The 72089-nt window shown below is 41.1% G+C and overlaps 1 protein-coding gene across 1 annotated transcript; it reads left to right on the forward strand.

Annotated features, from left to right (window-relative positions):
* Positions 1 to 15033: 15033 nt before the first annotated feature.
* LOC144704940 (peroxidase 43-like) lies at positions 15034 to 60497 on the forward strand. Its single transcript, XM_078577526.1, has 6 exons — positions 15034 to 15273; positions 15305 to 15583; positions 17545 to 17551; positions 17657 to 17860; positions 18563 to 18948; positions 60252 to 60497. The coding sequence occupies exons 1-6, from the start codon at positions 15034 to 15036 to the stop codon at positions 60495 to 60497; spliced, it is 1362 nt and encodes a 453-aa protein (XP_078433652.1).
* The last annotated feature ends 11592 nt before the right edge of the window (positions 60498 to 72089 follow it).

The raw sequence follows: 72089 nt of genomic DNA on the forward strand, positions 1-72089 counted from the left end.
TTTTCTTACCCCTTAGTCTTTTTCTTATCTCACTGGCGATTTTTTGATGTTCCAGTTGTTGATGCCTAAGATGTCGGTTGTTGAGAACCAAGAAGTTGTCATCAAATTTGCTTCTTCTTTATTGTCACTATTTGATATCATCGTGTCAGTAATCAATACCCAGTTGTTGATATTTGATGTGAATGTGATATATCAAATGTATGGAGATGAAGACTACCTGAAAACTCTCTCTCTCTCTTTGAAAATTTCTCTTTTCCTCTACCCCACTATCTTTCTCTCTTTCTCTCTTTCTCTCTAAATCATCTTATTCTACATCTCGGTTTTCTTTAATTCTATTTCATTTTGTTTAAATTCTTTAAAATGTAATTCTGTTTTTCTTATTTACCTTCTAATTGAAACTTAGATTGTGAATTTTACTTATTTTTATGTTCTTACAGCTTTGCATCTTTTGAAATGAAAATATTCCATATCGCGATTTGTTCTCCATATCCTGTGAATTGTGATCGATGTTGGCATTGTCCTCTTCGGATATTTGATATTCGATGATTTGGCTTTGTTCATGATAACAGATCGTTAATTGATATTCGTTATTTGTTACTTATTTCTTATGTTTATTTATAGTTTTTCAACTTCCCATTCCAAATCATCTTCCCGGGCCGAATTTAAGGTCTGACCGAAGTTAAGGTCTGGTTCTTCATCGTGCAGTGGTGCTATCCCCCATCGTGCTTCTCTTAGATTGTCTCACAAGTCAAGGTCTAAAAGAATGTAAGTTTTCCCTTTAGAATTTAAATATATTACACGCATCATCAGCTACTTTTTTCCATTTATTTCTTAGATAGGGCTGATGACGAGAGAAGAGTGTTTGGTTATGTATATGATAGTGATGCTGATTCTGAATATAATCCATGTGAAGAATATGAGGAAAGTGATGTGTATTCAAGTGATCTTGATGGACACTCAAGTGAAGAATGGAATGATGAATTTGTTGACGGCTAGAGAAATAGAAAAGAACAAGTTCAACAACAAGTATTTGTTGATGGATATCGTAGTGAGTATGCTGATTCGGATGATGACATATTAACTCCCAGTGAAACTGATGATGAGGGTGAAAATAGAAAGAACGTAGAAAGGGGCATAACGTATGATCCTAGGTGCCCCATAGAGAAGATTAAATTTCAACTAGGCGTGAAATTTGAATCACTTCCTCAATTTAGGACAGCTGTGAAGAACCATGCTATATGGAATGGGTTCAGCATCAGGTTTTTAAAGTCCGGTGAGCAAAAAGTTGAAGTTGTTTGCAAGAAATATTGCCCATGGAGGATATATGCTAGTTGGGATGGTGCGAAGGAGGCTTTTGTTGTGAAGACACTAAATGATATTCATAGGTGCAGTAGGGCTCCAAGGAATAGACAAGCCGATTATAATTGGATTGCAAACCACTTCTTAGAGAAACTTTGAGTGAATATGAATTGGAAGGTGATAGATATGATGCGATAAATAAACGAATGGTTTGGAATCACAGTTTCAAAGCATACCTTTTATAAAACTAGATCTGCGGCGCGCAAAAAGCTTAAAGGTTCTTTGATTGACCATTATCACATGCTTCCTTCTTATCTTGCTAAGTTAAAGAAGGTTTATAGGAGTAGTACTTTCGACTTGGTGCTTGATAGAGAGACTCCTGATTCTTTGGTTGGGTTTAAGAGACGCTATATATACTTTGATTCACTAGCAAAAGGTTTTCTTGAAGGTTGTAGAAGAGTCATTGGTTTGGATGGATGTTTTTTGAAGACCGAAATGAGAGGTCAATTGTTGTGTGCTGTGGGCAAGGATGGGAATAATCAAATGTTCCCTATTGCCTGGGCAGTGGTTGAAGGGAAAAATCAAGCTTCTTGGACTTGGTTTATTCAACTGCTAATGGAAGATTTAGGAATTTCCGATGGTCATGGTTGGACGATTATAAGCGATCAATAGAAGGTACTTAACTAACTCATTCACTATATTATAATTCTTTGAAGTCTTATTGCTTAATGTGGAACTAATTTATTGCACTGGTAGGTTGATGGTCTCTTACACTGTGCAGGGGCTAGAAAATGCAATGACAAATCTATTACCAATGTGGAGCATAGGAATTGCGCTAGACATATTTATGCAAATTTGAAGAAGAAGGGACATTCCACTGGGACACTGAAGAACTTATTTTGGAAAGCTGTGAAGTGTACGACTCAGCAAGATTTCCAGAGGATCATGCAACATATGAGCACATTGAAACCACAAGCCGCGCATGACTTTGGAGATATAGGCATAAAGAAGTTTTGCACGGCTTACATCAGTGAGTCGCCAAAATGTGAGGCGATTGATAATAATATTTGTGAGTGCTTCAATAATTATATCATACAGTCTAGTTCAAAACCTATCATAGACATGCTTGAAGATATTAGAAGTGTTGTCATGAAGAGGATAGTTAAGAAAAGGAAGTTATTTTCTGATAGAACTGATCAATTATGCCCTCCGATAAGAGAGTTGCTGGAAGATAACAAGTTGAAGTCTAGGACATGCACCCATAGACATGCAGGCCAGTATCAATTCAAAGTTACAGACTTGGGAAACAGATTTGTGATTGATTTAGGAACTAGAACCTATAGTTCGAGATATTGGGATATAAGGGGCATTCCTTGCTCCCATGCTATTGCTTGCATTCACTGGATCAAGCAGGACCCTTTCAGATTTGTCGCTGACTGGTTGAAAAAAAATGTATATCAGCTAGCTTATAGACATGGTATCCCACCAATGAATGGAAGAAACTTGTGGACCGAAGTTGAAGGGAACAATGTATTCCCTCCTCTCGTGAAGAAACAACCTGGAAGGCCCAAGCAAAAGAGAAGAATTGACTTCAGTGAGAAAGAACTTAATGGTCAAAGATTATCCAAGAAAGGTGTGTAGATGAGGTGCTCTCTTTGCCACCAAGTTGGCCATAATCGAAAGACATGCATGGCCATTATCGGAAGACATGCACCCAACCAAGGACACGAGCTGCACGCCAAGTACGGATTGAATTTTTTGATTAACTTTGTTTACAGGCTTCGAAGTTTATTCAACGTAACATGTATCGATCAATCATGCAGGGATCATAGGGAGCTACAGAACCCCCACGGTTGAGGCAGATGGCGCAAATCAACCGATGATTGACATGTATAGTTAAATTTTTGAAAAGGCACAAACGAAACTTGGTCTTTGTTTTTGAAATGTGATGATCTTGACAATCCAGCACGAAATGTAATTTTATGCCCTTAACCTTCTTCTAGTCCAAAAGTGGAGGCATCTCTTTATCTTTTCTCTCTTCATATCGATTCCGCACATTTGGTTATATCTTTATATAGATGGAGATAGTAACAAATGTAAAGAAGAAAGCAAAAGATATAGAGAGAAAGAAGAGTTACAAAAACATTAAGAGAGAGATAAGATAAAGAAGACAGAGAAATAGTTAGAGGTGATCACATCAGGCCCTCAAGTTGGGAGTGTCAATCATCTCATCCAACTTGGAGCACCAGGAAAAAGAAGGAATCCAACGTTTACACACTTGGGCATAAAACCGACTCTAAAAATGAAAAATTTTGCAACACACGTTGGCAAAACAGATGGCAATTGATCACATCAGGCCTTCAAGTTGCGACACATTCTCAGCTAAGTATTTTGGCTCGATTCTCGTCTATGATTCTCCGGAGCTCCTTCTGACTCATCGCAATCAGCCCCTTCACTGTGTTGAAGGTGGTCAGCTTAATACTGCAAGATACCACCCAACAAAAAAACATCAAGCTATTACTTTCTGACCCCAAGATTCATATCCGCTAGTTTAGTGAGGATAAGCACATTCCCTATCACATGAGCACCGATGTACCTGCTGTTTGGCAAACGTTTGAGTGCGTTGGGCGTTCAAAGATCCATTGAGAGGACAAGGATGGATTGGCATGATAAACAGAAGGGGGGTGCTGGAAAGTGGGCAAAGCAAACCTGCATGAGGAGCTTGATGCGATCAAGTAGCGCGGTCAACGTCTTTCTAGCGGCAGCCATGAAGAGGGTGGCGTCCTTGGGAACCAGGGCAATCAGCGCCAGAGGGTGCTTCAGGAACTGCGCCGGGGAGGGCCACACCTTGACATCATCCTCGAGCACAATGGAAGTATCATCCTCGTCAGCGCAAGGGGCGCCCAGAGCCTTTCTCCTTTGGCCCACGACGAGGGAGGCGAAACCAGCTCTGCGCCGGCCGCGAGCTCTTGGCGAATCTCCCTCTCTTTGTCTCTCTTTCTCTCTCTCCAATATCTACAATGATCGCCGATAACCTTCCCCTCTCTCTGTCTATATCTCTGTTCAAGAACACCTCACTCTCCCGCGCGATTCGATTCGGTTGGGTCTCTCTAGAACACCTCTCTCTCCCTTTCTCTCTCTCTATAGAACGCCTCTCTCTACCTAGAACGCCTCTCTTTCTCCCTCTAGAACACCTCTCTTTCTCTCTCCTTCTCTCTCTCTAGAATGCCTTTCTTTCTCTCTATTTCTCTCTCTCTATAGCACGCCTCTCTCTCCATCCCTCTCTCTAGAATGCCTCTCTCTCTCCATCTCTCTCTCCAGAATGCCTCTCTCTCTCTTACCGGAAAACACTTGGCAGGTGGAATCTCGGTGATGGCATGGAATCCATCGTGGCTGCCAGGTGGATTATGCCAGGTCAAAATCTGGCCAGAAATCCACCTGGCAGCCACGAGGGATTCCACGTCATCACGGGGATATGTCCTCGTCAACTAAGCGAGGTTGGGTATACCGTGCCAAAAAAAAAGTTTTGGATAACTCTCAGATTTTTGTATCACTCTGGGATATTTTGTGATATTAACCCTTTATATGTTGAATCATTTCCATATTTAATGTTAGCCCCAAGATAAATCTTACTTGGCTCCCGTCTACTGCCGATATGTATAGACTTTTACTTACTATCCTTTACATTGTTATCATTAATGTGAAGGATGTTAACATTACATCGATAAGTTTTATCATTGATATATCGTTGGAACATTGATAGTTTCACAAATGAAATGATGTCATCGCAGGAGCCCACAGATTTTCGTATGAGATGTATATTTATACCGGTTGATTAGTAAAAATTTCCTGAAACTTATGTTATTCTTTGCGATAAATATTCCTGAAACTTGACTTTAAACCATGTTTGGCTCGTTGTCGAGGCCTGAATTATAACCTGCCGTATAGGTTCCGTTTGAGAATGGAAACGAATTAAAAAGAGAGCAACAGCGCAAGGGCCAACCTGGCTGGGCCCAGATGACAAAGGGAGAAACCTCCCCTCTTAACCTGGAGGGTCAAGATCGCTGTAAATGGACATAGTGTTGTCTGAGTCCATTTCCATCAATTTAATGCCCATAGACGAATGTATTGGACTTTAGGACATAGAAATTGCGGGAATGACGCGTGGCACTACGGTGACGTTCCCGAGTATCTAACTCTTTTGTCTATTTGGCGTTATGCAAGTAGATGACAGCTAGTGTTGGCCGTTTGTGAAACAGTGGGAGCGCGTTCCGGGCATGCGCCAGCGAAAGGGCCCCGAGGATTAAATTAGGGATGCAAGAAGATGATGAGACGTGACAGGACTGAATGGCCGCCCAGTTTTCAGCCATCGTTCGTTAGTGCACATTTTGTCACTATCACTAGTCTGTCAACAATGTCGTTCATTAGTTTGTACCAGATGGTCACGCAAGCTTCATCCTGGGGATGATTAAAATGAGTAGCCCCGACAGTTTCTCCAGAATTTTTGACAACTCTCTTTTGGCGCGCATAAACCAATAACTTTAGTTTATTGGTAAGATTTTTTACGAATTTTCTCCTAGGCTTGACTTTGGACTTTAATACTTTAGTTTCAAGTCTATTTATAGCGCACGGATATATAAGTGTGATGATTAAGTTAGTTAAGCCTTTTAACTCAGTGATAGAGTATCACCATGGTAAGCTCTCGATTCAAATCTGGTTAGGGGCTTTTTCACCCATATTTGAATCGTCATTTTTGAAGGGAGATAATGAAAGATGGATCTTGTTGATATTTTGAAAAAGACAACCAAATAAGAAACATAAAACAGCACCTTTCATGGGTAGTTTAGTTATGGTTATGGACTAGTTATAAAGTTGTACATTATATTCTTGATAACAATAAACATGTAAAATCTTTTAAGAGAGGATGGGTCGACCCTCTATTGGTATATTAGTTTTTTCAAGACTTCCTTTGTTTTTGTAGATCTACTTGTTTTCCATCCATTTCAGAACTATGATTTTGTCATTTTTCTGCGATGTTGTCCGTTCAAAAAAAGATTGAATAGGCTATACATCAGAAATTGATCAAGTCAACACTCTGGGATTTATGATATTTTAACAATAACCGGGGGGCTCCTCCGAATTCATACTGGTGTGAGGTCGAATCATATCACTTTTTATCCGCTCTCTCAATGCAAAAGATAAAAAAAATAAATTATCTTTCCATAAAAAAATTCAGAAGTATATATTTTTGAATTGTTAATACAATAAATACCCCGTTCGTTGGTTCTAAATTTCTGCCCCTCGATCATCATTTTTTTTAGATTTCTGAGCTCAAGCGACGGTGGTATTTTTAGTCGGAAATCTAAACTGCACAAAGCCGCCGTGCCAGGTGTGAGAAAAATATTAATTTTATAAAATTGTGGATCACTCGAGATATGAGAGAGAGATTGAGAGATAGAGAGACAAAGCGATAGAGAGATAGAGAGATAGATAGATAGATAGAGAGAGAGAGAGAGAGAGAGAGAGAGAGATAAAACGAGACAGACAAATGAGAAAGAGATGAAAACAGAGAGATATGTGAAACGAGAGAGATAAAAATAAGTGATAATAAATGAGAGATGAGAGAAGATAGATGAAATGAGAGAGCGTGATGTGCAACGAGACCGAGGGGGAGAGAGAGAAAGATAAGCAGCAAGAGGAAAAGAGGAAAGAGAGAAAGAGAGAGATGAGTAACAAAATAAAGAAAGGAAAAGAGAGAGAGAGATGAGCAACAAGAGAACGAGGGGGAAATATAGAGAGAGGGAGAGATGAGCAACAAAACAAAATGAGGAGAAGAGAGAGAGAAAAATGAGGAACGATAAAAAGAGAGGAGAAACAAGACAGATGGGGAACGAGAGAAAAAGAGGAGAGAAGAGAGGGACAGAGACGAGCAACAAGATAGAGATGAGAAACGAGAGAGATGGACAACGAGAGAAAGAGAGGAGAAACGAGAGAGACGGACAGCGATAGAAAGAGAGGAGAAACGAGAGAGATGGACAACATGACAAAGATAGGAGAAAACAGAGAGATGAACGAGAGAAAGAGAGAAAATGAGGTGGTTGAGATGAAAACGGATGACGATAAGCCATTTTTCTTCACCAAGCCTGATTCATGTTGGGGACCTGATGGAGTTGATCCAGTCCTTTGCTGTGGACATTTTACTAAAGTTGTTTTTCATTCACGTGTTAGTTAGTTTGTTCGCAGGTACAGTCAGCAGTACAAGTGGCGGTATCGACTCAAACAGCCTCGTGACCGCAGAGAACCTACCACCTGCAGCAATTAGTTATAACGAACTTCTTCTAGTTCTCGACTTAGTTTTGCTCTTTAAAAAGGGCAACATATGAGACATTGAACATCATCAAGTTTTTATTAATTTGTTTCTTTCCCCCCTTGTGTCTTGGCCCAATTGCACATTGACAGGGTGGGAGCATTGCTCAAGGAGGGGCTACCGCGAGCTCGATCTCTACAGAAGGAGTCGGAGCGTTGTTCAAGGAGTAGATACCGATTGTCTGTACCAAGGATGAGGTCAAACCAACAAGAGGACGAGGTCAAGCCAACAAGTGGTATCAGAGCGGGCTACACTGAGGTAGCTGTCAATGGCCAGAAAGACGGGGGAGTCAAGCTCGTCAGGGGAGCGAAGTGGAGAGCTGGGGTTTCCGACCCCATCCATCAAGCTCTGAAGGACGAACTATCGTATATGGTCCATGTCAATGGAGGTATACCTTGACTCCCATGATTTATGGTAGGCAATCGTTAGAGAAAATGTTTCAAAGAAGAAGGATCGGTTGGCTCTCTCTGTAATCATAAGTGCAGTTTCAGAAGATCAGTTGTTCATACTAGATGCCAAGGAGACCGGGAAGGAGAACTGTGAGATTCTACGACAGAGAAACTTGGGTGTAGATCGAGTTATTCAATCACGCATCCAAGGCTTGAAGCGAGATTATGAACTCTTAGTTATGACCAATATTGACTCCATTATGGATTTCGCGATGAAATTCACACACATAGTCTCAGATCTGAGGAATTTGGGAGAAGTTATGGAAGAGAAAGAAGTTTTGAGGCGTTTCTTGCGAGCGACCCCCTCAAAGTTAGATGCTTTCACACTGTCCTTGGAGCAGTATGGTGATTTTGACAAAATGGGTCTTGATGAGGTAATTGGGTCTCTCACCGTTCATGAATTGTGCCTCAAAGAACGTGAGTCTCGTGAAGAGGAACAGGCCCTGTTGACCAAGGTACTCACTAAGGTCAAGGTAGTAGATGATGACGAAGGGTCTGCATGCGATAGAGGCCGACATCGTAGCCGAGGTAAAGGAAGAGGCTGAGGACGTGGACGAGGTTCATTTCAAGATGACAGAGATAAGAAGGTATTTGACAAATCTCATATCCAATGTTATAACTGCTAGAGATATGGTCACTTTGCATATGAATGCAGAAGTGCTAGAAAGGAAAGGGAGGATCGGGCCTATGTGGTTGAAACTACACCATCTGCGGCAACTTCTTTTTTTTTTTTTTAATTGGAAAAAACACGGTGCCGGGTACGGCCAACCCTAGGGTTGTGCCCGTAGACTGATCCATCCATGCCCTGGACGCCACCCTAGAGGTTTTTATTGATTAAGTGCAGTGTTTTTCAATGTTTTTAGCCGTGGAGCGAGTATATATATCCCAATTACACTTGGAACCCACTCGTCCATGCCCATAGTTTAGGAAAAGAAAAGATACATAACTGATACCTTGCAGGCGCTCGAGGAAGTGTGGTCGTCATCATCCCTCTAGAGCCGCCCGGTGGTATCGGTGTAGGTCGGGAGATATCCTTGCCTTCATGTCATCAAGAGGGGCTAAAGTGCGTGGGGGGCGCTAGTCGGGGGCGGGTGCAATCCTCTCCTCAAACTCCACCGTACCATGCGATTCTCCAATCCTGCGAGCCTGCCTTCGCGTGGGCTCGCCATGTGCGGAGGGTCGGTAGGCCGAGACGTTCGACTCGGTAACATCCCCTAGTTGTAGAAGGAAGCGCCTACCAAGAGAGAAAGACGGAGGAGGGAGTCCTGGTGTGTACCGCGTGATTGGCGAGGGCATCAGCGATCTGGTTGCCCTCTCATAGCTGATGGCGAAAGCACTTGATTCGATGATGACACCGCATGATATCCTGCTATATGCGGTGGAGGCACCACTAGGAACATGGACCTGTACGAAGCATATCAACTAATACCCGTGAGTCCGACTCTACGACGATATTGTGAAGGTTCTGCTCCTCATAGAGGAGTAGACCATCGCGTATCGCAATAGCCGCGGTTACTATATTAGTCTGTACTCCATAAAAGAAGAGAAAGCAAAGAATATACTCCCTATATAATTCCGAAGGATACCGCCTTCCCCAGGTGGTCCCGGGTTCCCCTTGGCTGCGCCATCCACATTCAGTTTGAGGATGTCAACTGGCAGTGAGAGCCAATAAACAGTCCTGTACTGAATACGGATAGGGGCATGGGTCACGGGCATCCCTAAGGATCCAAGGAGCTCGCAGGCGAATGCTGAGCTGCCGTCTCGAGGGGGGATGAGGCGGTGAATACGGCGTAGCCATAACTTGACCCGACGTAGGATGTCCACAGCGTGCGTGGGTGTACCTGCAAAACGACAAGAGTTTCGCCCTTTCCATATCTCCCATAGTAGATAAGCTATGGTGATGTATAGGATGGGGCACGGTTTAGAGTGTATTGGTGAGAAAAAGAGTTTGCCAAAACACTCAAACGGGGTTAGTAGACGCCAATGATCTGTGATTCGGCGCCAGCATGCCAATGCTACCTCACTATAAAAGAAAAGGTGATCCATGGTCTTTGTGTGGGGAAGTGAAGGACAGCAATGGCAGCGGGAAGGTAGCGAGTGCCCTATACGGGTGACTCGATCATCAATTAGGAGCCCTCGATGTAATAAGCGCCAAAGGAAAAAGGAGACTTGCGTAAGGATGGTCGGATGCCAGATACGGTGATCCCAATGCTGTATAGGGGATTTTGGGCGAAAGTGTTCCCAAGAAGAGCGGCACGTGTAGGCTCCATCAGACGTGAGTGTCCAGATAGCAGAGTCAGAACTCGAGTCCAGTGGTGTAGTCTGGACCTCAAGAAGTGTGTCCAGGGGGAGACCGTGTTGTTCCTAGAGGTGTGGCGTATTGCCTCTGAGCAATTGAGTCACCGTGAGTCTCACTCGGTGTGGAACGAACTGGGGATGGCAAGTGAGGGGCTCATCAGCATGCCAGGTATCATACCACGCGTTGATCTCACCTCGGCCTATATGCCAGCGTGTGACTTGAGCCATCTCAAGCCAATGTCGCTGCCACGCCCGCCACCTCCTAGATCCCCGAATATCTATCTCGCGACGTGCCCATTCACCATATTTGGCGAGGATAAAATTCCCCAATGGGGAGGATGTGGTACGCATATGCCATACACGCTTCTTTTGAAGCATGTCCTGAACGTCCAAAAGTCGTCTGATCCCTAGACCTCCTTCTTCCGTCCGCCGACATGCTTTCTCCCAAGAAACCCAGTGATGGCGCATCTCTCCCTCGAGTTGACCAGACCATAGAAAACGCGCACATATGCGTTCCATAGAGTGGAGAACAATAAGAGATAGTGAATGGACCGCAAGGGTATGTAACGGGATACTCATGAAGACATGCCGAATAAGTTGGATACAGCCTCCTGGGGAGAGGAAACGAAGTTTCTTAGTTTCCATCCCTCTAGCTTCTTTCTAAGCTTACCCAACACGGCATCGAAATAGTGATGATGAGCGTGGCCAAGAAAGATAGGGCATCCAAGATAATCGAACGGAAGGCATCCTCGTGAGAATCGTGTATGGTGCTGGAGTATCTCAGAGCGCCTTATAGGGGTGGAAGGTCCCACTATAAAGCTACTCTTTGAGGCGTTAACGAGCTGGTCCGAAGCGTGCTCGTACGCGGTAAGGACGCTCATAAATTCCTTAATGGATTTTTTAGATCCATTGAGGAACAAGATGGCATCATCAATAAATAGTGAGTGCGAGAGAATCGGGCAACCCCTCTTCGTAAAGTACGGCTGGATGAGACCTTGGTTGATCGCCTGAATCAGGAGCAACCTCATCCTTCCTCATGACTATTGAAGAAGCTCAACATGAATTCTGTTTTCAAGGCTCGGAGGTACAACATCAATACTCTGATCTGTGGTATCTAAATACAGGAGCTACTAGCCACATAGCTGGAAATCTAGAATTCTTCACCAAACTTGATGATTCAGCTGAAGGCTTTGTAAAGTTTGGCGATGATTCACGAGTTAAGATCCAAGGAAAAGGAAGTGTAACAGTCATAAGAAAGGATGGACTAAGTATCTACTTTAATGATGTTCTTTTTGTACCTAAGTTGTGTGCTAACATTCTCAGCTTAGGAAGACTTGATGAAGAAGGATACAAAGTGATTATGCATGAAGGTGCCTTGACAATCTATGATCATGATGACACTCTCATTGCCAAAGTTCATTGCACACATGGGCATTTGTATCTGCTGAAGCTTCAAGTGACCGAAGGATGTCTTCCCTCACAAGATACTGATACTTCAAGTCGACTATGGAACCTTTCAGGTATGGGCATCTGAATTATCATTCTTTGGTGGATATGGCAAACCGAGAGCTAGTGAAAGGGTACTCTCAAAAAGCGGGCATTGATTATCATGAGGTATTTGCTCCTGTCGTTCGTTTCGAATCAGTTCGAGTACTGATTGTGGTTGAAGCACAAAAAGGGTGGGTACTACATCACCTTGACGTAAAATCAGCATTCCTAAATGGAGATGTGAAGGAGGAGCTCTATGCCAATCAACCAGAGGGATTCTTGGTAAAAGGAAAGGAAGGGCATGTATTGAAGTTGAAGAAAGAACTCTATGGGCTCAAGCAAGCTCCCTGTGCGTGGTACTTTAAGCTGCATAACTGTCTTATTTCTCTTGGTTTCATAAGAAGTATGAGCAAGCTATATACTTGAAGACCAGGGATGGAATTCAGTTGATCATTGGAGTGTATGTTGATGATGTACTAGTCACGGGTGGAAAGGAAAGTGACATTAATGAATTCAAAGGTCAAATGAAAGATTATTTTGAGATGAGTGACCTGGGACATCTGTGCTCCTATCTAGGAATCAAAGTAAGTTAGGAAGAAGATAAAATCACATTGTCTCAAAGCCCTTATGCAAAGGATATTCTGATATTTGCTCAAATGGGTGATTGTAATGCTGTTCATACTCCTCTTGAATCGAGGATTAAGTTTGGACAATCAAAAGAGTCACCGGTTGACTCAACCTACTATCAAAGTCTCATCAGTAGTCTGAGGTATGTGACTCATACTCGTCCTGACTTGAATTTCTCTGTGGGATACTCTCACAACCCTCAAGAGAGTCTTGAGATATCTAAAAGGAACAATTAACTATGGATTAACCTATATAAAAGGGCAAGCGAGGATAGAATTAATTGGGTACAACGACAGTGATTTCGCTTGTGATGAACAAGACATAAAGAGCAAGTTTGGACATGTGTTTTTCTTCAACAAATCACTAATAAGGTGGGCTTCTCAAAAGCAGAAAACAGTGGCACTATTATCATGTGAAGCAGAATACATCGCAGCAACCACTATAGCCTGTCAAGGAGTTTGGCTGAGCCGCCTTTTTAGTGAACTAAGTGGAATAGAAGAGAAGGCTGTGAAAATCTTCCTCGACAACAAATCTGGAATTGTCCTCAGTAAGAATCCTGTCTACCACAATCGTACCAAGCACATAGACACACGTTATCATTTCATCTGGCAATGTGTGGAAGATGGACTGATCACTATAGATTATGTGAAGACCGAAGATCAACTGGCTGATATCTTTACTAAATCACTCGACAGAAAGAAAATCATCAAAATGAAAGAACGCCTTGGCATTCAAGATGTCGTCTCAAAGGAGCTGAATAAAGGAGGAGATTGATGGAATTGATCCAGTCCTTTGCTGTGGACATTTTACTGAAGTTGTTTTTCATTCACGTGTTAGTTAGTTTGTTCACAGGCACAGTCAGCAGTACAAGTGGCGGTATCGACTCAAACAGCCTCGTGACTGCAGAGGACCTGCCACCTGCAGCAATTAGTTATGATGAACTTCTTCTTGTTCTCGACTTAGTTTTGCTCTTTAAAAGGGGCAACATATGAGACATTGAACATCATCAAGTTTTTATTAGTTTGTTTCTTTCCCCCTTGTGTCTTCGCACGAGTGCACGTTGACAGGGTGGGAGCATTGCTCAAGGAGGGGCTACCGCGAGCTCGATCCCTACAGAAGGAGTCGGAGCATTGTTCAAGGAATAGATACCGAGTGTCTGTACTAAGAACGAGGTCAACCCAACAAGAGGACGAGGTAAAGCCAACAGGACCGTGGGCACCACAGGCGGTTGACTCTCCTCAATAGTCCTTTTTGCTAGGCACATCAGCATCATCGACCTGGGAACGTCGATAATTACGGCCCTTCATGATTATCACCCTGAGCCTGATGGTAGATGATATTTACCTCCAGAAGACTTTATTAGGAAGAGTCACAATTTTCTCTGAGGTTCTTGTTTCTGGTTTCCGCAATATTGTAATTGATCGTTAGATGACAACGAACGCTGACTTAAAGGTTAACAAACGCTGCCTTGTTCTCGCTAATCATACTGCAACGGCATTCTTTGAACCTATGAACGACACAAATGGGTAATATGGGCCTTACGGACGTTCTCCCTTGCGCCATTTGTGAAGAGGAGGAGTTTTACTCGCTCCGCAGCCCCCCAAGTCAAAGCTATGGAGTCAGCTCGATGCACCAAAGAGTCAACTTGGCACTGATAGGGACTAATGAAGATTAGATAGTAAAATGGAATTATATACTATATACTCGTTAGAGACTAGAAAATAGGATGAAACATAAGTTCAAAGATGGTACACGATTAAATCTAGAATAGTATCAAATATAGACGGTTAGGATTAAACCATAGAGAGTTATAACGGCCAGGATTAGATCTCACATTCAAAGAGATCACCGCACCGATCAAACGGCTGTGATCGGTGCACCCATGCCGTTATGACGGATAGGATCAAACCATAATTCAAATTCAGATTTACGTTGGATTTTGTTACAACGGATATAGCCATTACCCGATTTACTATTTTTATTAAATATATGTAATATAAATACACACCAATGTTAATAATCACTTTGCGGGAAATACAACAATTTTTCCTAAGTCATTTGTCTGACTCTTCTCTTCTTCCCTTTTCTTTCTTCTCTCTTCTTTCTCCATTCTTCTGTCTTTCGTTTCTTGTGTAACGGCCAAGAAAACTTAACACCATTGACATCTTTCTCTTTCCACTAAAGATGCCTCTATTTTTATCTGTCTGTCCATTAAGTCAAAACATTCCTAGCTGTCTTTTCGACACTCCTCACACCTCTCTCCATCTATCCATCTTGCTCTCTCTCCGAATCACTACATCTCTATTCTAGAATCCTTCCTTGAACTCATCTCTGGTCCATTGAGTCTGTTTGTCTGTCTGAAGGGTTTATAAATATAGATTCTTCTTTACCAATCTCACCCGCATCGTCTGCCAAGCAGCCCTTTAGTGCGCGTCCTCAATTTCTGTATCTCTATCGGACAATTGCAATATCTGTTACCCTATATTCTTTGACCTTATTGAGAACATGAGTCGGCTCATCGTTCTCAGTGTCATCGTTCTGCTTGGCTCGCTGCGTTATTGCCAGGGACAACTCAACGTTAACTTCTACAACAGCAGCTGCCCGAATGCGGAGGGCGTCGTCAAGTCAGCCGTTGCACGCGCCTTCGAGTCCAGTCCAGCCATTGCCGCGCAGCTCCTTCGCTTGCAGTTCCATTACTGTATAGTCGATGTCGGTTATTCTGTTTTCTGTCGATTTCTCCCCGCGCCTTCTCGGCTGTTGATTTTCATCAGGATGCGACTTGCAGGGCTGCGACGGTTCGATCCTCATCAACTTGCCGGACGGGCAGCAAGAGAACAAGGCCTTCGGTCACCAGGGTCTCGGTGGATTCAACGTGATTGACGAGGCCAGGGCTCAACTAGAGTCGCAGTGCCCTGGCGTCGTCTCCTGCGCTGATATTGTTGCCCTTGCTGCAACAGACTCCGTCTTTCTCGTACTTTCTCTCTCCTCTCTCTTTCTCTCTCTCTCTCTATCTCTCTCTCTCTCCCTGTTCTCTCTCTCTCTCTCTCTCTCTCTCCTTCCCACCCACTCTCTCTCTCCCACTCTCCCGCGCTCTCTCCTCTCTTCCTATTCCCTCTCTCTCTTTCTCTCCCCCTCTCCCTCTCTCTCTCCTCTCTCTTCCTATTCCCTCTCTCTCTTTCCCTCCCACTCTCCCTCTCTCTCCCTATTCCCTCTCTCTCTTTCCCTCCCACTTTTTCTCTCTCTCTCCTCTCCCTTCCTATTCCCTCTCTCTCTTTCCACCCCACTCTATCTCCCTCACTATCTCTCTCCTCTCTCTTCCTATTACCTCTCTCTTTCCCTCCATCTATCTCCATATTCCTTCAATCTCTCTTCTATCTCCCTATTCCCTCCCTCTCTCTCTCCCGCTTTCCTACCTATCTCTCTCTCCCTCCCTCCCTCCCTCCTTCCCTCTCTCTTTCCCTCTTCGATATCTCTCTCTCTATTTCCATCTCCTTCTCTCTCTTTCCCTCTTCCCTATCTCTCTCACTCGTTCCATCTCTTTCTCTCTCTCAATCATTCGCGCCCTCTCTCTCTCTCTCTCTCCCTATTCCCTATTTCTCTCTCTTTTTCCCTCCCTGTCCATCTCTCTCTGTGTTTCCCTATCTTTATCTCTTTATCCCTCCCTTTCCATCTCTCTATGTGTTTCCCTATCTCTCTCTCTTTATCCCTCCCTTTCCATCTCTCTCTGTGTTTCCCTATCTCTCTCTATATCCCTCCCATTCCATTTATCTCTTTGTTTCCCTATCTCTCTCTGTTTATCCCTCCATTTCCAGCTCTCTCTCTCTGTTCCCTATCTTTCTCTCTTTATCGCTCTCTTTCCATCTCTGCCTTTATTTCCCTATCTCTCTCTCTTTGTCCCTCCCTTTCCATCTCTCTACGTGGTTCCCTATCTCTCTCTCTATTTACCCCTCTCCCTCTCTCTCTGTGTTTCCCAATCTTTCTCTCTTTATCCCTCCATTTCCATCTCTCTCTGTGTTTCCCTATCTTTCTCTCTACCTCTCTCTTTCCATCTCTGCCTGTGTTTATCTCTCTCTCTTCATCCCTCCCTTTCCATCTCTCTATGTGTTTCCCTATCTCTCTCTTTCTGTTTACCCCGCTCCATCTCTCTCTGTGTTTCCCAATCTTTCTCTCTTTATCCCTCCATTTGCATCTCTACCTGTGTTCACCTATCTCTCTCTCTCTTTATCCCTCCCTTTCCACCTCTCTCTGTATTTCAATATCTATCTCTATTTATGCCTGCCTGCTCATCTCTCTTTGTGTTTCCCTATCTCGCTCTCTATATCGCTCCCTTCTTATCTCTCTCTGTGTTTGCCTGACTGTCTCTCTTTATCCCTCCCTTTCCATCTGTCTCTCTGTTTTCCCATCTCTCTCTCTGTTTCCCTATCTCTCTCTTCAACACTCTTTTTCCATCTTTCTCTCTGTTTCCCTAACTCTCTCTTTCCCAGTCTCTCTCTCTTGTTTTACTCTGTTTCCCAGTCTCTCTCTTCCCCAGTCTCTCTCTCCTATTTTACTGTGTTTCCCAATCTCTCTCTCTCTTCCCCAGTCTCTCTCTCCTATTTTACTGTGTTTCCCAATCTCTCTCTCTCTTACCCATATCTCATTCCATCTCTCTATTCTTCCGCTTGATTCATCTATGCACGTGTCTGTCTTCCCCAGTCTATCTCTCCAAAAATATTATCAAAATTTTATCTCTTTCGCTCTCTTGATTTTTCTCGAACGATCGCGGCATCCATATTTCATTGCAGCTCTATCTTCTCCCCCTTAATTCATATATGCACGTGTCTGTCTCCCCCCATCCATCTCCCACAAAATATCATGAAAGTTTTCACTATATACATATTTATCAGTCGAATGATTGCATCTCCGTCTGAGCTCCAGTCACTTGTTCTATCTATCCATCCGTCAATCCATAGTTATATATGTTTTATATGTTTTATATATGTACTATGTTTGCCCGTCTTCTAATATGCCGTAAAGTATCCTTGTCTTCCGTTTTCTCTATTTTGTCTATATGCCCCTGTATGGTTTGCCGTACTTCAATCTATCAATCTCGAATCTATATTAAAATAGAATTATTTTATCAATTAAGCATCCAAACACTACCTTATATCTCTAAATTGGCGTGCACAGACCAAGGGCCCGTTCTACGAAGTTGAAACAGGCCGGCTGGATGGTTTTTCTTCCTCCATCTCGCATGCCAGCGACCTCCCCGGCGAAGATGAACCCGTTCGCTCCCTCCAAAACAAGTTTTTGGCCAAAGGTCTCTCCAACAAAGACCTCGTCCTTCTCTCTGGTCTCTCTCTCTCTCTCTCTCTCTCTTTCTCTCTCTCTCTCTCTCCCTCTCTCTCTCTCGCTCCTCTCCCTCCCTCTCTCTCTCGCTCCTCTCCCTCCCTCCCGCCCCCCCCTCTCTCTCCCTCTCTCCCCCTCTCCCTCTCTCCCTCTCTTCCTCTCTCCCACTCTCCCTCTCTCCCTCTCACTCTCTCTCCCTCTCTCTTCCTCTCTTTCTCTCCCTCTCTCTTTTTCCCTCTCTCTCTCTCCTTCTCTCCCTCTTCCTCTCCCTCCCTCTCTCTCTTCCTCTTCCTCTCTCTCTCCTTCTCTCCCTCTCCTTTTCCCTTTCTCTCTTCCTCTCTCGCTCTCCCTCTCTCTCTCTCTCTCTCCTTCCCTCTTTCTCTCCCTCTCTCCTTCTCTCCCTCTCTCTCTCCCTTCCCCTCTCTCTTTCTCTCTCTTTCTCTCTTCCTCCCCATCTCTCTTTCTCCCCCGCTCTTTCTTTTTCTTTCTCTCTCTCTCTCTCTCTCCCTCCCCCTCTCTCTCCCCCTCTCTCCCTATCTCTATCTCTTTTTCTTTCTCGCCCTCTGTCTTTCTGTCTCTCCCTCTCTCTTTCTGTCCCTCGCTCGATATATATATTGATAGATATCTACCTACCCATGATATCTATGAGCTCGCATGCTAAATTTTCTATAAAGCGCTGAGTCTGATCCGGTCAATAATGTGGCAGCGGCGCACACGATAGGAACGACAGCGTGCTTCTTCATGGGGGTGCGGCTCAACAACTTTCAAGGTACTAGGCGGCCCGACCCTTCAATTGCTCCTCCCTTCTTAGCCAAACTCCAAGGGATCTGCCCCAACGGCGGTGACGTGAACGTCAGACTCGCCCTGGACAACGGCAGCGAGAACGTCTTTGACAACCACTACTTCGCCAACGTCCGCGCTCGCAACGACGTTCTTCAGTCCGACGCCTCGCTTTTAAACCATCCCACCACCCGAGCGTTCGTTGATTTCTACGCTCGCTTCCCCAACAACTTCCGAAGAGATTTCGGCACCTCTATGGTGAAATTGGGCAGATTCGGCGTACTCACCTGCTCCAATGGAAATATCCGAAAGGTTTGCTCTACGTTCAACTGAGCTAATCCAATTCACCGGGAAGCTCAATCTACCGGGAAGACATAGAGATAATGTTTCTTATCTCGATTAGCCTCCCTCGCTGCCTGGAGGCACTAAAGAATAGTGTGAACTGAACAATGAATGATACATACTACTCGATGTTCTCAGAAGGTAATTCTTCTTGGATTGTCTCACCAACGGACTAGCCATAAACTTCGAGTGATTAAGTTTAAATACCGCACTGGTAACGGGAAAGTGACCGAAGTCAATATCATTAGCTTTTGAACGCCACAAACTCACTGGGATGCAGAAAAGAATCCAAGATGTCGCAAGATGGCGATCCAGATGGTTGATATTGGACATCAGTGACAATGGTGCGAGTAGCAGTATTGTCAAGGGCAAAGTAACGTAACAATATTTACTTGGCCATTATTGAATACGAAAACTTCCAATCTTTTTTTAATAACTTCCAAATTAATCGAATGAAATCTAGTTTGGTTTATAAATTAATTATATTCATTCAATAGATTCAATTAAATTGCATGCATATTCATTAGATCTGTTCCTCCATTTTATTAAAATTTTCAAATCATTTAGTTATGTATTACTCGTAACAATAGTTTGCCGTGATTTTATTATCATTTTTTCGAAAGTTTGTTTCATGATTAATTGATTACTGTCATAGACTCCGCGTTAACTTAAATAATATCATGTTCCGAACGTCTTATTACTAAGTAGTGTATTACTCATTCAAATATATATTATTTTTAAAGTAAAGCATCATAATTAGTTGTTCTAGTTATCTGCGTTTATGGGGTTGTTCGAATTGTAGTTTCCATCATAAGGCCCGTGTTTATTGTTTTCAAATGATGAAGTCATGTTATCCGGCTTTGAATTACTTGATGAGAAATGCACAAAAATGGTGCACATACTCACCGTAAATTATTTCATAAGATAATTCCAAATACCAAAATATCACTGAGCAATGCATGAGAAATTGAAACTCTGTAAATTTCAACTTCCAGATTTGTAGGTCATAAAATATTTCTTATGAGTTAAATATACACTTTTTGATTTATTCATCATATTGATAAAATTCTATACAATTAATAGGTCACGAATTAATTTACGTAAAATGATGGACTTCCTGTGCTAATTGTATAATGAACATACAAATACATTTGGTTATATCAAAGAGATTCAAATATCTAATTATTGTACTAGTATTTAAAAATGATTTTTTGAAATGGTTATGTTTTTGAGTTATTTAACAAATAGTTTATTAATTAATAACTTATATTCTCGAGAACGTCCTATATTATCCAGTAGAGTATGTGATATGTAAATATAATATGATGCTTTTAGATGCCACTGTTAGATGTAGACCAAGTTATTGACCTTTAATATAATATCTCGTGTCAGGATAAATCTTGTGACCATGAGGATGATGGTGGATGTTGTTGTTGGAAATATATCTGGTATGTAAATCAAAGAGGCATTTCAAATATCCTTAATGTTCATTGGTTCAATTTATATAATCAGCATATTGCATATGTGACCCTGATAAATGAAATCCATGAATACACGGAATGACAAACTGAATTAGGATGAGATAATGTTGATTACTTATATTTTAAAACGTGTTATAAATATTTTTGCTCAAGGGATATTCATGAAATACATCAAAATCTCTGAAAATAATAACATTGTCTATCCCTTCTCGTATGATCAGTATGGCCCATCCCGAAGCCTATAGTCTAGATAAACCAAAGACAGATAGTTAGTGTTTTTTTGGAAAAGAGTTACTGGACTAATCCTATCTATAAATTGTTGTATACTATGGTTAATGATGTTGTTTTATGGAATTATTTGTAAGTCATCCTAAGACTTGGGACACCAAAGAAACTTTGTGCATGGAGGGTTTGTCTTGACTATAACTTTCGAGTCTCCAATCACAAGATTCCAAATTGTATTTGCAAAGATGCAGTAGAACGTCCATGGAAATTATTGTATTTCAAGATGGGATTCTCGATTCAATATATGAGAGGATTTATGTTCAATGATTTTTTTCCATGGATCGGTGCTTAGTAGAATGATCCATTGCATTTTGATGACTATATATATCTCAATTCATTTAAAATTATTGGTTGGATAAATAATTCTACTAACCTGGCGACTAGTGATGTTAAAAGTTCCACCAGAGAGTTAACATACTCTTTTGCATATTTTAGAGCATGAGCTGAGTTCAATTAAAAGTGTATTGAATAGAGTTAATGTTGATATTGTTAATTAATAAGAGTTGCCAATAAAAATTCATGGCACCATTAAAGTTATTAAGTAGACTCGTACATTGGATTAAAGGGTCACACACATAAGATTCTTGGGTATTTGAGGTTATACGTTAGTTTTGGAGAGTTTCATGAAAATTTCATCCATAGTTTCATGAACTTATTCCAGAGCTGAGATTGAGGGGGGGGAGGGGCATTTTCTATTCCTATTTGAGTAATTTATTGAGTGTCCTCCCCTGTCTGGTCATATTCTTACCATGTGACCCTTATGTTAAGGCCAGATGAAGATTATATCGTTATTCTGGCAGCAAAATTCAACTGAACATGAATATTTAAATGATATAGAGATCAAACTGATACATATATAGTTAACACATCTGGATAGCTGGAAGATACACCCAAAGAACCAGAAATTAAGAGATTCCACCCCGACAAAGGTATGGTGACCAGTTATGTTTTTGCTTGAATGATGTGTCTTTGAGTCAAACGTCTACTGTGTAACTGATGTGAATCTGAGATCAATAAGGCCACAATTCCCAATAGTTAGTACAGATAACTAGATATCAAATACCATTTGACGGATGTCCTTCATTAAAATAATAGAAAATTTGAAGGATCAAAGTGATTTTGCCTAATTCGACAATTTTGAAAATAAAAAATATATTAATGATTATTTTCTCAAAAATAGATAAATACAACTGTAATATGACATTCCCATCATCCCATAAACCATAAACTGGGTGTGTGCAGTGTGATAACACCCTAAGTTTTGTCTTTATTTCATAATTTTAGCATGATTTTATGCATTTAAAGAGCTTTAAATTGGGCTGTTATCATATATTTACATGAAAATAATATTTTCAAGTAATCTCTGATTTTTCCATAATTTTCTGTTAATTATATGAATTTTTAAGGATTTATTGAATCTCGAACTAATTATTTTTGAATGAAAATGACATATTTAATATTTTCTTTCGTATTTATCAGCATGGGAATGAATCAGGGAATTTTCTATAATTTTTTACGAATTTTTAGGATTCTTCTGGGATTTATTTCAAGAGGAAATACATTTACTCTAAGAAAAAAGGCATATTTATAATAGAAAAAAATGTATTTTTACAATTTCTGAACTTTCCGGGCCCTTTTTGCAACGTTTCGTTGCAAAAAGACCCTGAAAATAGCTCTCGGTCCCCATTGCAAGCGTAAAGATCTAATTTAAAAGAGTTCAGGGTTTAATTGCAATTGTATTATTAATTGTTTTAATATTTTAGAGAAAAGCGGAGGAGAGAGAATGCGAGAAGGGGTATATTTCTAAATATTCTTTGGGCGGCGTCGGATTGCAAGAGATTATGTTGTAAGGGACGTCGCTAAAAAAAACCGCCCAAGTCCATTCCACATGCCGACGTGGTGCAACGAGAGCCGTTGGATGAGAATCCAACGGCGTCACGCGCACGTCAGCTGCAAGAGGTAAGTTCCCCGCCCGCGTTGTGCGTACAACGCGCGCGCACGGGCGGTGACGTGGCAAAAACGGAGTGGAAGAAATTAGTGAAAAACGCACGTTTACGTGCGTAGCATTATGTATGCAAAACCCGCACTTGTGAATTCTAATTGTTTTCTTTTTTCTCTCGCCAAGGGTACGTGGCGCGACGGGAGAGTGCCCGCCAAAGAGATTTGAAATGCTGCCTCCAATGAGGCATCGACACATCATTGCGTGTATTAATAAATAAATACAGTTTTAATCCAATGGATTAAATTGGTTTAAAATTGATTTGTTAAAAACTTTTGATCCTGAAGTCCGATTGAGATGATTTTTTTATGGATCTGTTCTTCTTGATCCCCTCTTTCTATCTGTATGGTTAGATTATTCAGATTCATCCTACATTGATAGACAAACATTAATTACTATACGGGGGTAAAATGGTGATTTTCACCATGTAACCTAATTATAAAAGCTGAATTTCGAGAGGGAGAGCTCATTCTTGATGGTTCTCTATCACACCTGCAAGACAGAGAGGATTCCCACCCTGGATCAAGTTATCTGGTACTTTTTCCATGATTGTATTTGGATTTGTGCATTTTGAATGAGATTAGTTCAATTTCTTGTTTCTTCTTCTTGGTTTTGATCTGAAATTCTAAATCGCTTGGCTTGAGCGGCATGTACAAGCCCTGATTAGGATTGAGAGGAGAATTTGAGGGATTCAACTAAGCATTCAACTGCATTCCAAAGAAAAAATCTAAAAAAATTAGTTTTAATTCTTAAGAGATTAAATTACCCCCATTTCAGTTCTGAATTATCAAAGTTGCAAAAACAAACCAAACTCAAATTAAAAATTCCCTTTTAACCTCTCTAATTGACCTCTTGGATCCTTTTATTAGGATCAAAGAAGCCAATTTAGAGCTCCATATTTCTTCTATTCATCTCAACTCTTCTACCCCCCTTTCTAAATTCTCATCTAATTAGGGTGACTTGATCCTCGTTGAAGATCAAATTCAGTTTAATCAGAGTGAAACGACCAATACAATCACCAAATCGAATTCCTTACTAGCTTCCCTTGGATGACACTCGTACTTATCACTATACGTCTTAAGTGGAGTTCTTATAAATTTTATTGCATAAGCCAAAATGCACAACGACAAGGGCTTAAAATTGCATAGTTTTTACCCCTATTTTCGGCTTATCACAGTGAAACAAAGGGATAGGAACAGTTGGACTAGGACCATTTTGTTTTTTCCATTTCCAGTTGGACTAGAACAGGTGATTAAAGATAGGTATGTGACCCGTTTGACTTGGTGTCAACCGTTTTTTTTTTCTGAAATGTAATTTGGCAACACCCAGTATGATTGAAGATGAAACAATGCATTATTCATTTAAAATAAGAAAATATTATAACACTTAATTGAATATTTTATGACAATTATCAGTATCTTTATTTTTAAAATTGAGAGAAATTCCTCCAACTTTATTCAACTAATGTGTCAATCAATTTGGGTGGATTGAATGGTAAACATTGAGGTGTGGGAGTGACTAAACATTTGAACTAAAAATAAGTCAATTTAGATACAAATATACCAAATTCTGCACTGAAATAAAAAATAAAGCACAAGTGTTGTCCTAATGTTTGTTTTTATCACTTAAGGTAATCAACGGGGTATCATCCTTGTCTATAACATTTAAAAATTATTTATCTCAGAAAAAGAAATGTTTCAGATAATATTCATCTACAGTGAATAGTTTTCTTGCCTTTATAAACAATTTTATATCTTGCTTGAGCCATTTTACTCAGCCGGAAAGAGTTGTCTTAGTATAAGACTGAAAACATTGGTAGTGGGGACAGTTCTACTATATGAGTACCTGGGAGAAGCTTCAAAATCTACAAGCAGTAGTAGGATTCTTGAGGCAGACATAGTAGTGGCGAGAAACCGGCTAAATATTCCGTAATTTTCATTATAATATGAATGTTTTAGGATGGGCTAAAGGATTCATAAGCTTCAAATGTTTATTAATCTCCATGACTGAATAAAAGGAAACATGAAATAAATAAGGGAAAATCAGACCAGCTTCGTTGTCACTCCTAATAAAGGCAGATTTGGTGCCTCTTCTTCAACTCCATTATCAAATGTCCTATGATCTCTACTCCATACTCCTGGGGAACAAGAATGTAACTTTATAAGACAGATGTTTCACTCAGCTAATCATTGTTATGGTGCACATATGAAAACAGATTAAACGAATGAATTGTTATAAATTTTATATAATTGCAATGAATAAGTGAGTTCATATAACATTGATTCAGTTTTTTCATCTATCCTCTAAAGGGGCTGATATGGGATATTGGAAAATCGAGCCCTTAAAATCTAGATACAAATTGCGCCTCACTTTACATCTTCTCAAAATGTTGTTGAGTTGGGTATTCGCTTTCCTAAAACTTTGCTCTTCCTCTAACCTCGATGTTGGCTTGGGATATCCCTCCTATTCAAGTTTATTCCAATAAATAAATATGAACTTATCTTACTCTTGTATTTCAATAAAGCACAAAGAATTTATCCACGACACTCAATAAGGAAATGCATAAGAATTAGTATAATGAAAGACATGGGGAATAGTTTAGATATTAATTTAGATAGCAGTGAATCTGATTTAAAATTTCGTGCTTACATTTTCCTATTACAAGTTAAATAAATTTTAGTGCATACGAATTATTTGATATCAACACAGCCGTCTGCTACTAGATTTATTATGAAGCATGATGACAGAGACCTGCATAGAAAGCCGTATCAAAAATAATTTGACAACCCCAATATGAAAAGTAGTTTTATATATGGTTAACATTTAATAATAGAGGTAACTTTTCTATGAGTTGAACCCCAAGCTCCATCATGCTCTCACTATCCCACCTGTTCGTAAACATTGTTGTGGTAAAATATCAACCTTGTAAGTAACCATGGTCAAAATTCCACCCCCCTTCTCCATATTTAATGTAACAGCATTGAGGAATTCTTGTCCAACATCGAAATATAATATCACAATCACCTCTGTTTCGCTAAATGTGAGCATCATTATTGTATATTTAATGCCTCCATGCCAAATAATACAGTGACGTGAAGTATCAACTTCTATTTACTTTTCATAATAATTATTCAATCGATAAATGTTACGTCTGCTTTAGTCGCACTAAGTCCAATAGTCTTCGCACATCAAATTATAACTTTCAAAGTGTTTAATTACTAATGTTGGTTGCATCATAGTAAGAATTTATTTGTGAATCAGTATTTTATATTATTATCTATAGAGGAATTAGATCCATTTAAGTTATAAATTAGGCATGGAGCTGGAAATAACTGTTAGGCTTAAAGGGTCATGGGAATGTTGTGCGTCAAGAAGCTAATAGAGACGACCATTGAAAATTTGAACTCTTCATACTCCATTCCAGAATATAGAAATGGTAGATACAGGTCAGTATTTTTCAATCAATGGCAAGCAGATATCAAATGGTATGAAGATAGATCATACGATAAGACTTGGGCTTTTTATGGAATGTTAACCATATGTACAGACGCGCTGCAAAAAGGATGCCCATAATGAGAAGTCTACCCACCATGCAAGTTCGTTAACCTATTAAATGTAAGTTTCTTGAGTATTTCAGACCATGGTGAGGAGAGATGTCCGGAGACAATAGAACACACATTTGTGTCTGTGCATGTATCTCTTTCCCTATTCTCCTATTAACTTTGTATTTTCTGTTGCCACCACCCCTACCTTGTCCATCTATATGTCTGCCCATCCATCCCCATGTTATATACCATGCACAACTCTCCCTCTTTTTGTCATGCCTTAATTCAACGTACTTCATCCATTTAATATTCCCTCTAACTTGAAGAGAAAACATAAATTTAAAATTTATTATCTCAATCTTATTATCTCGAATTCATCTTCATCATTATATGCTTTTAATCTTCTCTCCAAATGAAGATAATCAGATCAGTACTAGCATCTATAATGATTGTTACTTTAATTCCCTAGATTAATTGTAGAGCATCAAGGGTAAAAATATAAAAATATTTGTAGTTACATTAGTTACAAATAACAAAAAAAAGTTGCCTAAACTTTTTTGTACTTCTCACCATTGATGCCTGTTGTAAATGCACTCGTTGCCTTTGCTGTAGTTTATCCAAATAAATATGAGTTGCATATCACTATAAAACTCCTTCAGTGTGTCTAGGTTTCAGATTTTGGATGGTGAACTTGTGTGACAAACTAAAAACATGATAATTTCATTTGTCTTCTAAGGACTACAACATTCCAAACCAAAATGACACATAATTTCAGCTAGGGTAGGCCACCAATGTTATCATTGACCATGTTTTGTGTGACATAATTTATTACCAGCTCATCATTTTACTTGTGATAAAAGTATTTGAAATGTATCTACAAGAACTTTACTTACATATGATGTGGACTTCATTCCAGTTTTCTCTTTGTGGGGTTTATGAAGTAGAATAAAATGCCTTTATATATGCTCCCAATAATAGTGAAATCCTAGAGGATGAACGCCATTGGACATGTCCGCACCCAATTACCCTATACTTTATGATCACACCATGTGATAGAACTGTCCAACATGTCAGTTTTTCAGTTAATGACTAGTTATGTGGCATGCAGTCCATTAATTAGAAAACCCTTTAATTGGTATTTTCACTACCATGCCTAATGCCTTCATTGTATTATCTTCATTAATTCAATATCCTTTTATACTAATGATTGGTAATCACATAGTGACCATGTTGGGTGCTACGGCATTGGCTAAGATGAAACCGCTTCAACTCATACCGTGCACGATGCATAATTAAATCAAATGAACCTTCCTAGTGATCAAATAACATGTATACATATTAGGCCCATGATTTCATGGTTCCTGAAGCAAGATGACTTGAGATATTTATGTATCCTACCTCTAGACATATCCGTGTGAACCCTTGCACATTAGATATTTGGCTTCATCTTGATGAGTCCTGATATCAATCCTTCGTGTCACTTCAATTCGCAATTTTAGTGGATATGAGCTAATGGGACAATGTAGAAGAAATGTAGGATAGCCTATAAAATCTGTACTGGATGATCTGTTTTTAGGGCCTTCCCTTATTATAGTAATTTGGAATGTTTTATAAAACTACTAAACTTTAAACTTATATTCTGACTTCCAAAATATCAGTTATGTATGACCCCCCAGTCCCATGTATTATTCTAACTAATACTTTTACTGGATCAATAATCTGTACTAGCTTTCCTCGTCAATTATCTATCACAATATGTATTAATTTATCGTGAACGTTCTTAAGCCAATTAATGAGTCAAACTTTTTATGTTTATCACTCATGTGTCCAAATCATCAGATAACACTTCTATAATATTTCTGTACCTGAGCCACAGACTTTATGCTGTTATATTTCTCTTCTTTTCTCAAGGATGCGCAATCCCAGCTCGAACGTTCGATCATGATTGAGAAAAATTTGTGGAACAATATCTGAGATTGACTAGAATTCCACTAATAGGGACTTGTAGTTCATAATCAAAGTACAAAAATTCGTCCAAAATATGTATCTGGTATGTTGGGCGAATGGATCACTTACACAACCATCAGGTAAATCAGGCTGATTGATAGTTTAGTACACTACTATTCAGGGATTCATAAGGATTAACCGAATGAACTCTCTCTAGATTATTCACACTCATAGATATGGGATCAGTCATACTTATCAATGAGTTAAGTTAGATAGTGTTATTCTATCCATATATTTCTATGTTCTTCTCAATAATCTTTTAATAGGATGATTTGCAATGCATATTTAAAGACTAGTAATCTGCATATAATGATCTCATTGTAGTTGACGAAATTGTACTGTGTATTCTTGGACTTCATCATAACCATTACACATGCACAACTATCAACACATTGTATTAAAGAACATGAAACATGATATAGAATGTGTGATCAGCTTGTTAGACACATATATTCCCATCAGAGCATTCAGTGACCTTTATAGACTTGTTCTGCATCCAAGTTAAGGACTTGTAGGTCAAAATCAAACTACAACCATCCAGCCTCAAGATATCCTTGGTTTTAATGTTTAAGGATAACTTGCATAGCAATTCCATGAATTAGTGATAAAGTCATCTTGTATACATAGAATCTGAGGGGGAATAGAGAGGACTGTTTTATGAATATATGTTGATATCATAGTTTAATTTATTAAAAAAAATAACTTTGAAAAAATATGTGTTTAAATATAAGTTATTATCATACTTCACCAGTCCTTATATGTTTGTTGACTTTAATATTAGCCTCACACATGTATAATAATAAATAATTTTTTATAATGAATACTTGATGAGATGTAGGAATAGGGATTGACTTGGTGCACATTTATATAATTGCATCAATCTCGAACATTGACAAAAGCTAGTCACTGATAGTGAGAAAGCCAATGCCTTTTGTAGGCTGAAAATATATGACCTAAACACAACATTTATAGATTTGCAATATACTCTGGTAATGTAGTCCATTTCATTGTGATATTTCCTTTACTAATTTTCTCCCTAATCAAGCCAAAACAATGGATATTTTATTCTGTTCTGATTCAAACATAGTTCTTTGACTTATTTCACGAAAGCAATGTAGATACATAAAATAAAATTGCGGTCTATGATCACCAAAATGATGGTATTAAACCATAAAGTTTTCTTGGAGACATCAGCTAGATTTTTTTATTTGGCATTCAACATCGAGTTTAAGGCTAGTCTAATTAGGACCTGCTCAGTAGATTCTACCGTATATATTGTGAATATGAACTCAAATAAATAGTTTTGTCACCTGGAACAGATTGGGAACTCTAATTTATTTTGCCCTTGAAATTTAATTTTATCCATAAACTAAAAATCTATAATTAAATGATATAAAGAAATAATTAATGAAATTCACATCCTTCTGGTGCTCTCATAACATTGAAAGTACATAGGAGCCATTAAACCTAGCATAGGTCACCATATGGACCTGATTGTGAGTGCACATAATGGATTATTATCGTCTTTTCTACCACCTTATGATTTTTGAGAGACTGCTAATTAGAAATTTGAACTCCGTGCTTTACAGATGTCAAACCTATATCATATTTGGAAAATCAGAATCAGCTTCTTAATCAACATCCATGTAATTATAGTCCTTATACATAGGTTGCTCTCTCAAATATTTTATTGAGAATTTTGTTGATAACTATGCCTTTAATGAAGGAAACTTATTAGATAATTCCCAAGGGGAAGAATATTTTTCAATCAAAAATATTAGGAATTAGTCATTCTCACATTAATATTTTCACCAGTCAAGTCTGATGCATGCAAACAAACGCATTATAACACTATTTAGGGATCATTCTGATAATATTAGTCATTTTAACTTAAGATTACATTTTATGTGTTGGGTTAAAGTTACATTTTTATGAATTGCACATGACACAATTTCTTCTGTCTTGGAATCACGCATTTTGCATGATGGTTTGAAAACGTGGAAAAGCGTTTTGGACCTAATTATTCTCTAGATCTATTTGTTCTATTTAATCTCAGCCACTGGACCATCCATTAGGATGAATGATCACCCATGGGGTAAAGCTGTGCTTATCTTCATCTGGCCATGATTCGTATAAGATGGACACTACCATCTGGAAACATGAGGTTCTTGGAAAATATAATAACCCTTGGAGACCATCTTTGGCTGGTACATGCCACCTATGGTGAGAGAGATCTCCTCTAACCCATAAAAGGTCCCTTGTTATCATGTATCAACATCTCTTGTTTCACAAACAATGAATACAATGCAGGACCTTCTCTGAGGTGGTGAGATATGTTCAGGGATGACGAAAGCAATGTGGAAGCTCTATAAAATCAAAAGATCACCAAAGAACCTTTATGGAGAATCATATTTTCCTAGCAGAAAGTAGGATAAATCAGATGACATGTCAAAGTTAGGGGGGCAGAAATTGGTACCCTAGCCCTTAATCATCTAAATATTCCTAATAAATGGACACAAGAGACACTTATCAAACTATCTAGATAGAATAACACTTTCTGAACCAATTTGTGTGAGAAGAATGACAATGGATTCTCCTTAGAAAAGAGTATACTGAATTGATCTGTACAAATACCTGCCACCATCCTACGTCTTTTGTTTACCCAACACAAAGGAAATAGTGTGCATGAACGGCTATGTTTTGATTTAGGCATACGCCACATGGAATGTTCAAACATAACCTAGGTAAGATATGACAACAAGTATATTAAGGTGATTGATTGTTCAAGATGGGATGATTTAGCCTTGATATAAACGGAAATCGACTCGAGGAAGAAGATGAGTTAAATATCTTTTCAAGGTAATGGGGATTTTGAAGGAGTTCACAAGTGATCTCGTCACACTAGTACTAACAAAATGACAGAATAGGTTTTATCACCATACCCTACGTTTTTCAATAAACTTGTCCACATGAATCAGTATACATATAGAATAACTGTTCACCGTAATGGTTTGATAAAATAGTTGAATTATGACTCATTATCTTCCTAAGCACACGGTTCAGTCTTGTACTGCACAAGCTGCAAACTAAACTCATTGATTGGATTAAATCAATCTTTGATTATTTATATATTGATATAATTAATTAATATGGCAGATGAATAATTATTAATGGACTATTAATTATATGAGCTTTAATGAAAGTACATAAGACTAGAGGGTCATGCACATAAGACTAATGGATATTAGTTCCTATATTAAGAATTTTATGGGCTTTAATGAAAATTTCACATAATCAGTATAAATGTAGATGGACACACATTTTAGATTCCAATAACAGCTAGACCTAAGCTCCCCCCTTTTTCCTTTCTCTTTCACTCTAGTAACTCTGCTAGAAGATTTTCGTCGTGGGACTATTAGCTAAATTTTTAGGAATAGGAGATCCAAGCACACATTTATCAGCTCTATAAATCTAGAGGTTCTACACCTTAACAGTTTGAAGCTACTCTCCCAAGGAGCAAGTCAACTGTTAAACAAGTTCCCCAAATGGTAATCAGATTATCTGTTGCTTTATAAATTAGTTAGGAATAGATTCCCACCTTTTGTTGCATGAAAAATAATTCAATCGTAGCATCAAAACAACAAATCCAATATTTTTAAAAATATGTTTGGGTCACAGTTAGTTGCTATTCATCGTTCAACATTTTCTTAAATCTAGATTCATTTGAGTTGGACAACGGATTTTTCTTTCCAATTTTTAGGTAAGCTCCATTAAGGCATTTTGTAAGCACTTGTGCCTCATCTAAATTTCTTAAATTTTTTCCTCTTTAAACAAAATTACAATAAGTACATGAATTCCTGGTTTAATACATTATTCGATCTACACCTCATTTATTTTACTAATTCAACTCCCTTCGTCTTCTATAAATATACATAAATAAATCTACTTTATTATTCTCTCTCATCACCTATTCTTGTATTTCAATTTTTTCAGACAAATACGTTCTTAAAATTTAAAATATTTTATCCTTGATTCACTAATGCTTAAGCTCTTTTTATATATAATCAACCCTTCATCCTCCTTCAATCAACATTTATTTAATTTATCTATTCTTCCTATCTGTCGTTTTGTTGTGCTTTTTCATCTGCTTTCTCACTCATGTCTTATTAAAACTAAAATACAACTATTCACAGTCTCACTACCTCTATATTATCCTCAAATTCCTATATCTATTTCTCGTAGCCATATATTATTAATTTCTCCCTCTCTACCTGATCCATTTTTACATCTTAATGAAAACTCATATGACCTATCATTGTACAAATGTTATCCTCTATGTTCCTAGGATAAATGTAACACGTTATTCTTTTTACACAATTACGTCCTCATACTTATAAATAATATAATATTTCCTCTCCAAAATATTATTTCCATTAGAATCACAACAGATTTGTTCCATTTTCTAAATCACCAAGTACTAGTCCCAGTGGATATGACTTCACTCACCACTAGGCATACCAGAGTGAGTCTACACACTTATAAAATTTATTTGATCAAAGAAAATAAAATTTACAATGACACAAAATTTACACCTAAATTTCATTTGTCATATTGACATCATAAGCATGCTTTGAAAGCAAGAACTTTTCCATTGATATTAGATACATACTGAAAGTTGAATTCTCTATGATTAGAGGGTGATAACATGAAAACTACCTTAGAAATAGTACGTGTATGATATACATAAATATATCCAAGTCACTTTATTTGCCTACTATCATGGTTTAAATTGAGTTAAATAGCTCTATGGATGACCCTACACTTTTCCAGATTTTTGGTATGTTTGGATATAATTTGGAGTTCATAATCATATAGAAACTAACTTAAAAACTAAATTTTTATATAACTCTTATAAACATTTACAACTATCAGATTTTCTCAATATTGTAAATATTTTTTCTAACTGCAGATTTACTATGAAACATGTTGTACAGGGGACTAAATATTTTATAGCTATTAAATAATTTTACTATTTTGTGATATTTATTTTTATTTTATCTCTTTACTATATGTGGAGATTTCCTTTGTTTATTTATTTCTACCGCTGAATTTGTTTCCAATCAGGGGTCATATAATGGATTGGCTAATGTGTGTGGTTGCAGGTAAAAAGGAGAAAATCTCATATTTTAATTATTTTGATTCCATTAAATCCAATGGTAAAGGCTTCATACATTAGTCAATGCAGAAGTGAGGCTTTTCAGACCATTTAATAGTGTCCAGTGTTTGAAACCTACATGTACAAATGAAATACTATGATTCACCAAAAGGGAGAAAAGTCGTTCAGTGGGAGTTCAGATTGACAATGCCACATCATGATTAAATTATTAATGGAAATGTCTTGACTTTTCCATCTCCTTCTCACATAGACACACATCAGCATATATTTAATGACATAGAAAATAAGGTGATTGGACGTGAAAAAAACAGGGTCCCAATTTAAAAAACTCACATCACAAAATTGGAACAAACTAGTAACTGTAATAGAGAGAGAATGAAGATCCACCAGTTATTTTATCATTCCATTTCTCCATGCTCCATATTTATGCTACTACAATGAGTGCATACACCCATATGAACACTTGCAATCTGAAGTAGCATGTGATGGATTGCACCATGTCAACTAAAGATAAATGGATATTTTTTGATGAAACATTTACCTAATGTGTATGTGGAGTCTACTGAGTTAGGATAACATCTTCATTTATGAACTGGTTCAAATACATTAGAATTCTTCTTTTCTGTCCATAAAATTTAATATTCGTTTGAGTTTGCTTTCTTAATTTCTTCTTAAACTAAATTATATTCTTCAATAGTTTGAATATGAAATTGAATTATTAGACTCACCTAAAGTTCCTTATTTCATAATTGAAAGCAATGAAGTGTAAGCACCCACTTTTCTTGAGCAGGCATAAGGCCATGTACGATAGGACACATCCACTTGGACAGATTCTTGGCCTTTTACTTCATTACTCAAGTTTGAGACTTGGGTAATTGATGGAGGACCATCTCGAGGACGACGCCATGATGACGAAGAACTATCTCGAGGATGACGCGATGGGACGTCGTCAGCCACACCGAGCAGCTCGCACCGACGCTCGCCACCCGGGGTTTAAGTACCCCACGTAAGAACTTTTATCTTTTTTACTTATGCTCATTTTCATGTGTGTTTGTATTTTTGGATTCGTGGACTGGGCCAATGTTGTTGGGCCCCGTCTTCTTTGTTTTTACTTTTTATGTTTGTATTTTGAATTTGTAAGGAGAGGCTGAACCACATCTCGCGACGGTTCGTCCTTCCCCACGTTCACTTGGCACCCATCCACACTAAATAAGGGGATGGCATGCCCAAGGACACCTTGGAGTCATTGTTGAAAAGTTTATTCACAATTCGTTTCCCCCCTATCGTAGAGAGTAGTGTAGGGGGTTTGGCTACCCCAGCCCACGTCGAGATCACTCCGTGGGTAGAGCCCACGTCTCTCCCATCGAGATCACTCCAAGGGAGACGTGTTAAAGTGCACCGTGGAGATCACTTCGGTGCGAGGAAAGAGTTTCAAGAAGCCGCCGCCATCAAGAATCGAAAGAGGCCTTCGCCAAGATTACTCTGGGGGTCTTGGGAGATTCAAGAAGCGTCGCCGACACGCCATCAACCGGGGAAATCTGCTCCGCCGAGGGAGCACACCTCAGATCCATCAAGAACTCCTCTTTCTTGGAGGGTTCTTGGTTGTTACAGTTCAAGAAAGCCATTTCTTGGTACCTTTTCCCACCCTTCCACCATTCCTGATCCATACCCCACCCTTCTCTTTGTTCTTGATCCACCCCACCACCGTTCTTGAACATCCTCTCACATTTCTTGAATTTCCCCTCTTTCTCCTCCCCCACGTTTTCTTGATTCCTTCCCCTCGCCCCGTTTCTTGATTCTACCACGTCCCACCCAGTTTCTTGAACTTCTTGATTCGTCCCTTCACGTTCTTGAACCCCCCCCATCTCGTTCTTGATCCGTCCCTCCACGTTCTTGAACCCTCCCCATCTCGTTCTTGATCCTTCCCATCACGTTCTTGAACCTTCCCATCTCGTTCTTGATCCGTCCCTTCACGTTCTTGAACCCCCCCATCTCGTTCTTGATCCTTCCCATCTCGTTCTTGACCCTTCCCATCTCGTTCTTGATCCATCCCTCCACGTTCTTGAACCCTCCCCATCTCGTTCTTGATCCTTCCCATCTCGTTCTTGATCCGTCCCATCTCATTCTTGGTCCTTTCCCCATCTCGTTCTTGACCCTTCCCCATTACCATTCTTGAACCCTCAATTCTCCCACACTTCTTTCCTCTCGATTCTTGGCCCCTCGCCCTCGCCTCCCGCTCGACCACCCTTCCACCGTTCAAACCCGGCGCCCGCGCAAGAGGGTACCCCTCTCGCGCGACCGCCTGCCGCTGCAGGCGTCCGCCCGCCTTCGCCTGCGACCACCGCGCGGTGCGTCCGCTCGCTAGTGCGCGCATCGTGCTCCTTGCGCCGGCCCATGCGCGCGCACCAAAACACCTCCACGCATGCCCGTCTGCTGCCACATCCTTTGTCGTGGTCCCAAGGTCGGTTGACTTGATCACCTCCTGCGCTCATTGGTTCGACGTTCGAGCAATCACACCTGAGTCGTCTAGCAACACGTTACCATCTACACCACATCACCTGCCAGAACGAGATTTGACGTCGTGGATTAGCGGGACTTAAGGTTAGTCTCATCTCCCCTCCGTTTACCAGCATTATTATCTTTTCCAGTCTCGTCTTCCGCTATCGCGTCCTCTGCCATTATTTTCATTACAATTCACGAATAGGATAGCCAGCGTCATCGAGTGTAGGATCTCTTTGAGGTTGACGGATATTCTTTGGCCTAGACGTCGAACACTCTAGGGCCGTCATACGCCCCTCATTGTCTAGATGTCTAGTTGATTTCGCGGGTCATTTGGGAGTTTGATCTAGGGATCATTCTTCTCTCGTTGACCGGCACGGCCGATACCGTTATCCGCCGATTCCCTCTACTGCTCATCCACCATTTTCCGATGCATTGAATTACATCTCACGTCATTGCATCATAATCCCTGTGACGTAATACGAGCCGCTCGATCCCGGCCAACATCGTATTACATCATATTGGTAAATCATACCCATGTGAAGCTCGAGGTTCACTTGCTTCCACAGTTATAAATCCAATCTTCACAATATCTCATACCCTGTTCTTTCTTGCCTTTTCTCAACTCTCAGCTACTTCCCTGTAACTGAAACATCTCCATGGCTTAACTTGCTTCCAAATATATAAATTAAGTATTACTTTTTATTCCTCTTGGAGTGATTATTTTAACTAGCTTTAATACATTCATGTAGATAACTTTGAGCCAGAGCTATCCTGAGATGTTTTGCCCCATTGTCTTACGTAAAGTCATGGAATCCCTTTAACTTGGTCATGGAAATTTTAGGGTATTAGGTTTTTCCATTCCTAAAATTCTGCGATAATGTTTTATGATGCAAACTAATTATGTAAGAGTAAACTTAAGACTTCTCATGTTAAGATTAAAATCTACTTAATTATAGTCCTTTTGTAAAGGTTGAACAATTCACCAAGCACATGCAACTGCCAAGTCCATTCAATATTATTCATAATATGATATTATATTTTACTAACAAATCCTCAAAAATGTGATGTTGAAGAGACTCTTATATATCATATATCTATATCACTTTCTACTCATCAAAGTAATCCGACATATGGTGTCTCATATCCTTAGGCTCTATGGCTTTGTTGTACCTTAGTATCCCATTACGGATTTAATATGTTTAACATTCAAACATATCAGTGACAAGCTTTCATTTTTCATAGTTTACCATATCCCATATGCAACATTCATATTACTTGCCTTGTCCAGGTGGGGCACCATGGGGGGCAGCCCATTCCCGTCGCACCTCCCTACATGGCCCATGCTGTACACATAGTACAAGCACACATATGGAACAAGAAAAATGGTGCAAGCTGCCTACATTATGTGGGTACTGTGAATGGCATATGCTTCCAAAATGTTTTCCTGCCAATCACAGAATAGATCTCACCTGATTTGCACCCATTGATGGTCGCCAGCTACAATCCAGCCCCGCCAACAGAGGATATAGTATAGCCTAATCCACCATATCTGTGGTTTTCTAGGTCTGTACATCCCTCCGTATTCCATTACACATCAAGTTTGACCTAATCCATGAAGATAAGGGACCTTGCACAAGCATATAGTATGCTCACTACCCATCAAATTTGGATTCCTTTCATCACATTAATTGACCCTTAGTTTTCATCCATATTACTCTATTTTTGTTGCTGGTGCCAGCGCTAGCCATTGTCATGGCTGGCAGTGGTGTTGGCCCTTAAGGATGGGCAAAACCTTCTTTCTATACCTCGTTTTAGACAAAAAGAAATGACAATTTTTCATGTTGATCATGTACAAACTAGTCTGACACAAAATTTGTGTGTAGGGTCATAACCAATCATGCAAATATCATAATAGAGTTTTAAATCTAAACATGTCCATGTAGTATTTGGCATGTCAAAGTGCTCCTCTTGATATGGGTTGATCACCTTGCCATCCTGATGGCAACAGGATTTATGGGCACCCAAGGGGAGAGGGTACACAAGAACGAGCTCTCACAGAAAGAGTATCATAAGTATATTTTGTTTGGAGCTTCCTTGCTTTTAAATTTAACGACACTTTTTCACCAAAACTCGTGTTATCTAATTATAAATTTTTGTCTTTATGAAAGCTTATCCAGATGAACCTCTAGGCACATATACTATAATTTTTAAGGACTTAATTATGATAATAATTTTATTGTATAAAAAAACATGTTAACTATGTCCAACAAAAAGAATAATAAATAATGAATCAACTTACCTAATGATAAGTTTTGTAGCCAACATACCAGGTGCAAAACTTTGTCTCATGCTGTAGAGTGTACAAGAGGTTTATCAAACCTTTCATTGAACGTTTCAGCCACCACTTATATGCTCCTTCATCAATGAAACACTCCTCCATCCCCTGCATTAATGAGTTGAATAAGATAATGAGGTCTAACTTCTTTAGGATCATGTCGATAATTGATTATACACGACCAACAATATCATTGAACATTTAACAACTCATTATGGTCCACATATATGAATAAAAAAAGTTTATGATATGACTATAATTATAATAAAAATAGAAATAGAAATATATTATGGTTACAATAAAATTAGATTATGATGCACATGTGATGCTCGTAATAAAGTCAATATATATGACCAATGATTATTGAATTACGAGGAGATAATAATATTGTGGGTTCTCATTTTTAAATCTACTCATTAACATTCATATTCATATGAGGTTAGAAAAGGACATGGAATCTCAAAATAAAATAGCATTATTTTTTCTCACTCATATGCTAATCAGGTTTGATTCTATAACCATTGGTATGGTGGCAATACATTACTAACCAAAAATGCTCACCAACTTCAGTTAAAGCATACTTATGCTGGTGGCCCTTGGATATGAGACACTAAGACAACTTATGAATAAACATTTGTTGTTTTGAATAGCATGACCTATAAGTTTTGATCATGATATTATAAGTGGCTAATCTCAGATGGCGGAACAACTCCACAAACCTGTTGGGTTGGCACATCGAGCACAATTTACAAAAATTTGCGAGAGATAACATGACTGAAATGTAGATATAGAGAGAAAAAATAAAGAAATGTTCTAGAGGGAGTTTGAGATGGAATTTAAGGTGTAAATGAAAAATATTTTTTATGAAATTTTGAGTGGATTAACTAGGGATATGCGTGAAGGTCTAGAGAGAGAAAGAGTCGATTCTAGAGAGAAAGTAGGGAAACGAGCGTTGGGAGTGAGAAATTGATGGATTATAAGGGTAAATGGATGGATAATGATGGGGAAATTGTAACTCTAGGTTCCTAAAACCTCAATGCAAGTCTGGTGAGCTCTCAATGCTTCCTCTCAAGTCTGAATCTTTATATTTTGCCGAGGTTAGGCATTTATCAATGCAAACAAGAGATGAGACGGAATGAAAACTTCAACAAACTTACATTAAACAGGTTGAACAACCTGGATTCTGAAATATGCCTTGTCCTGCTGGCCAGCAACTTTCTGGAGCACATCCAAATTGAGGGGAAATGACGAAGAAAATGGGTATTTATACATAGGAAGAATTACTAAAATGCCATTTGGACATTTTCTATTATCTTTTCTTGCCATTTAGCTTTTTTCCATTGGTTGAGAGCTTTGCCTTGTAATTATCTGATTTTTTGTTTTTCAAGGTGTTTGAAATCCCAAAAGGTAGGTCAAATTGTGGCCCAACCCTTTCTGTTTTCTCTTTTTGAAGCCACAACACCATTTCATCATTTCAGCCCATTTTGAGCATCAATGAGCTCCCAAGAAAGTCTCCAAGTTCATAAGAATTGTATCTTTTTTATGTAAATTTATGCAGATTTGAAACTAAAAAATACTCATCATTTATCAAACTGCATGACTTCAAAGGAGTGAAGGAAATTAGTGAAAAATAAACATAATGTTTGAAAATTGGAATTTCTACCTAGTGCATAAATATTCGGTAAATTCAATTAATAACATGATAAATTGTAGATTAATAATAAAAAAATTTAAAATGAATGGAAATACATTTACATTTATCATGTTATTAGGTAGTAGACTCAAAATGCTATAACGTTTGCTACAAGAGGAATTTTTCAGCTCTGTTTGATGTAGAGGCTATCCACTGGAGTTTCATTTAATACAATGGTGATAAAATTTAAATCAAATACTTGCGAGATCACACAAACCTTGTTGTCACATCCCCAAAGGATAAAATGGTGCTCTTTCCAATAATCTTGATCAGCCTTGAACTATCTCTCTAGAAATCTTGTAAAACAAGAATAGATCAAAAACATGTGATGCACTAGAGATCCAACAACCAGTTGGGAGCAGCAACCCAAAATGAGATACAAAGACATGGGAGAAAATAATAAATAGAAGTGTCCCAATTCTTGATATCCATCTGATGACTCTCAATATGTCATCAAATATTAAGAGCTTCTTGAGCATAAAAGCATCAAGTGCACCCATTTAATCCATATTGGTTATCGGTCATATGCATTATTTTTTTCAACGTACTAACCCCACTTGATTCTTTGAATCAAGTGGATTAGAGCTCACGTATTTGATTAATAAGTTCAGATATGGATTAAGCATCCAAAGAGAAATGAAGTTGATCAAGAGGAGCTGGAGAAAATCAAGAAGAAGAAAAGCCCTAATTTCTCCATTAAGCATGTTTAAGAGAAACCTATAAATAGCCTCTTAAGGGCTCATTGTAGGTGGTCCAGAATTTCTCTCCAAAGAGGCCAAGGCTTGGAGAAGAAGGGTTCTGAAGACCCTCCAAGAGCTGATGAGCTTTGGAGTTGGAGAGAAGGAACGAGCTGAAGATTAGCTTGGGATTGAAGACCTCCGCCTCGCCGCAAGGACGTGACACGTGGTTGGAGTGATTTCTCAAGCTTTAGTGGTGTGATTCTCTCCATTTCAGACAAGCTAGGTTGGGTTGGAAGATTCCCTCTAGTGATCTTCCAACGTTTCCAACAGAGATTGTTTTTTTTTTTTTTTTTTTTCGTTTTTAATTTGATTTGGAGTTTCAATTGATCGAACCGTTCGTCTACTCATCTTCCCCAAAGATCCATTGCTCTTCTCCACAATCCAGTTTGAAATCCCTCTTTGTAGCAGCCAAGCCGACTACAGCCAGATCAGCCAGCGACCAAGGCTTCAGCCTAGGTCGCCAGCAGTTCAGGCAACCAGCAGCAGAAGCTGCCAGCCGCCCAACCTACCAGCAACCAAGGCCTCATCTTTGGTCACCAGCAGGCTAAGCCGCCAGCAGCAAGAGCTGCCAGCAACCAGCGCCGCCAGCGACCAAGGCCTCGGCCTAGGTCGCCGACCGGCCCGATAGCTGGTTGGGTAGCAGGGTTGTGCCTAGCTGTAGCGCGAGCGAGTGTCGCCCGCGCGCAGCAGGGCAGCGCTCCGCTGCACCGCGAGCTGCTCGCGCGCGCAGCTGCACAGCGCGCAGCAGCTGCTGCACACGGCCAAGCACTGCGCAGCAGCAGCCACGCGCGGCCAGGCCGCACGTAGATGACCTGCGCAGGCACCAACTGCGTGCAGGCGCCCCCACGGGCACTCCTACACGCAGTTGAGGCCACGGGCAGGTCAGCCTGCACAGGCGCACACCTGGTGTTTGGCATATTGCCAAAGCCGCAGGTGTGCACCTGTAGACAAGGAAATATTCCCTTGTCTACAGGCTTCGAGTCATTAGTCTTGGAGAGGAGTTGCCTGATTTTATTAGAGATTCTTTCAGACTCCCTCTCTAAGGAAATTAATTGGGCATTCTTGAAGATAACTCCTCTAGTTCCAGTATTGACATACAATCTGATAAGTGAACTGCATTGAAAAGAAAATCTCTGTTGTTTTATCTGCTCTCTGAGGATCGACCCTTACTTGCCCTAAGGCTGTGAGGTTATAAGTATTGTTGCATAAGGTCAATCCTCACACGATTTAACTGATAAATATCCAGTAAAAACTACCCCAAAATTGAGTTTATCACCATCCTTGACTCACATGCCTTCTCAAATTTGTAAAATAGCCCTTTCAAATTCAAAGTGTGTTTAGTTCCACAATCATTGCCTTTAGTTGACCTGGTCTTTAAGGATGTTTGAATGAACTTCTAGAATTGACTTCTTCTGTATTGGTCCTCCTTTTATAATCTACTAGTGGGGCCCGCTTGCAACGCTCACGTGGTCTCATCATGTAGATTTCAAATTAGAGAGTATGTGCAAAATTCAGGTACAGAGAATTTAGAAATATTTGGCGGCCGATTCTTCGAAGTCTTTCAATCAAAGAGAGATATTAACACTAAGGCTTTTGAAATCTTTGGGGGCTGATTCTTCGAATTCCTTCAATTAGAGAGAGAAATCGGATATCGAACTCTTAGGAGGATTTTGAAATCTTCGGTGGCCAATTCTTTGAATTCTTTCAATGAGATAGAGAAATTGGATATTGAAATCTTTGGAGGATTTTCAAATCTTTGGTGGCCGATTTTTCAAATTCTTTCAATCAGATAGAGAAATCAATAGACTCCGGAGAGAATTCTTTCATTGATAGGATGGCTCATGAGAGAATTCTTTCATTTTTAGAATTCTTTCATTTATAAGATGGCTCAGACACAGACTTTTCCTTGAGATAGGAAAAGGCTGCGTCAGAACAGTCACACGGCAGCCGAAAGCTATTCCAATTAGATGATGGATGATCCTGCAAAGAAGCTCAGACGGTTCAGCTTAGATATATGTCTCATAATATAACACATAAACAATGTTATAGATGTGACATAGTAGAGATATCTTAAGAGATAGGTAGGATAGAGAGGGATAATGATGTGGACATGGTGACGTAGGACGACTACGGGGTAGGCGAGCAAGGGCGGGACGACATGACTAGGGGTAGGATAGGCGTGAGGGATAAAACAATCCACAGAAATTTACAGTCAGATCCGGACTTTAAAACTGATGAAAATCTGGTGGTGCAGCTCCGATCCTTATCGAGGGTGGGAGTATTGTCTTCCCCCACCGCGACGATGCCTAAGCATCGAAATCAATACGTCGAATTCGCGTCGCGAGGAAACACTCGAGAGGTAGGTTGAAGAAGCAGAGAATCCAAACCAATTCAGATTCCGACGGCGGTGGAAACTTCCCGAGAAAACACTGGACGGAGAACACGTCGACACCAAAGAGTTCAGGCGTACCTCATCACTACAGTGCGTGAAGAGGTTGCGGGCAATTCTGAACGTGATGAGGCAGGGCGAATCTGGGTGTTGAGCGGCCCACTGGACGAGGACGAGGCTTGACGTTCCGGGTGTTGAACGGCCCTAGTTAAGTGCGATTGTCATGGGCGCAGTGTCAAGCGTGGGCGAACACCTGCGCGCGCGGCTTGAAGCGCCGAAGGCGTCCAGACAGGGGCAGCCAGAGTGCGGTCTCGGGCGGCCCTGGCGAAGGCTGTCGGGGCAGGCGAGGGCGGCGCGTGGGCGGCGCGCGGGCAGTCTGGGTGGCCCCTTGGCGGACGACCTGGGTAGCCTTGGGCGAGAGAGAGAGGAAGAGAGAGAGAGAGAGAGAATGGAGAGAAAGAGAGAGAGAGAATGGAGAGAAAGAGAGAGAAGAGAAAGAGAGAGGAGAGGGGAGGCCGACGTCGCAAGGCCGCGGCAGTGGCGGCAGCGGCGGCGGCGGCGACGGCGACTAGGGTTTGGAAGGTGGAAGATAGGGGAGGCTGGGCAATCCTCCAAGAAGAGTTAAACAAAAGCTCGATTCTTGAATTATGATTGCCTAGTGTTTCTTGAAAACAATGGCCTATATATAGGCCTTGGAGGAAAGAGAAAATTATGAGAAAATAAAGACGTGCGCCGGGTCACGCCAAAGGGCAGTTGTGGATCTGCCTTTGGTGTCGTGTCATGACACGCGTAGGGACGTGCGTGGGTGGAGACGTGCTTGTCGATGGTTGTGGCATGTTGACTTCGGTTGACTCCGGTTGCCCATGGTCCATAGCGGGCGTCTTGACTCCGGTTGACCGTGGTGACGCGTTCGATGCTGAAGTGTTGGCGTCCTCGCCATCACATGGTCTCATAAAATTTGTGAGAGAAACCGCAAGATGGGCCTTGTTTGACTGCTTTTCGAGGGTGTCGAAACGGTTGGGCAGAAACAGACAGTCCACTGATGAAGAAGGATGGTCGCAGTCAAAGCGGTCAAGATATCACCGCTCACCCCAAAGATTAGCAAAGGCTTGTTTTAATCAGAGAGGTGGAGCCTCCCATTTGGTTATGGTAACAAAACATCTCTTCTTAAAAGAATCATTTCCAAGAAAGCATTGTCCCAAATTACTTCACAATTTTTCTTTAATCATGCAAATGGAAAGTAGAAATAATACAATAGAAAATATGGCTAACTTTGTGTAAAGTTGTGGACCCAGTTCGTTTGAAAGCCTATGATGTAATCAAACTCTGTAGTGAACTAAAATAATGGTTGTTCAATTCTGTAAACAAAAATATGAACTACGCAGTATACATATTAGACTTTGAATCCAAATGTGATGATGAAATATAATTATGACTGTTTGATCGCTGTTTTACTAATAGTACCGCATTGATGCATTGCACCCTCACAGTAGAGATCCTTCCGAGCCTTTACTCGGACCATACACCGATCCTCCTTCTCCCGGAGTCGAGTCATCGGGTCCGACATCCCCCCTTTCGCTTCCAAACCATGTGGTTCGAACATGGTGATTTCCATAGCTATGTACGCAGCCATTGGCATGGATCGATTTCTACATCCCCTATGGAGAACTTCAGTTATCGCTTGAAGAACCTCAAGCTCCACCTCAAATGGTGGAACCGTCACGTCTTTGGCGACGTCCATTCACCAATCGAAGAACTTAAAAAGAAATTAGCTGATGTCGACCGCCACCTATAGGATTGCTGGACAGATGACATGGGAGAACGCCAGCTATGTCTCAGAGAGCAGCTTGAGGATGCTATGCGACGACAGGAGATATTGTATCTTCAGAAATTGCGTATCCAATGGCTGCGAGAGGGTGATAGAAACACACGTTTCTTTCACGCCTCGATCCGTCACAGAGCGCGCCCGAACTATACGACCCTATTGGAGACGTATAGTCAAGATCTTGACCAGCTGGCAACCGCAGGAGTGGAGTATTATCACTCACTCCTCTCTTCGCTAGAGTAGTGTGGTTTTGTCAAGGGTTGACAGATCCATGATAGTATCACACTAGTGCACGAGCTAGCCCAGTCCATAGACACTCGTATCCGGGGCTCCAATGTCATCATCACGCTTGATATGGAGAAGGCCTTTGATCGAGTTGAGTGGAATTTCCTCCTCGAAGTGTTACGCCACTTCGGTTTCACGGATGCGTTCATTGCACTTGTCGATGCTTGCATTAGGGAGAATCACTTCTCCCTCTTGATGGATGGAAATTCCATTGGCTTCTTCACGGCTACGCGGGGGCTCAGGCAGGGTGATCCTATTTCACCTACCCTCTTTATATTGATGGAGGAGGTCTCCAACCGATCACTCACGCGGGCGATCAACCAAGGCCTCATCCATTCGTACTTTACGAAGAGGGCTGCCTGATTCTATCGCACTCACTATTTGCTGATGATGCCATCTTGTTCCTTAATGGATCTAAAAAATCCATAAAGGAATTTATGAGCATCCTTACTGCGTACGAGCACGCTTCGGGCCAGCTCGTTAATGCCTCGAAGAGTAGCTTTATAGTGGGACCTTCCACCCCTATAAGGCGCTCTGAGATACTCCAGCACCATACACGATTCTCACGAGGACGCCTTCCGTTCGATTATCTTGGATGTCCTATCTTTCATGGCCCCGCTCGTCATCACTATTTCGATGCCGTGCTGGGTAAGCTTAGAAAGAAGCTAGAGGGATGGAAACTTCGTTTCCTCTCCCTAGGAGGCCGTAACTAACTTATTCGGCATGTCCTCATGAGTATCCCGTTACATATCCTTGTGGTCCATTCACTATCTCTTACCGTTCTCCACTTTGTGGAACGCATGTGTGCGCGTTTTCTATGGTCTGGTCACCTCGAGGGAGAGATGCGCCATCACTGGGTTTCTTGAGAGAAAGCAGGTCGCCCGACGGAAGAAGGAGGTCTAGGGATCAGACGACTTTTGGACGTTCAAGACATGCTTCAAAAGAAGCTTGTATGGCATATGCATACCACATCCTCCCCATTGGGGAATTTTATCTTTGCCAAATATGGCGAATGGGCACATCGCGAGATAGATATTCGGGAATCTAGGAGGTGGCGGGCGTGGCAGCGACATTGGCTTGAGATGGCTCAAGTCACACGCTGGCATATAGGCCGAGGTGACATTAGTGCGTGGTATGATACCTGGCATGCTGCTGAGCCCCTCGCTTGCCACCCCCAGTTCGTTCCACACCGAGTGAGACTCACGGTGACTCAATTGCTCAGAGGCAATACGCCACACCTCTAGGAGCAACACGGTCTCCCCCTGGACAGACTTCCTGAGGTCCAGACTACACCACTGGACTCGAGTTCTAACTCTGCTATCTGGACACTCACGTCTGATGGAGCCTACACGTGCCGCTCTTCTTGGGAACACTTTCGCCCAAAATCCCCTATACAACATTGGGGTCGTTGTATCTGGCATCCGACCATCCTTACGCGAGTCTCCTTTTTCCTTTGGCGCTTATTACATCGAGGGCTCCCGACTGATGATCGAGTCACCCGTATAGGGCACTCGCTACCTTCCCGCTGCCAATACTGTCCTTCACTTCCCCACACAGGGACCATGGATCACCTTTTCTTTTATAGTGAGGTAGCATTGGAATGTTGGCGCCCAATCAGAGATCATTGGCGCCTACTGACCCCGTTTGAGTGTTTTGGCAAGCTCTTTCTCTCGCCAGTACACTCTAAACGGTGCCCCATCCTATACATCACCATAGCTTATCTACTATGGGACATATGGAAAGGGTGGAACTCTTGTCGTTTTACAGGTACACCCATGCGCGCTGTGGACATCCTACGTCGGGTCAAGTTATGGCTACGCCGTATTCACTGCCTCATCCCCCCTCGAGACGGCAGCTCAGCATTCACCTGCGAGCTCTTGGATCCTTAGGGATGCCCGTGATCCATGCCCCTATCCGTATTCAGTACAGGATTGTTATTGGCTCTCACCGCCAGTTGACATCCTCAAACTGAGTGTGGATGGCGCGGCCAAGGGGAACCCGGGACCAACTGGGGGAGGGGGTATCCTTCGGAATCATATAGGGAGTATACTCTTCGCTTTCTCTTCTTTTTATGGAGTACACACTAATACAGTAGCCGAGGCTATGATGATACGCGATGGTCTACTCCTCTATGAGGAGTGGAACCTTCACAATATCGTCGTAGACTCAGACTCACGGGTATTAGTTGATATGCTTCGTACAGGTCCATGTTCCTAGTGGCGCCTACACCGCATATGGCAGGATATCATGTGGTGTCGTCATCGAATCAAGTGCTTTCGCCATCAGCTAGGAGAGGGCAACCAGACCGTTGACGCCCTCGCCAATCACACGGTACACACACGGTCCCCCTTCTTCATCTTTCTCTCTTGGCAGGCGCTTCCTTCTACAGCTAGGGGATGTTAACGAGTCGATCATCTTGGCCTACCGACCCTCCGCACACAGGGAACCCACGCGAAGGCAGGCCCGTGGGATTGGAGAATCCCGTGGAACGGTGGAGTTTGAGGAGCGGATTGCACCTGCCCTGACTAGCGCCCCCCACACATTTCAGCCCCCGCTTGATGACATGAAGGCAAGGATATCTCCCGACCTACACTGATACCGCCCGAGCGGCTCTGGAGGGACGATGACGACCACACTTCCCCGAGTGCCTACAAGGTATCAGTTATGTATCTTTTCTTTTGCTAAACTATGGGCGTGGACGAGTGGATTCCGAGTGTAATTGGGATATATATACTCGGTCCACGCCTAAAAACATTGAAAAACACTTCACTTAATAAATAAAAACCTCCTGGGTGGTGTCCAGAGCACGGATGGATCAGTCTACGGGCACAACCCTAGGGTTGGCCATACCCGGCATCGTGTTTTTGCCAATTAGAAATAATAATAATAATAATTATGACTTTGGATGATTACACGTTCGTATGGATTATGGAATTTATGAATCCAGTCCTCTTATTCAATCCGCGACGAAGATTTGATCTGCCACTATAAGTATAGATCGGCACAAATCAATCAATGTGCAAAGGAAATTGTTTGAGAGAAAGATATAGTAATCGTGAGTAGGTTATTCATCGCATTTCCGATAAGTGGATCGAAAGCACCTTGGAGAAAACCGGATGAATGCATTTCCCGCTCATATTCCATTCGGAATTGCCTTGTCAGGCCATATAGCATCTCCGCAACCTCGATCTCTATCTCTTGAATCGAAGCCGAGGATTCTGAAATCTTCGACGGCCGATTCTTGGACCCGGAGATATGTTTCTCCAATGAATCTAAAACTTGAGACAATGAAAATAAATTAGGGCGGAAAAATGTTAGAAATTAGGGCTTAAATTAAGGCAGAAATATGCGCTCCGTGTGTCCTTTTACTCCGCTACATCTCTCTGTCGCGCATCGTTTCTGTCGTTCTCTATATTACTCTCTCTGACGCCATGGGTTTATCTCCCTCCCTCTCTCATTTAACTGCCTCCTCCCCTTTTTCTCGCTCGTGCCCGCTCTTTCGTTCTCACCCTCAATAGCTCTCACATCCACTCTCACGCTCCATCTTTTTCTACATCCTTCTCTGTCAGCCTCTTGTTTTCTTTGTTTCTCGCTCTGTCACTCTACATTTCACTCTAGCTCTCCACTTCTCTCACTCTCTCGCCCATCCTCTTGTTTTATTTCGCTCTTTCTCTATCTGCCTCTTTCCGTGTTGCTCTCTCTACACCGACCACCTCTCACGGCGGTCTCTGCCGCCACCGCGAGTGAGCCCGTGAGGAGAAATTCGAAAAAGGGGATGAACAAAGAAACAGTAAAAGTGTGAGAAAGTGGGAGAGAGAGAGAGAGAGAGACGGAGAGAGGGAGAGAGGGTGGGAGAGCAAGATGGACAGAATGCAAGAGAGAGACAAAACTCAAAATCGGAGAAGGAAATGAATGAAATTCAGAGGCTGACCTCCTGTTTCTTTTTCATGATGATTTGCTTGATCGTAAACACCTCTCTGGTGATTTGGTTCTCCTCAGGTGTCTTGTTGGGACAGCGAGGAAAGGTGGGAAGAGGCGCACTGGTCTAAGCCTTTGACCGACGATAATGCGCAACCGTTCTCAATCGTTTCTCTCACTCTCTTTTCTCTCTCACACTCCCTCTCTTCTCTCTCTCTTCTCTCTCAGCCAATCAGAGGCCATAAGGGTACACCAATTTGCTTTATAGTAGTATAGATTAGATGACTAAGGATTCCACTTTCCTCCCATTTATATCTCAAATTTACCGTTATATTGACCTTAGTCTTGTTTTTCAAATAAAACCTCATTAAGATGTGAGCAATCCACTTGACTCTTTAGAGTCAAGTGGGATTTAACAATAATCTAAACTCGTTAGTGATAATTGAGATTCTTCAATAAATATATGCTAGTACTTACCTATTACTAATTACCTAGTGATGAGTACAGATCATCTCCACAAGAAATGATGATTAAGTGTTCAATTTTCTTACTATGATGTTTATCGATATAATAATAGATAAAGACGAGAATTTACTAGGAAACTTGAATTTATGAGAATTCAATTTTCTTTCATGATATGACATAAAAGAATGTAATTTTTTATAATTCAAACTTACTACTATCAAAGAAAATAGGAAAAATGCAGAATTACACGAACGGTTACGTGAATCCGGTGGAGAATGTGTCAGACACGAGGATGATAGAGTGAATGAAGGGTTTGATCATAGAGAGATGAGATTATTGGGATGACAAGAGGTGGTGTGATGTTGAAAAGGTGATAGTAGAATCTAATTAATGATTTTGGGAAAGAGCACTGTTAGGCGGAGATGCTTACCATAGATCCTTGCGTTCCTCCAAGATCACGGCTATTTACTAGTGCCGTTAAGCTTACCCTATTATTCAGTCCTTCTTCCCACCTACCAAAGACACCAAGAACACACATGATGGATCTGAAATCTCACTATCTTTCAGTCAACCCACGAGTAGGAAGCAAGTTCAATAAAAATTTCACACTATTTATCGATCATACAGCATCACCGGTGGCACCCGCATTTGAGGGTGCAGTCCATGCGGGTTCCGTAAGTGGCTATGATGGGCCACCTACGGACGTTGTAGGACAGGGTTCTGAGAGGGCTGTGGGGTGTCCTTTCTCGTCGGGCAACGGTTCGGTACGTCGTGGGGAGGTAAAACCTTGGTGTTGGGCCTTCTAGCTCGATCGCATCTCTATGGCCATTTCAGTCCCTTGGGGTACCTAGATGGGTTTTCAAAATAAGATGCAATGTGGAATGGTGGCGATGCGGAGTCAGAGATGTGCTATGAGCAATCATAGCCAGGCTCAAAATAATAGTACTGATGCCAGACATTGTCAAGGATGTCGTCTGGTCGGTACCGAGTATGATGGTTCGGTACCAAGATAAGATAGTGGTATCGAATGTCAACGATGTCATCGTCTGATGGATAAACCCTAACCGGTAAATGTAACTACAATGTGATGAAGATGTGTCCTACGTGTCATATGTGCAGGCTCTGATTCGAGGGAGGCACCGAGCTCCAAGCTTAGATGGGGTCGATGGATGACAGCAACGGTGGCCTCTCAAACCTCGTCGGAGAGAGGAAGGAGTCTACTGCCAAACAGAATCAATCCATAGGGCTTGCACGTAAGGGACGGACTCGTCTGTATCGGTAAGACACGTGACATCGTAGTTTCTCTCAAATTGCCTCTCTCACCTACCTAGCCCGAGCGCGGTGGAATCAAGACAAAAGCGTAGTGCAAGTGATAATTAAACGAGCGGGGGGAGGATGGCGTACCTCATCGTCTGCATGGCTCATCGTGTAGGGGGTCGTCGATGGTCCAGGTGGTCAGAGCAGGTGTGCCAAAGAAGCAATGAAGAGTTAACGGTGACTCGACAGGCTAAGGGATGCCAGAGCACTTGGTAAAGGTCGGAGGAGTCAAGGAAACGAGTTAGGCAGCACTCACGACTCCAACCAGCCCCCAGTCCTAGTTGGCGCATGCCAAGGGGGTAGCGCACTATCGATGAAGATGGCAATTATGGCAAGCCAGTGGCAACGAAAGGATCAACCCTCGAGGGTGAGTTCCCAATCGACAATGTGACGGCTGTCCTGTCTGTACGACTGATCAATCTCACTCAGCACTAGGGAACAACAACCACAAGGGTAGTAGCTTTCTGTGTTGTAGTGAGTCGGCTGAACAGTGTGTTAGTCCCAAAGATTGGGAAGGAACTTTTGGCGGAGGAAGGTCCACGACGGAATTCTCCTCAACCAGGAGGCCGTCCATGTCAAGTAGGAGAGTATTGATCAAGATGGCCCCCCATTACAAATAGAGGTAAAATTAAAATGTTAAAAGAAAAGATGAGGGGAACAAGGGAGGAGGTCCAAATGACTAAGGACCCTCCCCCATGACAACGAAAGCACGGACACGGGACGCATCAGAATGCGACGAAAACAAACCGACGAATACGAAAAAAAAACACAAAATACAAGTATCAAAATGATGGCAATCATAATACGATAATCAAGCATCTTCACCCGGTTGTCGATGACGATGGCGGGCGGCGCGGATGACGTCATAGATGATTCTTGATGGCGTGCGCCATCAAATACTATATTATTCAAATATATTACAAAATAACTAGTTCCGTAGGTGACATGGCACTGCATCACCGTGCGCCACATCAGCTCCTTCTCCTTCTCATCCAATCAAGGGTTGACACATATGTGCATGATGTACACATGGCACCATATATCGTGTGCCACATTGGCGCCCGCCGCAATTGTTGATCAGTTAGCTGAATATAAAAATCCTAAACATTAAAGGTTGTGCCTCAATCGTCATGTCACATCAATTACAAACAAGGAGCTTCCTTTTTTCTAATTTTTCCACGTCACCCTGAGCATGAAAAAGTACAAAGTGATTTTGTTATTCATTAAATGGGATTATGGCATCACTAATCTCGATGGCATAACTGCTTAGCTTAATGATGGGATGTTGCCAATCATTAACTGAGTTAATGATTGGTGGTTGCCCGTCATTATCACTAGATATGATTCATCGCCTTTCGACGCATGACAATACAAAACAAGATATTCAAAATTAATAATATTAAGGTAAAAAATACATATAAATATATATCTACTTAGAAAAATCATATGTTTCCTTTTTTAATGTAGAAAAGTTCCAGCAAAGTCATAGTCTAACTAAATAAGTTATAAGTTTTCAGAATCTACAGTCAGAGAAATCCCAAAAGTATATAAAATCCAAAAATTTCAGAAAATGATTCTTAAACTATGTATAATAATTTTAAACTTGATTTGATGCATATTGACATGTTTATTTGAAATAAACATGTCGATACGGCCAGATTAAGGTACTAAAAAATCTTGTTATCGGTTAGTCTAAAAAACAATAAATTCTATAGTAAAAGAGCTAAGGAAAAGAAATCATAAATTTGGCATTTTTTCTTAAATGGTAATAATACCAGTGCATATATAACAAAATGTTTTAAAAACTAATACTTGAAGTGTAATTTATTTATCGAATTTGATGTTCTCTGCCATAACCTTGTGATAACCAAGATTTTGGAGTGTATTAGTGATAAAGTAATCACTAGTTAATGTCATTTAGGTCATCTGAATAAAAACAACATTATTTATAAACTTACTAGCCTACGGAAAGTTAAGGGTCCAACCTCAAAGATCAAAGTAATAGTTAGTGAATTATCAGTTTTCAAATATTTTTTGGTAGATTTGTTTTATACTTATAATTTATTACCTATAAAACGAAGTAATTGGATTTTCTAAAATTAGAATTAATAAATTCTATATATATGAAAAGTAATCCTATAAGGAAATATTAGACAAAGTATCATTTTTTGGGAATTCTGAAGATTTTTTATGGAACTATTATTCAATTTAAAACAGTATAAAAATTAAAGAAATTAAAATAAAAATAAATTTAATCGTCCATATTTTGGAGGCGTTAGAACTGTCTGGATGTTGGTTAGTTGCCAGAAGACTAACCTACAAATAAAGGTGAACAAATAGGGATGAGGGGAAGAAATAGTGATTGAAACCACCTTGTCACACTCGCCAAGGCCCTTCTGCAGCATCTCTTGCACTAGAAAGCCCCTTCTCTACCCAACTCTCACTAAAGGTAAGAGGACTCAAAAAAAATTGCACACAGGCCACGAAGTATTGGATTTGGATTTAGACAAGAGTGAGTATTACATTGGATTGTGAGGGGCTTATGTAGGGAAGAAAGAGAAATAATGACCTGTGTATCTCTCAAGGCCTTTAATGGTCCAGAGGTGTTCTCTAATCAGGTTTGAGTCCTCTGATTGCTCCTCATTATGGTTGCTCACTTGACTTGCCTTTTTAAGACGATTTGGCCTTATTGAGATTAAAGGCTCATTTAAGTCATACAAGCTATAAGTCTGGGCCACTTCTGGAGCTCTAAACGTTGTTGGGCCTTCTTGAACCTCTTTTCCTTAGCCCAATAACCCTTAAATGATGCCTAAACCAGAAAATGTCAAAAGATCTAAAAGATAAGTGAGATTCATTCCACTTGACTATATGCGCCAAGTGGGTTAGTCTAAAAGAATACTTATTAATACTCAATTACTAATTTTGGCCAAATTCATGAATTAAGTGTTAAATTGTGTTTTAATGATAAATTTAAATATTCATAGTCATTAGAAAGTTCACTTAAGTATGTAATTTAGCACCTAATATTTGATTCATCACCTAGGAGCATGAAGTGGCCGTGAATTCTCCTTGAGTATAAATGCAAAGATAAGGCACAGAGCTCATACCCGATGAGAGATCAAAGGAGAAATAGTGAGATGGTGAAATAATATTCTTCGTAGAATATTCGCTACCTTAGTTTCATAATCATAGTGTAGTCTCTTATTTATAAATATTCTTTCCTTCTATCTCTCTCCTTATTTTGCATGTGCTTAGTTAAGTCTGACCACAAGGACAATTCGTATTCAACCATTCACATTTATAAACCTGTTTCATCTTGGAATAATTTCTCTCTGATTGACTTCACATTTGAGTAACAAATGCATGATCCTTGGTGAATATCAGGATCCATGTTGACAAAACTACATTCATTTCTCACATCATGAGTGATAACACCCTAAATTTGGTATTTATTTCATGAAATTACCACAATTTTATGCACTTAAAGAGTTTCAAATGGGATTGTTATCATATATTACATGCTAATTAACTTTTCATATTGAATTCTGATTTTTCCCTAATTTTATCTTAATTATATGAATTTTATGGAATTTATTTAAGCTTGGAATAATTCTGTTTAAATGAACACGGCAGGTTAAAAACTTAATTTTTATGCTAATTAATGTGGGGACCAATTAATGGATTTTCTAGAATTTTCTTGGATTTTTTGGGAATTTATTCGAGGAAGAAATCAATTGTTAAATAGGAAAATGATATATTTATATGGAAAATATGAGTTTTTAAGCAATTTCTAAAGTGAAAGGGGTTTGTCTTAAATTGTTGCTACAATTATGCCCTTAAAACAGCTCTCGTTCATGCTTGTAGGCAATTAAAATACTGATGGGATTTTATTGTAATTAATCACTATTTTTTATTTAATGTTTTCAGCAAAAAGTGGAGAGAGAGTGAAAAGGAAATATATATATATTTTTCGGGCCACGTTGGTTTGCACGTGCACATTTAATCATGGACGTTTTTGCAAAGTTCTAGACCATTCTCTCTCTGGGAGGTAAGTTCACCTCCCGTGCTGTGCATACAAAGCGCACGCACGGAAGGTGATGTGGCACTCTGTGATTGGGTTAAACTTTGAAAGCGCACAGATAAGTGCAAATCGCTTTATATTATGTCTATTTTTATTATTTTATCTTCATTTTGTTTAAAGGACAAGGGGTACGTGGCACGCCGAGAATCAACCTCCCATTTTAAGTTCAAAATTCTCCAGCCAATCCGCCATTGACACATCATAGCGTGTGAAGAAAAAAATAATTAAATAAATGAATTTTGATCTAACGGCTAGGATTGGTCAAAATTCATTATTAATAACTTTTGATTGAGATGATTTTTTATGGTTTTTTGCTCATCTCAACCTCCTCTTTCTATCTGTATGGTTAGATCACTAAGATCAATCCTACATTGATGGATAAAAATTAATTACTAAATGAGGGTAAAATGGTAATTTTTACCATGAAACCTAAGTATAAAAGCTAAATTTGGAGGGGGGGGGTCATTCTGAAGTGGCTCTATCACAATTGCAAGACAGAGAGGAGATTCATGCTAGATCAATTCTATTAGGTGCTTTCTATTTCATTGTAATTGAATTTTAGTGTTATTTGGATTATGTTTTAGTGAAGTTTGTGATTTTTCCTCTTGAACATGGTTTGAAATTCAAAAATTCTTGGATGGAGGGCATGAGAAGCGATATTGTGAGATTTACTTAGCTATTCCAAGTGCACCATAAAAAGTCTAAAAAAATGCTTAGTTTTTAGGAAATTAAAGTGTCCCTTTTATTATCTAACAGTTTAGTAATTTTTGAATTACCAAGCCTCAAAACCAACCAACACCTATCAAATTTTCTTATTAATCGCTCTAATTGACTCCTTTGATCCTTTAAATTGTATTAAAGAATTAAATTTAGAGCTTCCTATTTCTTATATTATTCTCATCTCTTCTACCTCCCTTTCTAATTTCATCAGCTAATTAGGGTGGTTGGATCTTTATTGAAGATCAAGTTTACTCTAATTAGGGTCAAATCACTCATGAAGATCACAATTGAATTACCTTGCTAGCTTCTCTTGGACGATACCTCTAGTTATCACTATACATCTTAAGAGGGGTTTATAAATTTAATTGTATAAGGTAAAATTAACAACGACAAGGGATTAAAAAATTACAAAATTTACCCCTATTTTTTGGCTTATCAATGAACATCAATGACATAAAATGTACCTAGGCTTTATCCTTTTGGAACACCTATTTTGCATCAATTTATTTATGTATAAATCTATTTCTACAACTTTCTATCTTGTCTATGACCCCTTTTTCTATATTAAACCCACAATGCATCTGCATTTTTACTCTGTAAAGATCATTTGCAGAATCTTTATCTGCTAATGCATAAAATACATGTGACCACCATTAGTGCCTCCCAACAAGGTACTTTTGTGGTGTAGAAAGCCAGCTCACCCCAGAAGTTGCTGATGCACACGTTCACACACATGTTGAAATTAGTATGTATGATCATTTATATAATAAATCCACATTAATTAATATGAATTGGATATTAAAATATTCAAAGTTTCTCAGCTCTTTTGAATATTGCATGTTGTACCTAATGATGCAACACTACCTGCCGTGATCAAACTTCTCGTGTTACACCACATGGAGGGGGGCGTGAGATTAGATATGCAGCGATGTGAAGGCATCATGCATGCGTAGTAAAATAAATTAAAAAATATATGTTGAAAGCTGTGGACCTTGAATGTAAAACCAAAAAACAACACTCGGGAATCTTCGATAGCAGGTAGGCTCACAATGACTGGAATAATCAGCTTGAAGGCTTAACCTATGACTAGAGAATCACAGCAAAAAGCAAACGAGGACGGCCGTGATGAAGGTAATAATAGAGTAAATAAATGGGGGGTAGGCGGTATGACATGTGGGCCCATGGTCCGGATGCTCTATGCGAGTCGTAGTCATCGTTGTCAGAGTGAACGGGTAGGTGACCTCGGAGACAGTCGCTAATGCCACGGGTAGAGTACCGATGATGATGGTGAATGACACTAGGCCACTAGTAGTGTGCGTTGAACAACCACGGTGGTGTTGCACCCGCAAACTAGTTGTCGGATGCCGCGCGGGTTACAGTAGCAGCCATGCTCGGCTAGGGGTGACTGGTTGAAGGTGGTCGTCGGCCGAAGGAACAGGGGCAAGGCGGTAGCCCACTACAACAGCCTAGGGCAACCTGTGGTCACAGGCGTTTGCGACCTAGGGCGATGTATGTGTCCCAGATTAACTGGCCACAAGGGGCAAAGGGTTGGGGGCGCGGTGACCTACGGTACACCCGACGGAGGCCCAAGATGGCTGGGACAAGGTCGCACAACAAGCAATAGCACTCAAATACGATCGGGAAGAGACGATTGCAGACCCCTCCTACGGGCGGCGCTCGGGGTCGACCGATCTGGTTGCGCATGGATGGCTACAACCAGGGGTCAGCAACGGTGGTAGAGACTGGGGGAAAGGTGAACGAGAGCAACCGAGAGTGGTGACCGAGGATAAGGACAACAGCCTACCATGTTGGAGTTTAATCTTGACTGAGTTATATTAGGGGTTTTAGTTTGACTATGTCAAGGAATAAAGCAGGTCAACAGGGATAACTGGTTTATAGGAAGATGTGGAGGCAGCAGCATATTTTAAGGAGCTCAAGACTGGTGTCTTTGAAAACCAAGCACATGGATAGGTGTGTGGTCTAGGTTTGTTTAAATCCATAGGCAGTTATGGGGGAGTGCCTATAAATATGTAGGAGTTTTTACTGTTGTAGTATGCTGTGTGCATCAAGGTTCCTTTCTCTCTCAAAGTGTTCTTGCATCTTGTTTCTCTATGTGAAATCTAGAGAGTGAGGGCTTAGAAACCTTTTTTCTCTTTGTCAGATCAAGAGAGTGAGTGCCTGTCCTTCCATTCTCTGTGTGAGTTGCTGAAGTGAGAGAGCTAGGTTCCAACACACCAAAGGGGTGGCGAAAGTTGAACAAACACAGCTGCAACTGTGGCTGTGCAGCGTCGAAGATGGTGCCCAAAATGTTTTAGTGGGGTGATGGAATTGCACCAGCAATAGGCCACTTCAAATGAGGCCACACGCAGCGAGGATCTGCACAGCAGCGGCCAGGCATGCGACGGGCGTCGACGGCGTATGCGAGGATCGGCGGCAGGTGTCGACGGTGGCAGTAGGTGTGGTGGCAACAAGGACAACCCTAAAAGGCTTCTACTAACGAGCAAGGCAAGGCAGCGATGGCTATTCTTCTGGTAGCGGGAATGACTTCACTAAAGTAAACTTGTCACGGTGAACTTAGCAGTAGTGGATTGTTCCACGTCGTTGCTCCTCGAACCTACTCTATAAAGCTGTAAGATAAATCTCCGTGATGAAGAGGGCAGGAACCCCAAAGATCCTTTTCTCTCTCGCAGTAGCTATCATTATCTCTATCTATCTCTGTATCTCTATCTCTATCTTAATCTCTATCTCTATCTCTATCTTTACACAATCTTTCTCTCCATCTCTATCTCTATCCTTATGTCTAACTCTATCTCTCCCTCTATTTATATTGCTATCTGTTTTCCTATCTAGATCTTTCTTTCTAACTCTCTCTATCTATATATTTATCCATATCTATATTCATATCTATAACTGTCTATGACTATTTACATCTCTATCTCTATCTCAATCACTAACTGTATTGTTATGTCTATTTCTATCTATCTCTGACTATTTCAATCAATCTCTATCGTTGTCTCTATATGTGTCTCTAAATTTATCTTTACCTGTATCTTTGTCTCTATATGTATCTTTATATCTATCTTTATCTGTATCTTTGTCTCTATATGAATGTCTATAGCTATCTTTATCTGTAAATTTTTCTCAATCTCTGTCCCTATCTCAATCTCTATCTCTATCTCTATCTCAATCTATGTCTCTATCTCTAACTCTATCTTTAGCTCTATCTCTATCTCTATCTCTATCTCAATCTATGTCTCTATCTCTATCTCTATCTTTAGCTCTATCTCTATCTCTATCTCTACCACTATCTCTACCTCTTTATCTTTATCTCTATGTCTATCTCTACCACTATCTCTACCTCTTTATCTTTATCTCTATGTCTATGCCTATCTCTATCTCTAGCTCTATCTCTAGCTCTATCTCTATCTCTATCTCTATCTCTATCTCTATCTCTATCTCTATCTCTATCTCTATCTCTATCTCTATCTCTATCTCTATCTCTATCTCTATCTCTATCTCTATCTCTATCTCTATCTCTATCTCTATCTCTATCTCTATCTCTATCTCTATCTCTATCTCTATCTCTATCTCTATCTCTATCTCTATCTCTATCTCTATCTCTATCTCTATCTCTATCTCTATCTCTATCTCTATCTCTATCTCTATCTCTATCTCCATCTCTATCTCTATCTCTATCTCTATCTCTATCTCTATCTCTATCTCTATCTCTATCTCTATCTCTATCTCTATCTCTATCTCTATCTCTATCGCTATCTCTATCGCTATCTCTATCTCTATCTCTATCTCTATCTCTATCCCTATCCCTATCCCTATCTCTATGTCTTTATTTATCTCTATCTCTATCTCTATCTCTATCGCTATCTCTATCTCTATCTCTATCTCTATCTCTATCCCTATCCCTATCCCTATCTCTATGTCTTTATTTATCTATATCTCTACCTGGTGGGGGACCATCTTGCCAACAACACCAAGGGATGGCAACAAGCTCTTCAAGCTGCCCAAGCCGATGTCTGCACCAACACGTCCTAACAATGGCCTAAGGACGGGTCATGAGAATTTTATTTTGATTTTCATGTATTTTGTTTTCATTTTGAGTTGTGGATGGGCCTTCGTCTTTGGGCCTCGTCCATCATTGCTTTTGTTGTTTTATTTTAATGTACGATTAAGTAGGAACCTCTCATCATGAGACGGTTTCTCCCCATTTGTCCTAACTGGGCATCCTCCCTACACTATACAAAGGAAGGCATGCCCAATGAACCTTTTGGAGTTGATGGAAAGTGGAATTATCTTTGGTTGGCTCCTGCCTTCCTCCCCTTGGGAGATTTCTATCTTTTCTTAGAATAGAATAGATCGTGGTATAATTTGCCATGTCGTTCTGTCCACGTCGAGAGTCATCCGTGGAGGAACCGACATCGTCGCGCCCACCTCATAGTTATTTCTTGAAACCTTAAATTAGGAACTAGAATTCATAATTTTGTTGTGATTCAAGAATCGGCAAGAATCCCTTCCTTGGGCTGTTCTTGAAGCTGGCACTGCCGATGCCACCATTGCCACGGTGGGCGCTGTCGCCATCTCCATCTACGATGCCACCGCCGTCGCCACTGCCGCCGATGCCTCCATTGCTGCTGCTGATGTAATCTACTGCCCGGCGTTGTCCATGCACCAAACACATCGGTGGTCGCCGCTCGTGCATCTGGCACCGGCGCATGCCTGCGCTCACTGCACCCGCGCATGATAGCTTCGCGCCTACCTGACCCTAGTGCACGCTGGCCACCGGCATGTGCCATCTGCCTGACGTCATCTGCTTGCCCAAGTACTCCCACCGTGCTCGCTAGCGCACCCCCCACGCCCCCGCCCACATCGGTGTACCCCCAAGCGCGCATTGCGTCGATCCGTGTGCTCACACACGTGCAACATTGCCAGCATGCCAGCATGTTCACATGCACACACCCCACCAGCATGCCACCGCACCCGCGCGCAGTCCACCACCGCGCCTCAGCACTCACACGCGCAGCCTCACTAGCGCCCCAGCGTGCGCCTACGCCTCTTCACCCTCTCTAAAGCCCACGCACACCAGTGCCTCTCCATCACCATGCACCCCCGCACTCGTCCTTTCCGATGCATCTCATAACTTTCAAATTAACATGATTAATTGATGAAATTTACATTATATTTATGTGTTTAATGACCATATTTGCACGTTATCATATAAAAATGAAGATGAATGATTTACACTTTGATTTTAATATTATTTCTAATGTTTATCATTTTTACATGGCATTTAACCTCATTTCCTTGAAGAAATATTTTTTATAGGGCCTTAAATACTTGGCTAAATCTTGGTAAGGGTTTCCCTATTTTTTATGGAATTTTTACATATTTGTTTATAATTTTCTGAGCATTATGTAGTCAATGAATGAATTTAGAATTAAAAGAATTGGTATTTATTCATTTATTTAATATTTAAATACAAATTTTCTATTAAACAGGTGGCGTCCACGTCATTTGCCCGGATATTCACGCGAATGATTGGAAGCGCCAGGATTAATCAATGATTTGTTTATTGTGGCATCGCGAATCGCAATGCCATAATAAGCGAATGATTGCTCAAAAGACAGCTTGGCGCGGTCGGCGAGAAAAGGTCCCCATTTTATTTTCGCGCAATAAATGCACACGGGGAATCGATCTCCGCTTGGATTTATGACCTACTTCCTCGTACGTACAGTCGGTTAGCCGCTTGCATCGATTGCGCGAGGCAACCGACATGCACGTGTATAATTATTTAAATGGTCGTTTCATTTAGATGGTCGACTCGCCGCGTACATTAAATGCATGCAGAAATCAACCCTGCGTATATTAAATAAAAGGATGGTAAACTCACCTGTCTTTTATTTCTTTATTTAAAAGGACGCTGACGAAGGCGACGTGGCGTCCTCTCAACCCTTAAATTGAGCGTCCTTTTTTTCAATGATTGGGCCTGCAGACGCGAACAACTATGTGTCAGAACGTGATCCGAGAAGGGCGAAAATGAAGAAAATTTCAGCAACCAATCAGAAAACGCCTATTCCTAGCTTCTTGGAGGAGAGACAAATGATCCAACACCATAGATTAATCTGCAGTAAAACGACGAAATCTTGAGATCTAGACGTCTGATTGGGCTGAAAATTTGAGGGCATGTTTGTCTTTTCTCCCTCTACAATCTAGACGATTGGATCTTTAAATAGAGGTCTGGAAAAGGGCAAAGTTCACTTTTTGAAGGTCTCCCCAAGGATTTGGCCATGAAGGACACATGAGTTGCTTTGGAAGTCGACAGTTTTTGATTTTGTATTCAAATTTGTAAGATTCTGATTTGTATTTTAAACTTCTTCTTGGGAGGTTCTAAAATGCCTTGGCATGGGCAAAATGTATATGCCCTAGAAGTTGTTTTGAATGAAATTAGCATTGCATTTCAAGTCTGATTCAAGATCTGATTTTTAATCTTTAATTTTGAATAGATTTGGAACAATTCTGCATTTTTAGATTTTTAATTTAGGGTCAGATTTGTCCTTTTTTGCCAAATTCTTCACTTTCTCTCTCTAGGTTAATTCGTCTAGTTTCTCTCTCTAAATTTCAAAATTGATTGTTTGGAAATTTAATCCAATATATGAAAAACATTAAATATAAAATTTTAGTCCAAAAATTCATCTATCTTGAAGTCCAATTTCAAAATCCCTTTCTTGATTATTTAATTCCCAATTTTAATTCATGAAAATTGTCTTCAAAATTTATAATAATTGGGAAATTAATAATCCAAATTAATCTGATCTTATAATTAAAATCATCCTATCTTGAGCTTTTTGACCGAAATATTTAAAATCAAAATTAAATTTTTATTTAATCTTGATTAATGAAAAGCAATATTAAGTATAATTAAGGTTTGTTATTTGAAAATTAATTCATCTTTGAATTAATTCATTAAAATTTGGATAAAAATTCTTACTTGCTGTTTCCCTGTGGTTCGACTCCTTGCATGCTCTATACTCTGTATTTAGTGATTAAGGGTATTTATAAATTTTATTGTACAAGTCTAAACGCTCCATCAGCAACGTATTTTCACATCATTTTTTAGGCTTATCAATTGGTGTCGTGCCTCTACACACGCTCATGCCCTGCATATGACCGACTCCTCTTGGTCCCGTCCATCAATTCGAGCCAGCCAGCTAAGCCAACTCTAAGGATCAAATCTGCAGGCGACCTTGTCGTGGTCTTGCATGAAAATTTATCTCAATACGGCCTCAGATGACGGACCTTAGCCTATACAAGTTTCACTATTTCCCCTTCATTTGTAGTCAAATTATTTCTTCTAGTACTGTTGATTTGTGTTCCCCTGTGTGAGAATTGATAGGTTGCAATAGGATTGGCCACAAATTGTTGAGAGTTAGCATCTTTCTTTGCGATACAACTAGACCTTATCCGTAAAGGAATTAGACACCGCTGGGTATTGCTAATACCTCTCGTTGCTTAGGCGTCTAGTGATGTCGAACGTCATCTAGGACGTCATCCTGTCGGCACTAAGTATGATGGCTTGGTACTGATAAGGGATAGTGGTATCGAACGTCGACGGTGTCGTCGTCCGATGGGTAACCCTAACGGGTTGATGTAACTACGATGCAAGTATGAATGTCCTACGTGTTGTACGTGCAGGCTCCGATTCGAGGGAGGCGCTGAGCTCCAAGCTTGGACAGGGTCGCCGGGTGACGACAACGGTGGCCTCTAGAAGCTCGTTAGAGCGACGAAGGTGTCTAGGGCCAAACGGATTCTATTCGCAGGGCTCGCATGTAACGGACAAACTCGTTCGTGCCGATAAGACACTCACAGAGTTGTAGTTCTCTCATTTCTTCGCTCTCACCTACCTAGCACGAGCAAAAGGTAAATAAACAAGTGACGGTAGAGGACGGCGTACCTCGTCGGTGTGGCTCGTAGTGCAGGATTTTGTCAACGTCGGTGGCGGTCGAAGCGGGTGTGGCATAGAGTTGCCGGAGAGCGAACGGTGGCTCGACGAGTAAACGATGATGTAGGAGCTACTGGTAAAAGGTCGGTGCAGTCGAGGATGGGAGGAATGGGCAAAAGGGGGGCCAGAGGCTGATAAGCTTGTGCTCGCGTCCCGACACAGCAAGCGCGTTCTGAGCGGTGGGGCGCGGCGTGACCTAGTAACTATGGCAAGCTTCAGCACACGACGTCAGACTGGGCTCAGAGAATCAATAGGGTGACGATTGCTTCGTCAGTTGGGGCATGTGGCTGAATAGTGGAGGGGTGCAAGCCGACGGGTTATTGGATCACCCGTCGTGGTCCATGCGAGGAGGAGAGGAGTGAACTCTCGGCTGGGCGGCGTCCAGAGCACTAGAGATACCCAATGGAATAACACCCAAGTTCTGTGGGCGCTCAACAATTCAGTGCTCGCGGTCACTGTCATACGCGCCCAGGAATGCTGACCATATGACAAATGGCCGAGGGCACCCATGGGTTCAACCGACTCACGCGTGTGGAGCCGACGACAATTTTCGGTGCTGTGCCTTGGCGTGGGGAGACTGCCGTGAAGAATTGTTCACGCACATCAAGGGGGCCCCGTCCGTTGACCGATCATCGCTTCCGAATCTGTCGGGTTCAGAAAGTGCCTAGGTTGCACTCCATCGGGTCCCTACCGGGTGGATGAGTCCTCTCTTCACAATCAATCCGGAGGTCCTGAGGTCGTCCCAGCTTATGCACAGGGGAGCGGGGAGGAACCCCTTCCTTTTCTTCTCTAGTTAAACTGTGAACGATTGTGACACTCTGTGCATGGCGAGCTGCACTGGTCGTCGGCGATGGCGTTCCGCAAGATGGGATCTGAAGCAGTTCAAACGAGAATTTGGCTGTCGATCTTCCTCTCGGTGATCTAGAGTTGTGGCGTGAACGAGGACGACGGCCTAGGGCGATGTGTCCTTGTTCTGCCCCTTCTTTCTTGCCTTTCCTCTCCCTCAACTCCTCCCTCCTCTGTATTCTTCTCTGAACGAGGGATATCAAGAGAGAATAAACAACGATTTTCCTTTCTTCTTCCTGGTCTGAGCACCTAGGGCGCCCTCTCTTCCCTTATAAAGGGGGAAGATGAATTGGGCCCCCTAAGTGGGTCAACAAGGTGGGGAAAGAAGAGTCCATTAAGGGGGCCCTTATATAATGGGCCCCTCATTACAAAATAAAGAGGGAAATCAACCTGAAAAGAAAAGATAAACAAACAAAGGGGCACAAGGGGAGGGGGTCGTAAATGGGTAAGGACCCCTTCCAATTGATGATAAAACATGAATACAGAATCGTCCCCGTGCAACGGAAATAGAACAAATGCAAAGAAAACACAGGGCACAACTAGGAAAAATGACAAAAGTCAAAACAGGATAATCGAGCATCTCTTCACCCAGCTTTCGATGATGGTGGTCGGCAGCACGGACGACGTCGTCGGTGATCCTTGATGGCGTGCACCATCATCTAGTTTGTCCAAAAGAACATCGAGGAGTCTAATCTTGATTAGTCTACTCTGCTACATTAATTGAACTTCCAAATTTGGTAGGAATGCCGCATATTGTTTCATTAAACTTTATGTGCTCATTTGATCATCATATTACCATATCATCATATTCCCATTTAGACAGTTATTGACATCTCCCTGTGTTGTTACATGTGCTGTTCTATCTCGACAGTACTGTGTTACATCATATTGGTATCAGAGCCGGTCGTGTTAGGTTTTGTTTAACACAGTTATGAGCATATCACTCATTTCCACTTATTATTAATTAGTAAATTTGCATCATTTCTTGAAATTTATTCCAATCACTATATCACTTTGTTTTATCACATATAGAAACTATAGAATTCAAATGAGATAGTTGAAATTAAAATGGTACAAATGTGTGCTCACTTACGTTATACCGTGGAAAATGATAACGTTGAGGAGGATCCCATATTTGATTCTGACGTTGTGGATCTTCCACCTGAAGATCGCCAAACTGATCACTTCCACGACAAACAACCCGATGATGTTGAGGCAACTTTGCCTCCTCAATCTGTTAGGGACACCACACCACGGGTCCCTACTCCAGCTAGTTGGTCTTCTAGGCCTGTCCCACCTACACGGTCCGAGGACCATATTTCTTCCATCTCGGCATCTACACCTAGGCCGTCATCAAACGGGCAGCTTGAAGCACTGTCTGTGGACGAAGTTCCCTGACGATCGGGAAAGGCTCCAATGAGGATTAGCCCGACTCTACCTCCAGCTCGTGAAGCTCCACCTCAACCGTTTGGATGACATAACGGACAACCGGCATGCCGACAACAATATCAAGGACATTAGTAGTGGGAGAATCAACAGCACAGATCACCACCTCCGGGGCAGTATCGCCCTTCGCAATACCAAGAAGAAACCCCCTATCTACCAGGTAGGAACTTCCGTCAACCGGAAACCTAATATTCTCGTCGAACGGTTGCAATGTGACAGATCCTCGATATGATACCCAAGGATATACGTACGGAGCAGCACCTGCCCCATATGTTGGAGTGAGTCCTCATACTACGCCCCATGCATAGGGTTATCCTGTAGGTCCAGGTGGGCCATCCTATGCCATCGGTTACTAGCCACGCCCCTAACCTAGGGCCATATGTTACCACTGCACCTCACCCATAAAGGGCGTCGTCAGCGCCCCCGACAGGTCCACTACCTTACGCATGAGCGCCCACTTTTGCGCCATGAGAGCATTACTATGACCTAGATTTTCCTCCGATATCACCAATAGTGTACCAAGTAGAACCACTAGCACGTCCTGCACCTCAACCTACTTATGTGTCATCACCGACATAGGGACCAACTGTCCCTCCAGCACCACAAGTAACTCCTCCTTATGTGCACGAACTGCCGGATATGGGGATTACCCTCAGCAACAAGCTCCGCTCATTGCCCTGCTCCCGAACAAAGATTATTACGGGACACAAGATGTCACACGACAAATGCCGACCCATCGTCACTACGAGGATGATGAAAGAGACTACCGAAGAGAGGTGCATTGAGTAATGATACAAAATAACGTATGAATGGAAGTCCCCATCTACAAAGGTACACGAAATTCCAAGGATTATATGGGTGACGAGTCTGACCTGGACAGCTACTTCCAATTGTATGACATGGATGATGACCTCTTCGTGTCATACACCGACGCTCGGCTTTGAGGACAAGCCAAAACTTTCTGGAAAAATGAGAAGGAAGCAGCCCGACCATGTGGAGAACCTCCTCCTTTGGATGAAAAGTCTAAAAAACTAAAGGACAAGTATTTTCCTAAGCTTTATATGACCAGGCTCTTGCTTAAATGGATGGACCTAAAACAAGGAAAGCGAAAGGTTAGTGATCACATGGAGGAATTTGAGGAATGCCAGATGCGTTGTAAATTTGTGGAAAGTCCATAAGTCCATATCGTATTCTTCATACGAGAGTGTTGGAACAACATCCAGGAACGGTGGACCAAGCCTATAGCTTGGTTTAGAGTAATGAATATACCATCGATGAAGTTACTCCGCATACTCCCGTTGCACCACGGACTACAGCAACAACAACTCTCGCAGCCACAACTACTAGGACCTCAACTAGCTCAAGATGGACAAGAGGAACCACCACCACAAATAGGACTGTCCCCCTACCAGCCACAACTCTGACCTCAACACAACCCGCTTCATCGGTTGTGTCCACTACACAGGCGCCCAACAACAGGCATGAACCTATGCACATCACCCCTGCCCAAACTTCTACAGAGCAACGAATAGTGAACTTACAAATTCAACAAAGTGTCTTAGATCAGGGAAGCTCTCGTAGGAACATTACTCCAAACCCCCTGGTCGCATACCCTACAAAAACTGGACCGACGATGACACCACATCCACATCCAATCTCCAGAGTAAATGTAGAACATCCAAACCCTATGCCAACGGTCATCTTACCACCACCGTCGACATACATGAGGCAAATGATTGCTGATTTATCTCAGCGCAGGTCTATCATTTATTTGTACGCCAAGATCGGAGGACATACGTATAAACTGATAATAGACAATGTGGTGACGACGACGTCAACACACCATCTTAGGATGCACCGCCATCGTCATTCGAGACGTCCCCCATCATAATTCGTCACCAACATCAACTACAGAACCTCCTGATAACGACCAAGTCAACGCACCAGCATCACTCACATCTCGACTTACATACGACATGTCACGCATCATGACACGTCGTCAACGCTAGATCTAGAACTGCCCTTTGACGTGACACGATAACACGTCATCTATTTTATCTTATTTCTCGTATTTTCACTTTCCTCCAAGGCCTATATGTAGGCCAATGTTGCATGATACACTTGGTGAATCTATTTTCAAGAATTGAAGTTTTATTCTTCCTGTGGCTCGGTCCCCCCCCCCAGTAACCCAAGCCCACCGCACGATCGGCTGCCCGTGCCTGTCGCGCGCCCGGGCTGCCCGTGCCCCAGCCGCCCGTGCCTGTCGTGCCTGAGCTGCCTGTGGCCCTAGATGCCCTCGTAGCCACTTGCCGCCACACATACCATTTAGGTTTTGGAGCGCTACCTCGAATCCCGCAAGGGGGCAACTCCCCCGTTGACCCCCCGCTAACTAACCGCGCAGTTGGATCCGTGACATCCTGTCGAAGCGCACGTCAATCACCAGCACAAACGAGGTGCTACTCTAGGTACAACAAGAATCATTTGCATCGCCACGACGCACTACTCTAGTGCTGATGTACTCTCTACACTCTTTGGTGATCGTGTTCTTTCATCTAGTATTCTTTGAGTGTTTATCCACCACTGTTGGATTTGATTTGGATTTTGAATCTTCAAGCAACTAGTTGAATAGGCCTTGCAATCTTCTAGCGATCCCCGTCCATTTTTATTGAACGTGTTGCTTTGTTTTCACTGCGGTGGTTGAAGACAGTACTCTCGCCCTTGACAAGGAAAGGTTCTGCACCATCACTATTTCATCGGATTTGATTCTTCGGAATCGATCGTGTGATTTGTGGTCTGGTTTTATCCTACCCATTCCTTAGTCATCCAATATCGTATACCTGTTGTCATCGCACCCTATCTCCTCTAGTCATCTTGCATCAACCCGTCCCGTCTCCTCTAGTCATCCTACATCACAATGGGAGTTGCATTAATGCATTATCCAAAGATACGGCAGCCAACTTAGGCCTCACCGTCATACGGCATCCAACACCATATCTCGTATCATGGATTGATGCTTCTACCTTACCGGTGAAGTCTCAATGTCATGTGTCCCTAAAAATGGGCACCTATAATGAGAAGGTGTTATGTGATGTTCTACCAATGAAAATTGGTTGCATTATCTTAGGATGACCATGGTTATTTAACCACAATGTACAGTTAGCAGGACGAGCCAATAGTTGCTCGTTTCTTTACACTGGCCGTCGACTATTATTGTATCCATCGGCACGGCAACTGATTCCACCATCATTGCCCACCCCATATCATATATGACCATCACGGAATCCGATAGTCACTAACGGTTGTATTTTTGGCGAGAACTAGAACAAAACCAGGACACCATACCCATCTGCTTTGCACTTACCTTGGCCATTCCCTCAGAAGGACCGGAACAAGATTTTGAGGCGCCAAGGTAATTCAGCTTATGAATGAATTTGCTGAAGTCTTTCCAGCGGAGCTTACCAATGAGCTCCACCAATGCATGATATCCAACACGCCATCAATTTAGTGCCGGGAGCATCCCTCCCAAATCTTCCACATTACTGGATGGATCCCATCAAATATGAAGAATTACACCGGCAGGCCAAACAACTCCTCTCGAATGGTTCGATCAGAGAAAGTCTCAGCTCTACTTGCGCCCAAGAAAGATGGAACTTGGCGCATGTGCTGTGATTCAAGGGCCATCAACAAAATAATGGTTAAATACCTTTTTCCAAATCCTCGAGTGCAAGATCTATTCGACAAGATGGTCGGAGCTACTATTCTCTCCAAGATCAATTTACGAAGTTGTTACCATCAAGTCCAAATTCCACCAGGAGATGAATGGAAAATGACATTCAAAATCAAATATGGTCTCTTTGAATGGAATGTCATGCCTTTTGGGCTATCTAACACCCCCTTGCACTTTTCAAAGGTTGATGAATGAAGTACTTTGCCCCTTAATTAGGAAATTGGTCGTCATCTATTTTGACAATAATCTGATTTATATTCATAACAGAAATGAACATCTACAACATTTAAAGGATGTATGTGCTAACACCCTAACTTTGGTATTTATTTCAAGCAATTAGACAATTTTATTCACTTAAAGAGTTTAAAATGGGGTTGTTATCATATAATACGTGTTAATTAATTTTTTCAAGTGAATTATGATTTTTTCAGGCTTGGAGTAATGCTGTTGAAATCAAATGGCATGTTAAAAATTTAATTTTGAGGTTAATTAGTGTGGGGATGAATTACTGAATTTTCTAGAATTTTCTGGAATTTTTTATGATTTTTTATAACTTTATTGGATTTTTCTGGGATTTATTTGAGGAAGAGATGATTTTTTAAAGAGCAAAAATGATATGTTTCTAAGGCGAAAACGAGTTTTCAAGTAATTTGCAAACTATCATGGGCTTTTTGTAAATTTGTGTCGCAATTATACCCCTAAAAATAGTTCTCAATCGTTTTGGCAGGGGCATGATCCAATTATGAAAAAATTGCAGGGGTTTAATTAAAAATTGACATGGTATTTTTGTGATTTCAGAAAATTCAGAGGAGAGAGAGTGCAGAGAGGGGCATAGATGCAAATATTTTTGGGGGGGCGTCAGGCATCAAATCTCCCCTTCAAAAAGAACTTTAGCGTAAAATCTCCACCGGTTTTTTTGGGCCGTCACATGAGAATCCGATGGTGCTTCATGAGGGGGCACCTGGGGCAATAAGCTTACAGCCCGTGCAGTGCATACAACATGCACACATGGGCAATGGCGTGGCGTGTTGTCATTTGTCAACGCAAAGTAGAAACGCACCGTACGTGCGTTTCAAAATTTACAAGTTCGATTTTTTTAACCTTTTCTCTTTGTTTTTATTTTTCACCAGGGAGTGCTTGGCGCTCACCGATCAAACCCGAGAAAATATAAAAAAACCAGAGATCTACCTAGGTATTCCAAGTGCACATATAATAAAACCATTAAAAAATATTTAATTTTTAGGAAATTAAATTACCCTTCTTACCATCTAGTAGTGTTGTTATTTCTGAATTATCAAACCTACAAAACCAACCAAAATACACTCAAATTTCCTTCTGAGTCCCTCTAATTGACTACTCTGATCCTCTAAATTGGATCAAATAATTCAATTTAGAGCCCATATTTCTATTATTCCTTTCGTCTCTTCTACGCTCACCCAATGAAATGTAGTTTCTTTACCACAAACGTTTCTTTTCTAGTTTTTATCCTATTCGCCCGAGGAGTAGCTGCCGACCCAGCTAAAGTTGAAGCCATTATCTCATGGCCATAGTAAAAAGACATTCACGATGTCCAAAGTTGTATGGGCTTAGCAACCTTCTGCCAAATGTTTGTCCCCGGATTTAGTGGCGTCACTACACCCATTATTCATCTTATCTGGAAAGACAAATTTGAGTAGACCCCCGCGGCCAATAAAGCCTTCGAACATATTAAAAAGCTCATGACCATGGCTCATGTTCTCCTACTACCAGATTTTGGTAAGGTATTTGAAGTAGCTTGTGACGCTTCTGGCATTGGTGTTGGAGAAGTCCTTACTCAAGAAGGGCAACCTATTGAATATTTTAGTGAGAAACTAAATGATACTCGAAGCGATATGACAACTATGACCCAACGAATTCATTTTATACTCAGATCACAGTGCCCATAGGCATTTTCATGGTCAAAAGAAAGCTAGCAATCGCCACGCTAGATGGATCGCCTATTTGCATGATTATATTTTTGTTATCTGACATAAAAAGGGAAAGGACAATGCCATGGTCGACACTCTAAGTAGAAGTCCGTTGGTCCAAAACATGATGCAAACTCCAATTCTCAGATTTGACCAAGTAGAAAATGACTACGAGGAGTGTCGTGACTTTGGAAAGATAGTCCAAGTCCTTAAAGGATGAGTAAACTCAGATTTGTGAGATTATTACATCTCAGATGGATACGTTTTCTATGGAAAGGGGTTGCGTCTATACGCAATTTTCAAATTTGGGAAACACACATAAGAGGACTTAGCGGTCATTTTAGAGTCAACAAGACCATTCAGGCTGTAGAA

Source organism: Wolffia australiana, chromosome 6 (genome assembly GCF_029677425.1).
Source record: "Wolffia australiana isolate 7733 chromosome 6, ASM2967742v1".
NCBI lineage: Eukaryota > Viridiplantae > Streptophyta > Magnoliopsida > Alismatales > Araceae > Wolffia > Wolffia australiana.

Bases quoted from the DNA above. Each gene is read 5' to 3' on its own strand.
- LOC144704940 (XM_078577526.1), top strand. From the start codon at position 15,034: ATGAGTCGGCTCATCGTTCTCAGTGTCATCGTTCTGCTTGGCTCGCTG. The intron at 15,274-15,304 runs CCTTCTCGGCTG...TCATCAGGATGC, and splicing joins TCTGTCGATTTCTCCCCGCG to GACTTGCAGGGCTGCGACGG. The intron at 17,861-18,562 runs GTCTCTCTCTCT...ATAATGTGGCAG, and splicing joins AGACCTCGTCCTTCTCTCTG to CGGCGCACACGATAGGAACG.